Source organism: Octopus bimaculoides, chromosome 19 (genome assembly GCF_046866305.1).
Source record: "Octopus bimaculoides isolate indiv1 chromosome 19, ASM4686630v1, whole genome shotgun sequence".
In the NCBI taxonomy this organism is placed as follows: domain Eukaryota; kingdom Metazoa; phylum Mollusca; class Cephalopoda; order Octopoda; family Octopodidae; genus Octopus; species Octopus bimaculoides.
The window spans coordinates 24,397,575-24,469,663 of NC_142946.1; the positions used below are offsets into that span (position 1 = coordinate 24,397,575).

Sequence of the window (72,089 nt, forward strand, 5' to 3'; positions counted from 1 at the left end):
CCCAAATCATCTCTTGTTCTACATTCTGTCTGAAAAATGGTAGATAACATGATCTTCTCAGTTTCAGTTAGTTGAGAGCAATTGACACTTTTCAAATCACAATGTTTTTATATTTTGGCAGGAAAGAAAATGAAAAAAGGGCAAAAACACTGTTTATTAGTATATATTGTTTCTTAGTCTTATTCTTTTGTATCTATAATTACTTAGAGTTTAACATTCAATAAAATGATTACAATATAATTAATTGTTTTATTATGATTTAAGTTATATAAAGTTTAATTTTTCATTCATAATAAAATTTCCATTCATGTTTTTATATCTCTTGATTCTATCCTTTTTCTTTACGCAATATCTTCATGGAACTTCTTTCTAATAAACGTTAGGATAAGTATTACTTCTATCTTTATTAATTTAACCTAAAACTTCGTTTAAATTGTATTTAAACGAAAGATTCGTTAAGATTAGTTTTGCATATAATATTTCTGTTAGGTTATATCATAAAAAACATAAAATTAATTAAGGCATGTTTATAATTTTTGATATTTTTAATAATATTTTTCTATCTTAATATAATAAGTATTTTTATATACATTCATTTTTTATTTATTGTTGGTTGATATATATACATTTGTTTATTATCATTATTGTTGTATTTTGACCTGAAGATTAGCTATATTTTTGGATAGAACTGATTTTCAATAGTTTTAATTGATTTGAATACTTTTCATTTTCTATTTGAAAATTTGGTTATGAAACACGTGTAGTCGTTTTATTATCATTATCTTATGAAATTTACTTTGTATTATATTATACTTATTTATTGTGCATTTACTTATTAATTTTTCTATATGTGTACCCAATGACTGGTGTAGCAGCACCATAGTAAACTGCTACAAAGGTAAAGGTGACGCTTTAGACACTAATAATTACAGAGGCACCAAGCTGTTAGATCAGGTTATGAAAGTTACAGAGAGGGTCATAGCCCAACTAATTAGGGAGCAAATCAATTTAGATGAGATGCAGTTTGGGTTTGTGCCAGGTAAAAGCACCACTGATGCCATATTTCTAGTGAGACAGCTGCAGGAGAAATATCTAACCAAGGATAAACCTCTGTACCTGGCCTTCGTTGACATGGAGAAAGCCTTTGACAGGGTCCCCCGATCCCTTATCTGGTGGTCAATGAGGAAACTTGGGATAGAAGAATGGTTAGTGAGAGTTGTGCGAGCCATGTACAGAGATGCTGTCAGTAAGGTGAAGGTTGGAAATGAGTACAGTAATGAATTCCGGGTAGAGGTAGGGGTCCACCAAGGTTCCGTCCTCAGCCCCCTCCTATTTATCATAGTCCTCCAGGCGATCAGAGAGGAATTCAAGACAGGTTGCCCCTGGGAGCTCCTCTATGCTGATGACCTTGCACTAATTGCGGAGTCACTATCAGAACTAGAGGAGAAGTTTCAGGTGTGGAAGCAAGGACTAGAATCGAAGGGCCTTAGAGTCAACCTAGCAAAAACCAAAATCCTAATAAGTAGGAAGGTAGATAAAACACAAACCCCTTCAGGTAGATGGCCCTGCTCAGTATGCAGTAAAGGAGTAGGTAGTAACTCTATAAGATGTACCCGGTGCAAGCTATGGACACATAAGAGGTGCAGCAATATCAAAGGCAGATTAACTACAAAGTTAGTCTTTGTATGTGGCAGATGTTCAGGTGCAATAAACACTGTAAACAAACAGGAAACAACTTCTATCTCATTCCAGGGAGAAAAACTAGAGGTAGTTGATAGCTTCCGCTATCTGGGTGACCAAGTTAGTAGTGGGGGTGGGTGCGCTGAAAGTGTAACTGCTAGAATAAGAATAGCCTGGGCCAAGTTTAGAGAGCTCTTACCTCTGCTGGCGACAAAGGGACTTTCACTCAGGGTAAAAGGCAGACTGTATGACGCATGTGTACGAACAGCCATGCTACATGGCAGTGAAACATGGGCTGTGACTGCTGAGGACATGCGTAAGCTCACAAGGAATGAAGCCAGTATGCTCCGCTGGATGTGTAATGTAAATGTGCATACCCGTCAGAGTGTAAGTATCTTGAGAGAAAAGCTGAACATAAGAAGCGTCAGTAGTGGTGTGCAAGAGAGACGATTGCGCTGGTTTGGACATGTGGTGAGAATGAATGAGGATAGCTGCGTGAAAAAGTGCCACTCTCTAACAGTTGAGGGAACCCGTGGAAGAGGTAGGCCCAGGAAGACCTGGGCTGAGGTGGTGAGGCAAGACCTTCGAACATTGGGCCTCACCGAGGCGATGACTACTGACCGAGACCTTTGGAAACGTGCTGTGCGTGAGAAGACCCGGCAAACCAAGTGAGATCGTTGCCAGTGCCCCTGGACTGGCTCTTGTGCGGGTGGAACATAAGATGTACCATCCTGAGTGTGACCGTTGCCAGTACCGCCTGACTGGCCTTGTAGGGTTTTCGAGCGAGATCGTTGCCAGTGCCCCTGGACTGGCTCTTGTGCGGGTGGCACATAAAAGACACCATTTCGAGCGTGGCCGTTTTCATGCGGGTGACACGTAAAAGCACCCACTACACTCTCTGAGTGGTTGGCGTTAGGAAGGGCATCCAGCTGTAGAAACTCTGCCAAATTAGATTGGAGCCTAGTGTAGCCATCCGGTTGCACCAGTCCTCAGTCAAATCGTCCAACCCATGCTAGCATGGAAAGCGGACGTTAAACGATGATGATGATGATGATGATGTGACTGTGGATTTTTATTGATGAGTTCATGAACTTTGGTTCTTATATACTGTGAAACTTAATTTATTTAAATTTTTAATAAATTGAATTTAATTGAGTTTTTACCTGTAAATTTGGATTTTTATCCCTATTATTATTATTATTATTATATATATATATATATATATATATATACACATAGGAGAAAAGGAGTAGGTAGTAACTCTATAAGATGTACCCGGTGCAAGCTATGGACACATAAGAGGTGCAGCAACATCAAAGGCAGGTTAACTAGCAAGTTAGTTTTTGTTTGTGGCAGATGTTCAGGTGCAATAAAGACTGCAAACAAACAGGAAACAACTTCTATCTCATTCCAGGGTGAAAAACTAGAGGTAGTCGATAGCTTCCGCTATCTGGGCGACCAAGTTAGTAGTGGGGGTGGGTGCGCTGAAAGTGTAGCTGCTAGAATAAGAATAGCCTGGGCAAAGTTTAGAGAGCTCTTACCCCTGCTGGCGACAAAGGGACTCTCACTCAGAGTAAAAGGCAGACTGTATGACGCATGCGTACGAACAACCATGCTACATGGCAGTGAAACATGGGCTGTAACTGCTGAGGACATACGTAAGCTCGCAAGGAATGAAGCCAGTATGCTCCGTTGGATGTGTAATGTCAATGTGAATACCCGTCAGAGTGTAAGTATCTTGAGAGAAAAGCTGAACATTAGAAGCATCAGTTGTGGCGTGCAAGAGAGACGATTGCGCTGGTATGGACATGTGGTGAGAATGGAGGAGGATAGCTGCGTGAAAAAGTGCCACACCCTAACAGTTGAGGGAACCCGTGGAAGAGGTAGGCCCAGGAAGACCTGGGCTGAGGTGGTGAGGCAAGACCTTCGTACATTGGGCCTCACCGAGGCGATGACTACGGACCGAGACCTTTGGAAATGGGCTGTGCGTGAGAAGACCCGGCAAGCCAAGTAAGATCGTTGCCAGTGCCCCTGGACTGGTTCTTGTGCGGGTGGCACATGAGATGCACCATTTTGAGCGTGGCCGTTGCCAGTACCGCCTGACTGGCTCCTGTAGGATTTTCGAGCGAGATCGTTGCCAGTGCCCCTGGACTGGCTTGTGCGGGTGGCACATAAAAGACACCATTTCGAGCGTGGCCGTTTTCGTGCGGGTGACACGTAAAAGCACCCACTACACTCTCTGAGTGGTTGGCGTTAGGAAGGGCATCCAGCTGTAGAAACTCTGCCAAATCAGACTGGAGCCTGGTGTTGCCATCCGGTTTCACCAGTCCTCAGTCAAATCGTCCAACCCATGCTAGCATGGAAAGCGGACGTTAAACGATGATGATGATACACATATATATATCTGATCATTTATAGAGATGCGTATCATGTTATTAACATTGGAGCCACATTCAGAAACAACAGTAGTATAAATGTTTTCTCTTCATCCATCATCATTACTATTAAAAAAAAAAGATAATAATAAAAATGTAGTTCCTCTGCTTCTCTTTCAAACATTTAATTTCGGAGATAATTTTTTGATGAAGTGTAGCGCCATTACTTTTCAGAATTTTGGGTCATCTTTTGAACACTTGTAAAAGACAATGATTTTGAACTTTCCTTCATCACATATTTCTAGATGTTTGCTCAGTAGAATCTTGTGCAATTCCTCTTGTCAGATATGTTGTCTGTGGATTCTTGCACATTGGCAGAAGGAATTATTTGTTTCGCCAATGCAGTTTTCCTTGCAGTTGGGGCAAGTAATGTAGTATATGAGATTCTGCATTTTGCAGTTCATATCTGCATTTACTTTGAACAAGAATTCACTCTTGAATTTTGTGGGAACCACTTTCTAAGCATTTAAAGTTGTTGTTGCATGTTCCACATCTGCTATCTCCACATTCTTTTATGGAGAATTCTGATTCATTCTCTGATGAGAATTTTGCTCTTGTAAGGTGTTTTTTGAGATTTTTTGGTTGGCATCTACTGTTTTGTAAGGGGTTTTTATCAATCAGATTTTTCATTTTGGGGTTTTGTAGAAGTATAAGAAGGTTTGATTTTATGGTGTGCAAGATGTTAGCTACTCCAGGATTGTGCATATTAATAAATGAAATTGAGGTGTTCATTAATTTTTCTCCTTTGGTGTCCTTAGTTGTGTGATGCTCAACTTCATCACCTTTTTAATTCTCTCATTTATTAATCCTAATTTCTGCTTTGTTAGAAAGTCTTTGAGCTCATTGAGTCAGAGTTAACATATTTTGGGGTCAATCACTATAGTACAGATATGTCTTATCATGCTGTATGGGATGTTCCTTTTGATGTGTGAGGGATGGCAAGAGTAGAAATTCAAATATTAGTGCATGTCCAACTGTGGAGTTGTGTATTTTTATGTGAATATCCAGGAATGGTAATTCATTGCAACTGGATTCTGTCAGAAATTTGATAGATGGGTGAAATATTTTCAGGTCCTCATTTGATCTGTCCCAAAAGATGAAGCAGTAACTGAGGAAGCGTTTCTACTTTTTAATGACATATTTCTTACGATCCTGATTAAAAACCCTCCCTACTTCCTCATAAAGCTTTTCTTCCAAGTATCCCATGACTAGGTTAGCATATGAGGGTGCAAAGTGCATCTCTGTAGCCATGCCCTTTAACTGTTGATATGTTTTATTATCGAATATAAAGGTGTTTTATTCTAGTACCAGAGATGTGGCCTTGGTGATGAAGTCAGTTTTGAAGCATTTATTTATCTGTCCTCTATGTTTCTCTACCCAGTGTTTGACTGCTTCCAAGCCCAAAGTGTGAGGTATATTGGTATAAAGATTAGTGACCATTAAAGCTTCTTGTAAGTATAGTACCTTCGGGGTCAGTGGGTGGAATGTGCTGGAGGAAATCTATGCCGTCCTGTATATAGCTGGGTATTAATAGGCGTAGAGGTTTTAGGAGTATGTCCAAAAAATGACTCAGTTGTCGTGTTGGTCCAGCAGCTATTGGTCTCAGTGTGAGCTCTTAGTATTTTTACGTATTGGTTCTTCTGCTTATTTATGGCATTTTGTATTTCGGAGCTTTTGTGGATTTTGGGTAATCCATAGAAATTGCTCTCTTTGATTGCAGAGTTGCATAAATAATCTTTCTCCTTCTCTGTGAGGGAATTTTGGTATTCATTAGTGTTTTGATTTTATCATTATTGCTTTTTCTGTGTGTCATGGTTTTTCCTTGTAATAGGTTTGGTCTGTTAGAATTTCAAATATTTTATCTTTATAGTAGTCTTTGTCCATGATTATTATTGCTCCTCTCTTATCAGCTTCTTTTAGGATGATTGAATTGTCATTCCTCAGTGTTAGTAAGGCTTCCTTTTCTTCTTCATAAAGGTTTTGTTTGCATTTATGGATACTTAAGGGAAATTTTGAAATTGTGCCTATATATGCATCTAAATGTTTGTCATTCACCTTGTAGGGGGTGAAGTGGGATTTATTTCTGACAAATGATTTGAGGGAATGAAAAAGTCGATGACGTTGACACCAGTGCTCAACTGGTATTTATTTCTTCAATCCTGAAAGGCAAAGTCAACCGTGACAGTATTTGATCTTAGAACATAAAGACAGACGAAATGCCACTAAGCATTTTGCCTGGCGTGTTAACGATTCTGCCAGTGCACTGCTTTAGTGATCACAAATATTGGGGACATGTTGTACACGAGAAACTCTGCTCTCAGGTTTTCTCCACTGCAGAGAGAATGCTCGCAAAAGAGAAGTGTTGATGGTTAGGATGCACTGGCCGCAATTAACTCTTCGGTTTAAATAAGAAAAGAATACATTAAATAATGTAATCTTAAAAACGACTGGAATTCCAATGATCATAGGTCTCCTGGATCGGGTTTGACCTGGTGTTAAACAACATAAAATATACTAAAAACGTTTGTGGCATTTAGAGACATAAAAATGTACATTTCCTGAGAAAACAAAACAACCACTGATCATAAAGAGGTGGAAAATTTGAGAAAACCAGTCACTATAGTAACTGTTGACACAAGTAATAGTGTCAAGAAGATAGCAAGTAGCATCATTTCAAGTTATATTTAAAGCAGCAGCAGGTGGAAATTGCAGCAGTAAAAACAATTTAATTTTTCTTTAAGTAGCAACTTTATATTTATAAAATAAATAAATATATATATATATTTATAAAATAAATAAATAAATAAATATATATATATATATATATATATATTATAATTATTGATCTTTTATTGAAATATATTATTAGTAATACTCCACACAGCCATAGTTTCGTATTACAAAAACCCGCGTGTTATAGTATTCTAATAACAAAACCCAACGTGAGTATTTTCCTTATCTGTTTATTGCTGCTAATTTAATTTCTCTGGTTATTTTACTGTTCTCTGTTATTTTCACCGATTAAAAAATTATCTTAGCATCTATTTCAAAATACTCCATAATTGAATAAAGCAAACTTATTCAGCAAAACATGAACAATCTTGTCCAAGTCGAGCGCAAACTGTTATATAACAACACTGGGAAAATCGTGTTATATAACATGTTTCGTTGTAAATCTTTGAGAAGTGCAACTTCGTTATGGCAGAAAATAACGAAAACACTAAGTGAAGAGATGGAGATACGCTGAAGCACGGCGTTTCCTTATATTTAGGTCTCTTAGAGGGGTGGTTTATAATGTTTGGTCCCACATTCCCAAACTCAACCTCTCGGTTACTCCTGATTCCTTCATCCTATTTCCATAACTTACTAAGTGTCAAGTAAACATTTTCTGTAAGTTTTGTGCCTTCCCTCGACTTTGTTTCCTCGTACCTATCTTTAGAATCGTTTATTTTTCACTTCAGTCATTGGACTGAGAACATGCTGGGGCACCTCCTTGAAGAATTTTGTACTACTTAGATACTGAGGTCCCGACGCATCTACGTAACCCTAACGCTAAAACTAATCCTAACGAGTGTACACTGTAAAAACATCGTTACGTAGATGCATCAAGACCTCTGTATATAAGTAGTGCGAAGAATTTTAGTCATGTCTCCGCTGAACCGTTAAGTTACGTGGACATACATAAACAAACCAACACCAGTTGTCAAGTGGTGGTTGCGCCGTGATAAACAGACACAAAGACACACGCATAGTATATACATACACGACGGGATTCCATACAATTTCCGTCTATCAAATTTATTCAGGATGCCCAGTGGGACTGAAAAAAAAAATCTTTTTCACAAACTTTATGAGGAAATAAAGTGGAAAATGGTGCATCAAATTGTAATTATGTACTGTAAGTACTTTTTGTACTGTACTTTATAAGATTTACAGATAAAACCTACATTTGTTAAAAATATAACATTAGAAATGGTAAAGGCAAGAATGATATGACATGTTGACGAGTGGAAAACTGGGAAAATGTGGTACATTTAATAAAAATACCTGTAATAAAAAAATAAAAAAAATAGAATAATAAATTAATTTAAAGGTTAAGAAATGGTATTTCTTGAAAATCAGGTAAAATACATGCTTCAGTTTTGTTTAAGATACTTGTTAATACTGAAATGTTATAGGTGATGGCCCCCAGATATCTCCTCACTCTACCTTTTAAGTGAATAAATCATGACTTTGAGTTAAGATGCTTGCTTCCCATCTCCATGGTTCTGGGTTCAGTCCCACTGCATGGCACGTTGGGCAAGTGTCTTGTACTATAGCCTCAGGTTGATCAAAGCATTGTGAATGGATTTGATGGATGGAAACTGAAAGAAGCCCATCGTATGTATGTATATATATATATATATAAAATATATGTAATTATATATATATAATGTGTGTCTGTGTATGTCTCCCACCACTGCTTGGCAACTGGTGTTGGTGTGTTTATGTCCCTGTAACCTAGCAGTTTGGCAAAAAGAGAATAATAGAATAAGTTCTAGGCTTTAAAAAAATATAAGTATTGGAGATTGATACATTCGACGAAAAACTCTTCAAGATGGCACCCCAGCATGGCTGCAGTCTAATGACTGAAACAAGTAAAAGATAAAGAAAAGCTAAAACAAATTTTGTCAAAACATTGAAAGTGGTAAGAAATAATATGAGAAAACCCATGATTAATTTCCAAAGCCATACGTATATATATATATATATATATATATATATATATATATATATATATATGGTACAAAAATAAATTTATTTCTGTATCTTACAATACATCTCAACGCTTCTAAAAAAACAAACTTTGTTTGTTTACTTACATCGTAAAAAGTTGAATATATATATATATATATATATATATATATATATCAGATTATTAGGGCACACAGAATAAGGTGGAGATGTGTAAAGAGAACAAACTGCTGCAAGGTAACCATGACTATAGTTCTTTATATGGAAAGCCTATGACATAGAGCAGATCACTGTCTTACTACTAGGGATGCTTTTGTCAATACTGCACATGAGAGTAAGATAACAACACATCAAAAGCCAGTTTATATGAGCCCCAGCAATATGGAAGGTGATTGCTGACTGCAACATCCATTTTATCTATCTTCCTCTTGACAATATACACAACTAGAATCTGCATGTACATGCATGATGCTTAGGAACTTTGTTATGTCTCCACTAGGCTTTCTCCAAATTATTGCAGATACCGGTGTCACGCAGATGGCACCTGTGCTGGTGGCACGTAAAAGCACACATTGCACTTAGAGTGGTAGGTATTAGGAAGGGCATCCAGGAGTCTGGCACAGCCTTCCAGCTTGCCAGTCCTGGTCAAACCATCCAACCCATGCCAGCATGGACAACAGACGTTAAATGATGGTGGTGATGATGATGTATATGCAGTTCTACAACACAACACATGAAATCTATGAAGAATTTCATGAAATGATAGTTGATTTTGAGAACTTAGTCATTCTTTGTTCTTATTTAAAACAGCATATGTGACTGATACACCAACACAAGGACACTTCTCTCACCTTGTGCAGTGTACATGGAGAAAAATGTAGAATTTGGGACTGAGCAACAAATACAAAGATGGCAGTAATTTTAGATGGTTTCATCAAAGAGTAAATGCACTCGTTTTCTTACCAATAAAGATATACCATTAGGAGTGCAGTATTTTTTAATAAACATGTTTAAAAGTTAAGTGTTTATTTGTTAGACTATTTTGATAGTAGATATGTCACTGGAGCTTTTATGAGTCAATGCAATACAAAATCAGGTGCTCTTTCTTGTCAGTATTCCACATTGATTCTCACCCAAGCTGTAGAATATTAATTTAGTGACACTAGGGACCCAGCATCCAATGTGAAGATTGGAATAAAAAGGAAAAGTTTTCCCATTGTGTTGGTTCCATTCACTCTCCCATTTGCAAAGGAAATTAGAGTACGAGGAAAGAAGAGGCTGTTAATGCAGTCATTGCTCAACGTGCAATTGTTTAGCCCTTGCCACCCACACAGACAGGAAGAAAATGGATGTACGTAGATTGTTTGAAGAATCTGTGATAAAAGGTTATGATGAAGGTTGTAAGAACAACCATAATTTAATACAAGGCATCTGGAACATTTGTCTGTAAATAAGTTTAATGTATTTTTACTCTTCTTTCCTCTAATTTTATAATCAGAAATAAACTAATTTGATTTGTTTTGAAATTTTGATTAAAATTTTGAATTGTGAGAATTATTGTAATTAAATGTGCTGTTTGTTCCCAGTTTTCCGTTTTTATCTGGGTTATTTTAATCTGTATCATTTTTACTTGTGCTATTATAACCTGTGCCACTTTTACTGTGTACCTTAAAATGTGATAGCTCATGGAATTTAGCAAATAACAGTTATAACAACTTTATTATTTCTCATTCATACTATCATAAAGTAAAGGGGAAACTTTTCCTCCTACTTGATGAACATTATTGGATTATTTGGATTCTAGAAATCTTTTTTTTTTTTTTTTCAGCATTTGTTCCTTTTTGTCGCTCAATTGCAAAACTTGGCAGACTCATTCCCGATTTCTCTTTAGTTGGAGATATTTAATAATCAATAGAAATATGGCAAAACGTACAGCAAATTCCAAAATTGAAGATGAACCAGCTGACTTTAAAAAATCAAAGAACGAAAGTCTGTCAGAGAAAATTCAAGAATCTCGCATAAAATGTGCAAAATCTGTTCAGGATTTTAAATTCAACAAAAAGCGAGTTCGTTTGTTGAATGAAGTGGAAGAATTCCTTGAAGGATCTCAGGGCGTTCTTTATTGGATGGTCCGTGACCAAAGGGTGCAAGGTATGGTGATGCTTTATTGTGACTTCTATTAAATGTAACAGCTGTATCATTTACTTTTGTAATTTCTTTGCAATATTAATATTCATTTTAGGGCAGTGAGCTGGCAGAATCGTTAGCACGTCAGGTAAAATGCTTAGCAGCATTTTGTCTGTCTTTATGTTCTAAGTTCAAATTCTGCTGAGGTCGACTTTGTCTTGCATCCTTTCAGGGTCAATAAAATAAGTACCAGTTGATTACTGGAGTCAATGTAATTAGCCCCTCCTCTGAAATAGCTAGCATTGTGCCAAAATTTAAAACAAATACTAATATTCATTTATGTTAGAAATTGATAAAAATGTTTAAAACAAAATTTGAAAAACAAGAGAAAAGTGCAGAAGTCTCTCTTCATGCAACAGGCTCTCCTAGATAGTGTCTGAGGTAGTTGTTACCTTTCCAATAAGCTAAGTGAAAGATTTATATTGGAGGGAAGCTCCCAGGAGCAGCCTCTCTCTATCTCTGTCATTATCATTTCATTACTTTTGGACTTTATCTTTATTTATAGGTAAATGACAAAAGGTCAATATAATTTCGTGTATAATCATTTTAGTTGGTATAGGGTATAATCCACTCCATCTTCAGAATTTGTAATTATTCTGGTGCAAATGGCCAATTAATACAGCAAGCAATACATAACCTTAGAAACAATAAGAAACGATTGTTTCAATAACAATAGAGAGGCTATTTCCATGGAGTTGGACCATGTCCCATTGTAAGTGAAATATTTTCTTAATTTATTTTAAAAGTTTGTTGGAAAAACAGCTGAATATCGAAAGTGTTGGCTAGTTTATGCTTGAGGCTAGTTGAATAAATGTTTTGAGTGGACATTATAAGAGTACTTGTGTTAAAAGTTGATCAATCTCAACTGGAAAGAAATGGTGTCACCTAGTCATCTACCGATCCGGCAGACACTCTAGCCAAATCGATTACATCCTCGCCAGAAATAGAGAAAGAGGGAGGCTCCTAAATGCCAAAACCCTCCTTGGCGAAGAATGTACACCCCAACACAGATTAGTAGTCAGCGACTTTGAGATCAAGGCAATATGGGTGCCCAGAAGTAGACCGGCTTGGAGGAGAAGGGTATGGAAGCTTAAAGACCCTGCAAATGGACAGAGACTTAGAGACAAGTTACTTGAAGCATTTGACGAAATAGAAGGGGATATAGCATCATACAACGGAGAAGACAATTGGAGATTTCTGCGGGACAACCTGTTGAGAGCCACCGACCAGATCTGTGGCTGGTGTAAAGTCCCCTCTCGACCCAGAGTAACGTGGTGGTGGAACAAGGAGGTAGACGGGGCTATTAGACAAAAGAAACAGGCTTGGAAGGACTGGAAGAACGGTGGTAGCAGGGAATTGTACCAATCTGCCAGAAGGGAAGCTAGGCTACAGGTTTATTTAGCCAGAGGGGAAGGAGATAAGAAAAGATTTGCCAATGTTCTGCGCCGTGAGGACCAAAGACTCGAGGTATTTTGTGTTGCAAGACAGCGTAGGAGAGAGAATAGTGATGTCGTAGGAGAGAAATGTGTTCGCATGGATGATGGTACGCTTGCACTAAATGAGGCTGCAAAGAAAGAGGTCTGGAGATGCCACTACGATAGATTGCTTAATAAAGAGAATGAATGGGAGAAAGAGAGTCTGCCGTATGTCGACCCAACAGAGGGACCAGCGATCCGAGTTGACAGTACCAGGGTAGATAAAGCAATTAAGAGTATGAAGACAGGGAAAGCCCCTGGCCCATCAGGAATCACTGCAGAGATGCTGAAAATATCTGGCAGTGTTGGCTACAGCCTAGTCACTCGTATTACGAACCAGGTGATACACGAAGGAGTCATACCCAATGACTGGTGTAGCAGCACCATAGTAAACTGCTACAAAGGTATAGGTGACGCTTTAGATACAAATAATTACAGAGGCATCAAGCTGTTAGATCAGGTTATGAAAGTTACGGAGAGGGTCATAGCCCAACTAATTAGGGAGCGAATCAATTTAGATGAGATACAGTTTGGGTTCGTGCCAGGTAAAAGCACCACTGATGCCATATTTCTAGTGAGACAGCTGCTGGAGAAATACCTAGCCAAGGATAAACCTCTGTACCTGGCCTTCGTTGACATGGAGAAAGCCTTTGACAGGGTCCCCCGATCCCTTATCTGGTGGTCAATGAGGAAACTTGGGATAGAAGAATGGTTAGTGAGAGCTGTGCGAGCCATGTACAGAGATGCTGCCAGTAAAGTGAGGGTTGGAAATGAGTACAGTAATGAATTCCGGGTAGAGGTAGGGGTCCACCAAGGTTCCGTCCTCAGCCCCCTCCTATTTATCATAGTCCTCCAGGCGATCACAGAGGAATTCAAGACAGGTTGCCCCTGGGAGCTCCTCTATGCTGATGACCTTGCACTAATTGCGGAGTCACTATCAGAACTAGAGGAGAAGTTTCAGGTGTGGAAGCAAGGACTAGAATCGAAGGGCCTTAGAGTCAACCTAGCAAAAACCAAAATCCTAATAAGTAGGAAGGTAGATAAGACACAAACCCCTTCAGGTAGATGGCCCTGCTCAGTATGCAGAAAAGGAGTAGGTAGTAACTCTATAAGATGTACCTGGTGCAAGCTATGGACACATAAGAGGTGCAGCAATATCAAAGGCAGATTAACTACGAAGTTAGTTTTTGTATGTGGCAAATGTTCAGGTGCAATAAACACTGTAAACAAACAGGAAACAACTTCTATCTCATTCCAGGGAGAAAAACTAGAGGTAGTCGATAGCTTCCGCTATCTGGGTGACCAAGTTAGTAGTGGGGGTGGGTGCGCTGAAAGTGTAGCTGCTAGAATAAGAATAGCCTGGGCAAAGTTTAGAGAGCTCTTACCTCTGCTGGCGACAAAGGGACTCTGACTCAGAGTAAAAGGCAGACTGTATGACGCATGTGTACGAACAGCCATGCTACATGGCAGTGAAACATGGGCTGTGACTGCTGAGGACATGCGTAAGCTCGCAAGGAATGAAGCCAGTATGCTCCGCTGGATGTGTAATGTCAATGTGCATACCCGTCAGAGTGTAAGTATCTTGAGAGAAAAGCTGAACATAAGAAGCATCAGTTGTGGTGTGCAAGAGAGACGATTGCGCTGGTTTGGACATGTGGTGAGAATGAATGAGGATAGCTGTGTGAAAAAGTGCCACACTCTAACAGTTGAGGGAACCCGTGGAAGAGGTAGGCCCAGGAAGACCTGGGCTGAGGTGGTGAGGCAAGATCTTCGAACATTGGGCCTCACCGAGGCTATGACTACCGACCGAGACCTTTGGAAATGTGCTGTGCGTGAGAAGACCCGGCAAGCCAAGTGAGATCGTTGCCAGTGCCCCTGGACTGGCTCTTGTGTGGGTGGCACATAAGATGTACCATCTTGAGCGTGACCGTTGCCAGTACCGCCTGACTGACCTTTGTAGGGTTTTCGAGCGAGATCGTTGCCAGTGCCCCTGGACTGGCTCTTGTGAGGGTTGCACGTAAAAGACACCATTTCGAACGTGGCCGTTTTCGTGCGGGTGACACGTAAAAGCACCCACTACACTCTCTGAGTGTTTTGTGTTAGGAAGGGCAACCAGCTGTAGAAACTCTGCCAAATTAGATTGGAGCCTGGTGTTGCCATCCGGTTTCACCAGTCCTCAGTCAAATCGTCCAACCCATGCTAGCATGGAAAGCGGACGTTAAACGATGATGATGATGATGAAATCAATGAATATTGGTCTTCTCAAATGAGATTGCACAGGATTGGAACAAATGGTGATTAACAGAAAACAAGACTTTGTCAACAGGTTTGCATGCAAATGCAATAGCATTGGTGAATCTCTTTGTTTTATGCTAGAAGCTGAAATTATTCTTATTTCATACCATTATCAAAGGTACTTAACTATTTTTTCATTGTAAACCTGACTGGAACCAAAAAATTCTTCAATTTCCTAGATAAATTGTTGGTAAGTAATTCAGCCATTCAGACAAAGGTCTAAATTTAACAGAGTTATCTCATCTGCATCAAAGAATGTTTATTATAAAACCTCTAAAAGATTCAAATTACTTTTCCCTTAAATGAAGACACAACACTATATGTGATAAAATTTAAGAAAAAGCAATAATTGGCTTTAAAATATAGTGTTATAAGGATGTATTTACACTTTGATAATTCTATTCATAATGGAATTGTTTTCGATTTTATAAGAATTGAGAGAAATGTTATAGTTGCCTCCCTTGTTGTAACTTTGCCGTTTTTTTTTCAGGTAAAATAAAATTGCTGGATTATTTCAGAACAAACTTATAAATATAAAATGTATATTTGATGGCAATTATATATATATGTATGTATATTCATGTAAGTATTTATATTATCTTAGTTGAAAAACTTCGATAAGGTAAATATGTTAATAGTTACCAGGGTAGCAAAATTCACAAAGAAACTGAGATATTATACCTGGTTAAGAGGTAGAAATTCCATGTTAAAATGACGTATTTTGAGTTGATATAATAAAGAATAAATGGAGCAAAACGCATATAATAAAAGAACTTATTTATTATATGCGTTTTGGTCTATTTATTCTTTATTATATACTCGCAGAAATGCCCGGGTTACATGCAATTGAAGAATGAGACTTTTCTGTTATATTTTTTGTAAGGAACTGGAATACATATGATTCGAATTTCATGAAAATTGCACATGAGGGTTCTTTCCCTCTTTACACACCCTAAAAAATTCTAATCATGAGACATGTATCCAATAGTATTGATCTTTATGAGCATATTCCAAAATTTCAGTCTTCTGGAACCTATAAAAAGGATTTTGCACCTGAAAAATGGAGCTCATGGAGCTCTGAAATTTGGGAATGAGGGCCCCTATTGGGGGTGGGTGTGTAAATGTCAACCAGAGAAGTTGAATTGTTGGGAATGTTTTTAACTTGGGTCTTATATTATGCCTGTATATATGTGAGGGTATAGTTTCACTTTAATAGTTTCAGTATGAAATTGAAAGTATTAAAGTGAAAGTATTTGAAATTACAGTAGCCACATGTTATTGTTTCACTTTTGACATGTAATACTGAAATAGTAGAATAGTTTCAGTGTTAAAGTGAAAGTATCTGACATTATAGTAGAGTGATGTCATTGTTACACTTTTGATACATAATACTTTGACTATTCCATAATAATGATTATGGAATGTTTAATATTTTGATATTTTGATATTTTTAATAATTTTTCTATATTTATGAAATAAGTATTTTATATAAATTCATTTGGTACTTATTGTTAGTTGATATATATATTTATTTATTATAATTATTGTTCTATTTACGACCTGAAGATTAGCTGTATTTTTGAATAGAATTTATTTTCGATAATTTTAATTGAGTTTAATCGATTTAAATTTCCTTTCTATTTGAAAATTAGTTATGAAACACGTGTAGTCATTTTACTATCTTTATCTTATGATATTTACTTTGTTTTGTATTATACTCATTTATTGTGCTTTTAATTATTAATTTTTCTATATGTGATAGTGGATTTTCATCGATGAGTTCTTGAAACTTGGTTCTTTTCCCTAAAACTATATATTTTTGTATATTATAATCTATAAAGGTCAATTAAATTTTATTTTTTTATAAATTGATTTTAATTGTGTTTTTACCTGTAATTTTGGATTTTGTCCCTAATATTATTATATATATGTATGTATTTATATATATATATGTATGTATATATATGTGTATTTATATATATGCATGTATATATATGTGTATATATATATATATATATGTATATATATAAATTTATATATATATATATGTATATGTATGTATATATGTGTATACATGTATATGTATGTATATATATGTATGTGTATATACATATATATATGTATGTGTATATATATGTGTGTATATGTATGTATATATTTATGTATTTATATATATATATATGTATATATACATGTATATATATGTATATATATATATATATATATATATATATATATATATATATGTATATATATGTATGTATATATATATATGTGTATATATATATATATATATGTATATATATATATATATATATATATATATATATATATATATATATATATATATATATATATATATATATATATATAATTATGTGTATTTCTTCTATCTTAATGAATAAAAATTCTTCTGATAGAATAAATGGGTTAATAGAAACCAATGTAGCAAAGAACACAAAATAACTGTGGTTTAGTTCCTGTTTTTAAGGCAGGAACTCCTTGAAATTTTGGGTTTTTGAGTATATTTAAGAATTTAAGGAATGGAGAAAACGCATGTTATAATTGTGTACTTTATTCCTACATATGTTTCAAAGGATTACAACCTGTGTGATCCATAGGGATCTTTGATATTAAAATTGTAACCTTCTCATCAGGGAAAGCATGGGAATCATCTTAAACGTAAGACATTATGACCGATTATGAAAACAATATTGTTTTCATAATCGGTCATAATGTCTTACGTTTAAGATGATTCCCATGCTTTCCCTGATGAGAAGGTTACAATTTTAATATCAAAGATCCCTATGGATCACACAGGTTGTAATCCTTTGAAACATATGTAGGAATAAAGTACACAATTATAACATGCGTTTTCTCCATTCCTTAAATTCTTAAATGTATATATATATGTGTGCATACATATGTGTGTGTATATATATATATATATATATATATATATATATATATATATATATATATATATATACATATATACTAGCAGCATAGCCTGGCTTTGCCTGGGATTAAGTTAGGATTATTAAGCTAATCAAGTTCTTTATTTCAAACCAAACTAAGTAACATCGATGTCAAATTTGAGCTAAATCCGTTGAAATTGGTAAACTTTTGGCTTAAAATGTGTTGCAGATAACTTGATTGGGAAATCCCATAAGGAATCAGTATATCGATTTTTTTTTTTTTTTTTTTTTTTTGAGTACTTGAAGTATTCAAAGATCCCATGAGTCCTAAGTAATGCTGGTATCAAGTTTGAAGAAAATACATCAAATTTGGTAATAGTTATGGTTGAAAATGGGGTGTAGCCAATTTTATTGGGAAATCCTATAAGGAATCTGTTTATAGATTTTTTTTATCCTGATTAAATGGAAAACCCCATGAGGAATCAGTTTATTCATTTTTCTCCCCAAATAGGACTTAACCGAACACAACATTGCTGATTCAAAAACATCTATATTTATACTTTAAAGTTGGTTTTCACATCCAACCCAGTTCTGCAGAATCAGTGTTGTGATGGGAGTGCATGAGTTGTGAGTTTGACCGGCAGAGATTATCAGGTTGCATATACCAGCCCTTTGAAAACACCCCCCCCCTTTGCCCATGGGTTGGGAACCCTTCCAGCAAGGAAAATAGAATGCCAAAAAGGGCTCCTGATCTTCTGTGTCAGAAGTGGTTACGTTCAGATCACAACTAAGTCTTACACACACACACACATGTATGTACACCTATTGCATACATATTTTTTTTACGCATACATGTTCGTGTAAGTATGTGTATTGCCCGTATATCGACAAAACACTTAACAAAAGTCTTAACAAAAACTTACTCGTTGCTAGAAGGGGACTTAACTCCTGTTGTAAACAATGGTGGATTTCTCCGACTTGAAAATTGTTAAATGTTTTCGTTGAAAATTTATTTTTACCGCTATTTGCTGGTGCCTCTGGGAAAAATAAGTTGACGAAAATGCAGCTAAGGTCATGACGAATGTCCTCCTAAAATTGGCGCAACATGCGTGCTAATTTGTGGACGTGCATAAATTACATTCATATACACACACACACACATCCTGCCTTTTATATATATATATATATATATATATATATATATATATATATATATACACATATACAAATATTCTATAATTATGCTTAATAAAGAGAATGAATGGGAGAAAGAGAGCCTGCCTTATGTCGACCCAATAGAGGGACCAGCTATCCGAGTTGATAGTACCAGGGTAGATAAAGCAATTAAGAGTATGAAGACTGGGAAAGCCCCCGGCCCATCAGGAATCACTGCAGAGATGCTCAAAATATCTGGCAGTGTTGGCTATAGCCTAGTCACCCGTATTACGAACCAGGTGATACACGAAGGAGTCATACCCTATGACTGGTGTAGCAGCATCATAGTCAACTGCTACAAAGGTAAAGGGGACGCTTTAGATACAAATAATTACAGAGGCATCAAGCTGTTAGATCAGGTTATGAAAGTTACAGAGAGGGTCATAGCCCAACTAATTAGGGAGCGAATCAATTTAGATGAGATGCAGTTTGGGTTCGTGCCAGGTAAAAGCACTACTGATGCCTTATTTCTAGTGAGACAGTTGCAAGAGAAATACCTAGCTAAGGATAAACCTCTGTACCTGGCTTTCGTTGACATGGAGAAAGCCTTTGACAGGGTCCCCCGATCCCTTATCTGGTGGTCAATGAGGAAACTTGGGATAGAAGAATGGTTAGTGAGAGCTGTGCGAGCCATGTACAGAGATGCTGCCAGTAAGGTGAGGGTTGGAAATGAGTACAGCAATGAATTCCGGGTAGAGGTAGGGGTCCACCAAGGTTCCGTCCTCAGCCCCCTCTTATTTACCATAGTCCTCCAGGCAATCACAGAGGAGTTCAAGACAGGTTGCCCCTGGGAGCTCCTCTATGCTGATGACCTTGCCCTAATTGCAGAGTCACTATCAGAACTAGAGGAGAAGTTTCAGGTGTGGAAGCAAGGTCTAGAATTGAAGGGCCTTAGAGTCAACCTAGCTAAAACCAAAATCCTAATAAGTAGGAAGGTAGATAAAACACAAACCCCTTCAGGTAGATGGCCCTGCTCAGTATGTAGAAAAGGAGTAGGTAGTAACTCTATAAGATGTACCCGGTGCGAGCTATGGACACATAAGAGGTGCAGCAACATCAAAGGCAGGTTAACTAGCAAGTTAGTTTTTGTTTGTGGCAGATGTTCAGGTGCAATAAAGACTGCAAACAAACAGGAAACAACTTCTATCTCATTCCAGGGTGAAAAACTAGAGGTAGTCGATAGCTTCCGCTATCTGGGCGACCAAGTTAGTAGTGGGGGTGGGTGCGCTGAAAGTGTAGCTGCTAGAATAAGAATAGCCTGGGCAAAGTTTAGAGAGCTCTTACCCCTGCTGGCGACAAAGGGACTCTCACTCAGAGTAAAAGGCAGACTGTATGACGCATGCGTACGAACAACCATGCTACATGGCAGTGAAACATGGGCTGTAACTGCTGAGGACATACGTAAGCTCGCAAAGAATGAAGCCAGTATGCTCCGTTGGATGTGTAATGTCAATGTGAATACCCGTCAGAGTGTAAGTATCTTGAGAGAAAAGCTGAACATTAGAAGCATCAGTTGTGGCGTGCAAGAGAGACGATTGCGCTGGTATGGACATGTGGTGAGAATGGAGGAGGATAGCTGCGTGAAAAAGTGCCACACCCTAACAGTTGAGGGAACCCGTGGAAGAGGTAGGCCCAGGAAGACCTGGGCTGAGGTGGTGAGGCAAGACCTTCGTACATTGGGCCTCACCGAGGCGATGACTACGGACCGAGACCTTTGGAAATGGGCTGTGCGTGAGAAGACCCGGCAAGCCAAGTAAGATCGTTGCCAGTGCCCCTGGACTGGTTCTTGTGCGGGTGGCACATGAGATGCACCATTTTGAGCGTGGCCGTTGCCAGTACCGCCTGACTGGCTCCTGTAGGATTTTCGAGCGAGATCGTTGCCAGTGCCCCTGGACTGACTTGTGCGGGTGGCACATAAAAGACACCATTTCGAGCGTGGCCGTTTTCGTGCGGGTGACACGTAAAAGCACCCACTACACTCTCTGAGTGGTTGGCGTTAGGAAGGGCATCCAGCTGTAGAAACTCTGCCAAATCAGACTGGAGCCTGGTGTTGCCATCCGGTTTCACCAGTCCTCAGTCAAATCGTCCAACCCATGCTAGCATGGAAAGCGGACGTTAAACGATGATGATGATGATGATGATGATAAGCATAATTTTAATTAGGGGTCAGTGCTAATTGCTTCACCACGTACCGAATTTAGGAATAGGAGTTAAAAATTCCTTTTCTACTACCGTAAGAATTTCCCAGACAGTAACACACTTTTTTACGTGAGCAAAGAGAAAAAATAATGAATCAACATGACTTCAATTAGCCACAGACGCGTTTCGAGATTAAAGTATTTAATTTACTTAACTTCCCGTCATCAGTGTAGCATTTCCATTATGTGTGTGTGTGTATATATATATATATATATATATATAATATATATATACTTGTGTATATAAAAGTGACCACTAACTGGTCTGTTAATATGCTAGAAAAAGATCACTTAAAAAATTCTCAAAGAAAGATTCAGCGGAGCAAAAACAGGCAGGCGAGACCAGTGAAAATTATAAATACCTCGGTTATCCGTAGACTATAGTTTCAAAATCAATACTTTGAAATTAAAGTATCTATTTATCATCAGTACAAATTGCTGATATTATTATAATCAAACAGAATCTCGTGCTAGTTGTCTCCAACCAGTGAAAACGTGCACGTGATTCTATCCATTATAAAGATTAAAATTCAAAAGTCTTAGTTTTGGCGTGCTGAATCCGGAAATATCTCTGCAGAAAATAATTTCTGCTTTGAATTTACCAACTTTGAGAAATGTGATTATGGTTAATTAACATAATAGGGTAAAAATTCGATATCAATCAATATCAATTTAATACCAGGAAACTAGCACATTAAAAAAATCAGAAGGTTCAGGAAAAGATTTTCGAGATCCTAAAAGGATTATAGTACTTGTGTATATAAAAGTGACCAGTAACTGGTCTGTTAATATGCTAGAAAAAGATCACTTAAAAAATTCTCATATATATGAGAAATTCTCATATATATATATATATATATATATATATATATATATATATATATATATATATATACACACACACACACACACACACACATGATGGGTTTCTTTCAGTTTCTGTCTACCAAATCCACTCACTAGGCTTTCGTTGGCCTGAGGCTATAGTGGAAAACACATGTCCAAGGTGCCATGCAGTGGGACTGGACCTGGAATCATGTTCTATTATAATAAAGTTTAACAAATTTAAACATTATCTAAGAACGATCTAGTTTGCTTCATTATAAACCAATCAATTAATATGAGACATGAACTGTTTTTGCAATATTTATTTATTTTAGATAACTGGGCTATGCTGTTTGCCCAAAGACTTGCTCTTAAAGAAAAGACATCCCTTCATGTATGCTTTTGTGTGGTGGTTCCATTTCTCGAGGCAACCAAACGACATTATGATTTTTTGTTGAATGGACTGAAGGAAGTTGAAAAGGTTTGTCTCAATTTTGACTTTTCTGAATTTTGTTTTCATTTAACTTAGAAGTTATTAGTATGAATTTCAATTTAAAACAAGTGTTCAATTAAATTGTTGCATTGGAAAGACAATATAGCAGTTAGATTCAACCCCATATTTGGTCACATGGAAGTCACAAGTTGATCATGTGCATAAACACAATTTCTCTCCAATCAACAACTTCTGTTCATATGATAGTCTGGCAGCATGACTAGGACTTTCTGTGAGCAAACCTTACAAATACAGTTCATTTTAGTGCAAAAAGGGCAGAGTGATTCAGTCTTTGGTGGAGTTTGCTCTTGATTCTAGCTGTTCTCACAGCTAGGCGTGATAGGTGAAGAAACACAGCAACATTTGCCTAAATGTTGAATTTCTGACAAAGATTTCCTGCACTTGTAATATACGTTGTTTCATATAAAATTTACTCTTATATTGCATGAATACTTTCTGTGTTAATGTAGAAATAAATAATGTTGAAAATTCCATATAGGCGCAGGAGTGGCTGTGTGGTAAGTAGCTTGCTTACCAACCACATGGTCCCGGGTTCATTCCCACTGCATGGCACCGTGGGCAAGTGTCTTCTACTATAGCCTCGGGCCAACCAAAGCCTTGTGAGTGGATTTGGTAGACGGAAACTGAAAGAAGCCCGTCGTATACATGTATATATATATATATATATATATATATATATGTTTGTGTGTCAGTGTTTGTCTCCTCCCAACATCGCTTGACAACTGATGGTGATGTGTTTATGCCCATGTAACTTAGCGGTTCGGCAAAATAGACTGATAGAATAAGTCCTGGGGTCGATTTGCTCGACTAAAGGCGGTGCTCCAGCATGGCCGCAGTCAAATGACTGAAACAAGTAAAAGAGTAAAGAGTAATTTCTGCATACATGCAAGAAGCCTTTCTTCATGCCCACACTACAGGAGATTATCCCACTATGAATTGAATTGTAAACTTAGACATGGTTTATGTTGGATTTTCAACTAAACTGATCAAAGTTTAATGTTTCACAAATAACGAACTATTGTAGTTCAAAAAATATTTTACTACTGAAGTGTTACTTGGAATAACAATAAGGAATTATGGAAATTTCGACTCAGATTCTGTATATTCTTTAATTATTTTATTTGTTTTATTCATTGAACTACAGTGTTGTTGGTGCACCATCTTGAAGGGTTTACTTGATCAAATTGATCCCAGTACTTATTTTCAAGTCTAATACTTATTCTATCAATTGCTTTTTGCTGAACTGTTAAGTTATGGGGATATGAACAAACCAACATACTTTGTTTATATCCCTATAAAGCAGTAAGAGGCAAACACAAAAGCTCATGCACACATGCCTGCATGCGTGCGCGCGCACACACACACACACACACACACACACACTCTCTCTCTCTCTCCCTCTCTCTCTTTCTCAAAGTGTAGGCATGATTGTACTGTTAAGAAGTTTGTTTTGCAACCATGTGATTTCAAATTCAGTTTTACTGCATGGCACCTTGGGCATGTGTCCTCTACTATAGTCCTGGGCCAACCAAAGCCTTGTGGATGAAGGATAGATGGTAACAGAAAAGTATATACATGGTGAAGGCACATTGCCTAATAGTTAGTGTTGAATTCATGATTGCAAGATCATGATTTTGATTCCCAGGTTGGTAGCACATTGTCTTCTTGAGCAAAACACTTCATTTCATTTTGCTCCAGTGACTTATGAATAGCTAACCCTGCAATAGACTACCATTTAGTTCAAGGGGTATATTAGCCTGCTCACATTTATGGTGCATTTTAGAAAAATAAGTAAAGAGCTGATATCCTCCACCATCATCACTACAAGAATTGGAGACTGTTTTAGCTGAAGAATGGACAAAAATTCCTTTGGAAACAATTCAAACTTTGTACAAGTCCATACCTTGTAGAATTCAAGCTGTAATTACATCAAAAGCAGTCCTACCCCATATTAAAATAAATTTGTTTGAAATTTTAAGGTGTTTCCATTATTTTGCCCAACCCCTGTAGATTACTTTACAAGATTGTGATAACACTCTATATATATCTCTTATTTTTCTCCTTTGACAGTTAATTAGTTTGATGGCTGTTAATAATTTTTGAAGTGTTGGCTCAGTATAAAATAAAATGTATGGTGTTTCTTTTTGTTCTTTCCTTAGGAATGCTGCAATTTGGATATTCAGTTCCATCTTTTGAAAGGAGACCCATCTTCTGAAGTATCCAGTTTGGTAAAAGAGTTGAATATCGGTGCTGTTGTCACAGATTTCAGCCCATTGAGACTTCCAAGAAAATGGTTGACTGATTTAACAGAGAATCTCCCTAAAAATGTTGGCTTGTGTCAGGTTAGACCTATTGTCCTCAAAATATTTGTAACAAATGCTTAATTAAATTAAAATAGAAATCATTTCTCTCATTACTGAACACTCATTTTATTATATTTCTTTTGTCTTTCAGGTGGACACACACAATATTGTACCATGTTGGATAACTTCTGAAAAGCAAGAATATGGTGCTAGAACTATTAGAAACAAAATCCACAGTCAAATGTGTAACTTTCTCACTGAATTCCCTCCTGTTATCAAGCATCCCCACAAAGCCAAAACTGAAGCCAAGGTAATCTTATATATCACTTTATTCTCTTTTCTATTACCTTTGCATAGTTTATTATTATATCAGGATTGTTTAAATTATACATTTACTCTAATAAAGAAGTTTCTAGTAAGAAGGTAGAAAAAAAAAATGAAAAATGGTATTTTGTGCTAATTTGTTCTTTATTTTCATGCAGAATCTAAAAATACACAAACTTTGGATATATTTTGGGAAAGTTAATGATGATTCTTGACATACACATTTGTATTGGAGTTCTTGATTAATTTAAATATGAAATTCTTACAGGAGCTGATTAGAGAAGAGTAGAGTGAATTGAAATAATTTTAGTAAACTATTAGAATTTATTTTATGTATACTCAATGCATAGAAGACAAACTTGGGTCATCACATTTTTAAAGATATCGTTATTAAGGTGTAATTTATTTTAAACCAAAATTATCATCATCATTTAATGTCCACTTTCATGATATCATGGGTTAGATGGAATTTGTTGAGGTAGGTTTTTCTATTGCCAGATGTCCTTCCTATCGCTAATCCTCACCTGTTTCTAAGCAAGGTGATATTTCCCATGGTCAGACATGTTTTCTACAGAAGACTGGAAGCAAATACCATCATTGTATGAGAGTGATGCTTGTTTACAATCATCATATGATGTCAAGACAAGAACATACGCACACAAACATATATATATATATATATATATATACATATATATATCATAAGGATGTGTTATAATACTATTCCACAGCCATACCAACAATCCAAGAATACTATTTCACATATACAAAAGCATCCATACCAACAATCCAACTTACCTCCATCGTCAGCTGCCCCACAGATATCATTATGGTTTCGACATATCTTAATAATACTAAAACTCAAGGGATGTTTGCATGTACCCGAAACATCTCAGAAATATTTGTTTTCATACTTATCAAGGCAGAGCAGTACAAATTTTTGTGACACCTAGACCTCTATTTATTAATGAAAATGATAAAAACACAATTTTTGTTTGTTATTTCTTGATGAAATAGAAAGCATGGCTTTCATGATGTCAACATACATACACGCTTACAGAACACACACACATATAATGAATGTCATGGCGTGTCAATCAACACAAACACACATCCGCTATCTGTGACTTATACACCTCATAGCCTTCGCGTTCTCTAATTAAAAAAAAAATGTTGACTTCTTGACGTACACAATATTGTAATCATTTTTAACTGAATATGATTTAAAAAATGTAATTAGTTTGTACAGTAAGTATTTATATTTTAGCTTTCTTTAAATAGACAATATTTTAATATTTTTAAAAATTATTTTCAAGTCGTTAATTTCTGTAAAAAAATTTTTATTTATTTACTTTGTTTTAAAGTGAAAGATGTATGTACATCTGTGTATATGAAATGGATGTGTGTGTGTGAAAGAGAGAGAGAAAGAGTGAATGAAGGGGTGTGTTGTCATGTATACGTACAATACATCAATACATATGCGTGCATCTTTTTTGTATGTATGTGTGTGTGTGTGTGTGAGAGAGAGAGAGTGAGTGAATGAGTGTGTTCTCATGTATGTGTAAGTGGTATTCTCTCTCTCTCTCTCTCACACACACACACACACATTTCCATTTCATATACCTGTTCATACATCTTTCACTTTTTCCTCTCTTTTACTTTAAAACAAAAGTAAATGAATAAAAAATTTTTATAGAAATTAACGAACAAAACCAGCTGATCTGGATGAGAGTTCTAAGAGTCAAAGTGACAGTTCTGAGAGTCAAAGTGACAGTTCTGAGAGTCAAAGTGAAAGATCGCCCCAAGGGAATACCATTACAAAAATTTTTTCGAGTGCATTCAATGTGACTCAGCTCCAAAGATTTGGCTGTTATTTCTTGCATGCCCTGCTACCACATAGTGGCTATTTGCAATAGAGGACCCCAAATACCTGTTACATGGTAGCAGGGCATGCAAGAAATAGCCACCAAATCTTTTCTTTTCTGGGGAAAGGAGCCATTTACGTGTGATTTCAATGTCACATTTGTTGAAAACGTGAAATAACCTGGAAAAGAAAAAAAAAATCCATGAAACAAAACTCCGTTGCTGGGAAATTCAGACTTTCCAGGTGACCCAACGGGTCACAGGCAGTCGAGTATATATATATATATATATATATATATATATATATATATATATATATATATATATATATATATATAATAAAAATATATATATATATGTATACAGTACAACAGTGTAGTTAAGTAAGTCAGTATGAGAAGTGTACATGTAAGCCTGTACTATCCAAATAAACAATATCACAAAAGCCTTAGAGTGCCTCACCAAGGGAAGAGGAAAAAAACCTAAATCAGCTTATGACAGGTATCTTTTAATTTCTGTCTATCAAATCCACTCACAAGGGTTTGGTGAGCTCAAGGTTATAATAGAAGACACTTGCCTATGATACCATGCAGTAGGACTGAACCTGAGACCTCTTGGTTGGGAAGCAAGCTTCTTAAACACACAGCCATGCCTGCACCTATAACCACATGGCTGCCTACAGCTGTTGTGTATATTTTACCTACAATGATTATTTATACATTATTAAAGTTTTTGGTTTCTAAATGGACTACTCAACCTATTTAAGGTTAGATTATCCACTAGTTGGTCACTCCTATCAATATTGATTTCAAATTTTGGCACACAAAGCCAGCAATGTTAGATAGTGGGTAAGTCAATTACATTAACCTCAGTGCTCATCTGGTACCTATTTTACCAACCCTGAAAGGATGAAAGGCAAAGTCTATCTCAGCAGAATTTAAATTCATGAAATGCTACTAAACATTTTGCCCACTGTGCTAACAATTCTGCCAGTTTGCTGCCTGTTTTTATTAAAGAAATGCTGTTAAGCATTTTGTCCTGCATGCTGATGGTTACCTTGGACCAGTCCTATCAATATTAGCATTATTGATGTTGACTTTATTGTTTTTACACCCATTTTTTTTTCCAAGCAAGCACAGGTTGTACAAAACTTATTGAGAGGCAGTATTCTAAAGTTGGGTTTGTAACCCTAACCAATAGTAAGATACATATTTTTATTTATTTCACTAGTTGGGTTTCACTGAACTGCAAAATACATTGTTTATAGGTAATGCAAACAATTATACTATTGCTCTAAGGGCATCAATGTGAAAACAAAGTAACATTCATTGTCTCTCTCTCTCTCTCTCTCTCTCTCATATACACATGTGCACCCCCCACCTTCTATATTTGTGTATATACAAGATGGTGCTTAAAAGTTCCTGGCTTTGAGTTAAAGAAAATATAAGAGAATCAATTATGATTTTATTCAGATTCACACACTTATTGCAGCGGTCCTTCAGTTTTTCTAAGCCCTGTAAAAAAGAACTTAGAAGGTTGGGTCACAAACCAGGCCATTTGTGACACCCTTAAAGCCAGGAACTTTTCAGCACCCCCTCATATATTTTCCATTTTTGTTTCAGAAGCCTACTACATCTCATTTCTCTCTAATTCAGAATTCTTACCACAATCACTTCATTTTGCAATCAGTATTGTCTGATGTAATTAGTTTTTCTGTACATTTAGAGCTGGAGCCAATATTACACATCATATTCAGTTTGTCTTCTTTATCTTAAACAAGCGAACTTGTTTTTTCAAACTGTCTCCTCTCTCTTTAGCCTACAAATTGGAATACAATTATTGGGAAGTCTGATATAGACGAGACTGTCAAACCAGTGGACTGGGCTAAACCAGGTACAGTTGCAGGTTATGCGACTCTGGAGAGTTTCTGCAATGAACGTCTAAAACATTTTGCCACAGAACGTAATGATCCTACCAAGAACAGTTTAAGTAATCTGTCTCCTTGGCTCCGATTTGGTAAGATTTATATTTAGTTATATTTGTAGAAATTTAACTGCAAATTTGTTTTTTCTTTTTTTGCTGTATCGTCATCATCACCATCACCACCATCCTCCTCCTCCAGGGTTGCAGTTGATCTGTCAATCAATGGAACAGCCATGCATGTGGCCGAGCACTCCACAGACACAAGTACTCTTAATGTAGTTTATTTGGGAGATTCAGTGACAAAGCTATCCCTTTGAAATACAGGTACTACTCGTTTTTGCCAAAGATACAATGTACTGCCAGGTATCGAACGCATGACCTTATGATCATAAGTTGAATACTCTAACTACTAAGCCACGCCTTCACACCAAGTATATATACGAACACAAACATTGACACATACACACACACACGCACACACAATATATATTACATATATATATTACACAATATATATTATAAAGTATAATTATTTAGCTTCATTCTAGTTGTTAGAAATTATTCTTCCATTGCCATCATAATCATTGGGTAGACCATTTTTTCATGATGACATGATGTTGATCTAAACCCTATAGAGCCTGTTTGTGAGATTAATATCAGCACTTCATCTATTCTTCCTATGTCTTCCTTGGTCTCCTCCTTTTTTCTACCACGTGTTCCGTTCACCATCAACTCACCACACCTTTTCACCCTCACCCAGCACATGGATCTGCTGTCAGTTTATGATAATAAGTATTCAGTTGTTTGAGTAACCAAATGACCTGATCCTTAAATTAATATGTGAAGTGGCTGAGTATTTCACAAAAGCATGTACTGTTCTTGTAATTTTCAAGGAGAGTCAATTAGTATGACACAGTATGTGATAAAAGTGGACTTGTGAATTACAGGTACAGTGGGCTTCTCCACAGTTTCTGTTTACCTATTTTTCACTCACGAGGCTTGGATTGAGTTTAAGCTGTGTTCAAAGACACTTGCCTAAGATGCCATGTGGTGAGATGGAACATGGGGCCTGGTGATCATGAAATGAATTTTTTAGCATTTGACCTTGTTGCATTCATTCTGCCATGCATAATGTAGATCAAATGTGTTCTGCTATAGCTCTGGGCCAACTAGAACCTTGTGAGAGAATTTGGTAGACTGAAACTGAAAGAAATTTATTGTACATATGTATTTGTGTACCCTTGTCTAGACATCACATGATGATTGTAAATGAGTTTGTATATGTGTATGTATATATATATATGTGTGTGTGTGTGTGTGTTCTTGTCTTGATATCATATGCAAGTTGTGAATAACAGTCACCAGTCCTTTCTGAAAGCATGTCCATTTCCAAAGGACAAAGGGAAATATTTCATTACTTAGAAACAGGGGAGGGCTGGTGAGATTTTCAGAGAAAATCTGTTTTAGTGAATTTCATCTGACCCATGTAAACATGAAAAAGTGGATGTTAAAATGATGATGGTGACGATAATGACTTGTTGTTGTGGCTGCTGCTGCTGTTGATGTTGTTTTTAAGGTGGTGAGCAAAATGCTTAGCAGCATTTCATCCGTCTTTATGTTCTGTGTTCAAATTAAACCGATGTCAATTATGCCTTTCATAATGCTTAGGGGTTGATAAAATAAGTACCAGTTGAGCTCCAGGGTTGATGTAATTGATTTATCCTTTCCTCTGAAATTGCTGGCTTTGTGCCAGAATTTGGAAACATTATTATTATTGTTATTTAGGTGGTGAGCTGCCAGAATTGTTAGCACGCCGGGTAAAATGCTTTGCAGCATTTTGTCCGTCCTTATGTTCTGAGTTCAAGTACATCTTTTTGGTGTTGATAAAATAAGTGCCAGTTGAGCACTGGGTCGACGTAATCGACTTATCCCTTCCCCCAATCTTGCTGGCCTTGTGCTAAACTTTGAAATCATTATTATTATTAGGTGGCAAGCTGACAGAATTGTTAGTACACTGGGCAAAATGCTTAGCGGGGTTTTGTCCATCTTCACATTCTGAGTTCAAATTCCACCGAGGTTGACTTTGCCTTTCATCCTTTTGGGCTCAAGTACCAGCTGGGTATTTGGTCAATGTAATTGACTATCCCCCTCTCCCAAATTTCATTTCTTGTGCCTATAGTAGAAAGGATTATTATTATTATTATTATTATTATTATTATTATTATTATTATTATTATTATTATTATTATTATTGTTATTGTTATTGTTATTGTTATTGTTATTGTTATTGTTGGTGTTGGTGTTGGTGTTGTTGTTGTTGTTGTTGTTGTTGTTGTTGTTGTTGTTGTTAGCTGACAGAATTGTTAGCATGCTGGATGAAATGCTTAGCGGAATTTTGTCCTTATGTTCTGAGCTTAAATTCCACTGAAGTTGACTTTGCCTTTCATCCTTTTCGGGTCGATGAAACAAGTACCAGTTGCACACTGGGGTTGATGTAATCAATTCCCTCCCCTCCACACTCAAATTTTCAGGCCTTGTGCCTACAGTAGAAGGGATTATTATTATTACTCTTGCTGCATATTGAACAAATTTATGCTTCCAGATGGTAGTGAGATGTTGTGCTCTTCCCTAACAGTATTTTTATATTTGCCATGTTTTGTTTTATCTTAGCTGTAGTGTTATATCAGACATTGTTATTTGACTGTATTGCTACTTAACATGACTTATTTATTGCTAGTAAGTTTGAGAAAAGCTATGTTGAAGTGCTTAAGCCTTTTCTCCACTAGCATCTGCACTACTTGAGAAAACTGAAGAATTTCTTGTCAATGAGAGTCAATCCAATCTGGAAAAGTGTATTTTAACATTAGAAGGAGTTTGATAGTTGCTCAAAAATAATTCTGAATCAAATTCAGACTGACTGCTTGTTAAAAACCTGTTGATTTCTCAATTCCAAGTCCAAACATGGCCATAGAATTCATTTTGTAACTTCATGGTATCAGATTTGCTTCTTTTGCACAGCACCTTGGGCAAGTGTCTTCTACCTACCCTTGCTTTGACCATAGCCTTGTAAATGAAGTTTGGTCATAAGAAACGAGATGGAAACTTGTTAGGCACAGGCGTTGCTGTGTGTTAAGAAGCTTGCTTTCCGACCACATGGTTTCAGGTTCAGTCCCACTGTGTGGCACCTTGGGCAAGTGTCTAAGCCTTATGATTGGATTTGGTAGATGAAAACTGAAAGAAGTCCATCGTAATATATATATATATATATATATATATATATATATATATATAGTATTTCAGGGGAATGAATTTCCTTAAAATAATAGGTATATATGTATGATGAAACCATCCCTTCTAATTAAATTTATATATACATATATATACATACATATATATTTGTGTTTGTGTGTGTGTCTTTGTGTCTGTGTTTGACAACCAGTGTTGGCATGTTTACATCCCTGTGACTTAGTGATTCGGCAAAGGGACCGATAGAATAAGTACTAGGCTTAAACAAAAATAAATAAGTGTTGGTGTCGATTTGTTCAACTAAATCCTTCAAGGCAGTACCCCAGCATGGCCACAGTCAAATGACTGAAACAATAAGTGTATAAATTAGTGTGTTGACCTAAAGTACTTTATTGAGTAGCGTCCCTTTATTTTAAATTCAGTTGGAGCCATTCAGTAAAGAGAAATTGATAAAATATATATCTGGCATAAGTACAGGTATTTGGTGATCAAAATAATCAATAAAAACACCTAAAAGTGTGCTCCAGCATGACCACATTCCAAAAAGTGGAACCAGTTAAAGAATATAGAAATTCTGTCCAAATATCAATGAAATATATTCCAATTACCTTTATCCATCATTCTGTGAACACGTTTCATACCTCCCCTTTATTGTTTGTCTCCCTTAAATGTTTTTCTTGTTTCTTTATGTAATAGGTCATATATCTCCACAAAGATGTATACTGGTTGTTAAGAAATTTCAGAAATCTTACAAAAATAGTGTTGATGCATTTGTTGAAGAGGCTGTTATACGCAGTGAGCTGGCCGATAATTACTGCTATTACCAGAAGGACTACGACAATATAAATGGTAGGATTTGGTTTTTTTTTTTTTATCATTGATTCTGATGGAGTTCGCATAATGATCTTTAATCTATAAAACCTATCTCTTTGTTTGTATCTCAGGAGCTTATGAATGGGCTCGGAATAGCTTGAAGCAGCATGCTAAGGACAAACGAGAATACGTTTACTCAAGGAAAGTGTTTGAAGAAGGCAAGACTCATGATCAACTCTGGAATGCTGCCCAAGTAAGAATATGTTTATGTTTAATATTTTTTAGTAAAATATTAGGCTGCGAGCTGGCAGAATTGTCAGTATGCTGGGCAAAATGCTCAGCAGCATTTTGTCCGTTTCTACATTCTGAGCTCAAATGTTATTGGGGTCGACTTTGCCTTTCATGTTTTTGAAGCCAATAGAATAAGTATCAGTTGAGCATCATGGTCAATTTAATTGACCTAACCAAACCCTGAAATTGCTGGCCTTGTGCCAAAATTTTAAGACAATATTTTTTAGTAAATCTCCTTTTCTAAAGTAGATCATTTCATGTTTCTTTCCTTTTTTAATATTATGTGGATTTGTCTTTATGTTCTGAGTTGAAATTCCATCCTTTTGGGGTCGATAAATTAAGTACCATTTGCATACTGGAGTCGATCTGATTGACTGGCCCCCCCCCCTCCCCCAAAATGTTGGGCCTTGTGCCTAGAGTAGAATTGGTCGTGCATATAATATTGGTTCCAGGTCAGAGGTGCTATTTTGCAAATTGTTTTGAGAAGCTAATCTGTGAATGTTTTATGTTATTTAAAACTATTTCTTTATTTCCAGATACAACTTGTCAAAGAAGGTAAAATGCATGGCTTTCTAAGGATGTATTGGGCGAAAAAAATTCTAGAATGGTCAACTACTCCTTCTGAAGCACTGGAAATTGCCATATACTTAAATGACCGATATTCTTTAGATGGAATTGATTCCAATGGATATGTTGGTATGTATTTATCTTTTAAAATATCTTCAGCTTTACAAAGGAGAAAAATGGTGAAATGTAATACACCTGTCATATCAGGAATACAGGAATTTCCTACTGATAATATGTTCGGAACTTAAACACATATTGAGCTTGAATACTGAAAACCTATTTTTTGTATCAGTTTTTATTGGCTGGTTTATGACATAAGGTGGCAATATATTAAAAGCACAAAATAGAGGAAGTAGTCAAAATAGCTCATTTATTAAGGCAGTGTGTTGACAAAATTGTTAGACTGCCAGATAAAATGCCTTATGGCATTTGTTCTGGCTCTTTGTATTCTGGGTTCAAATACCACCCCTTCTGGGACTCATAAAATAAAGTAACAATCAAGTATTTTAGTTGATTTTAATCAACTGTTGATTTCTACCATTGTGCAATAGTCTAGCACTGCACAATACATTGCTGTTGCTGTTGCTACTTCTTCCTCTTTCTCCTATCGTTCACTATTCCATGCATGCATGGTCTGACATAATTTGTTGGGGGTGATTTTGTACAACCAGAAGCCCTTCCTGTTGCATTCCCATGGCCAGACATATTTTATATGGAAGACTAGAAACAAGCGACATGCTTATTTACAACCATCATGATGTCAAAAGATGGGTACGTATGCACACACAGACACACATATACATGTGATAAGCTTCTTCCAGTTTTCAACTATCAAATTCACACAAAGCTTTGATCAGCCCATTTCTGTAGTAGAAGACACTTGCTCAAGGTGCTGTATAGTGGATCACCACATGGTGAGGAAGCAAGCTTCTTAACTGCATAGTCCCACCTGCACTTCCCACGCTGTAGGACCAAAATCCCTACACAACCATAGGGTCCCCAGGACAGTTGAAGTGTCACACTGGTTGATGTTATCTTATTGTAACATTCCCATATTACTGGAACTGTAACACACACAGTCACACAATAGACACACCCACATGCTGATACATTCAGATCAGATCAAAAGGTTTTTACTGTTGATAATAATGGTTTCCAAATTTTGGCACAAGACCAGCAATTTTAGGGAGAGTGGGTAAGTTGATAACATTAACCCCAGTGTTCAACTGGTACTTATTTTATCGGTCCCAAAAGGATGAAAGGCAAAGTCGACCTCAGTAGAATTTGAACTCAGAATGTAAAGATAGACAAAATGCTGCTAAGCTTTTTGCCCGGCATGCTAACGACTCTACCAGCTAAACTTGTATTGTTTCATAATGACTGCATCAGAAACTGCAACTCTCGGGTCTGACTCTGGTTACAGGACAAACAAATGCAATACTTATCTACAAGGGTAGATAAACTCAACAAAGAGTCAACAGCAAGCTATCAAACCAGGGGCCCCATTTAGGGCTTTTGAGTCTAGTGTTACTGACTCTTGGGACACACTGGTGTGAGAAGTCCCTTGATAAGTGTGAGGGCTATCCATGGTAGCTTGAATCAGTTGTGGGTTTTCCTTTTTCGTTTTATGGCATTGTTGAAAACAACAAATACATGAAATTCCTAATTAAATACTTGATTGTTTTTTAGACTCATTATTCACAATTGCTGTCTCTTTGTAGGCTGTATGTGGTCTGTTTGTGCTATTCATGATCGGGCCTGGGGGGAAAGAAAAATCATTGGCAAAATTCGGATCATGACATATGAAGGCTGCAAGCGGAAGTTCGATGTCGATGCCTACATTACCAAATATTGTTCCAAGAATTCTAAAAAAATATAAAGCCCAGCTCCCTTTCACTTCCAGTTTTGTTCAGAATGTTTTTCAGGAATAAATTTTTCTTAGTTGCTGCTTTTTTGGTTTTATGTTTGTCAGTCAGCTTTTATAAGAGTCCTTTTGAAATACATAATTGGCTAGTCCTGTATATTCATTTGAAGTTGATTGTTATTAAAACTACTTTTCGTGCATGATAAATAACATCCTTTCTTTTGGTCTTTGTTTTTTTCTGTAATATTCTATTACAATGGCTTAAAGCTGTAAATAATTGTAGTATTATGTATGAAGAAAAGTGTTTTACATGTTCAGGAAAACCAAGAAAACTGAGATTTTAAGCTGAGTGAGATTGGAAGTTGTGAGGTTTTTTTTAAGTTCCCTAAGTAATTGCCAATAAGTTAAGTGAAATAACTTTAATAATCCTCCTCCTCTTCTTCCATCCATCCATTTTCCATACTGGCATGGTTTGGACTGTTTAACAGGAGCTGGTAAGGCCAGGAGTTGCACCAGGCTCCATTGTCTGTTCTGGAATGATTTCTATGGCTGGATGCCCTTTCGAATGCCAACCACTTCACAGAGTGTACTGGATGCTTTTTATGTGGCACCAGCACCAAGACATAAATAATAAAAGAAAAAGAAATGGCAGTCTTATTTTTTTTCCTGATCTTTCTTGTGATAGCTGCTCTCAATACATGGATTTTTGAAGTTGTATGACTGCTGCCAGATCTTCAAACAGCTCTGTAATAATTTAAACTATATATGTATATAATGTCAGAGGAAAGAATTACAATACAGATTCTTCAAGCCAAGCCAAGTGGTAGGAGACCAGAGGGTAAACCAAGGACAAACAAGATAGTTAGATAATATCCATAGTCTGAGTTGGTCATGCTTGGGAATCCAGCCGGAAAGTCTAATAACAGTTGCTTCTGATAGGACCCTATGGAGGAGGTGTCTAAGGACTCTATCCCCACAATCATCTTGGGAGTAGTAGATGGAGAAGATGAATGGATGAATATGTGTGTGTGGATGTATAACTTGACAGATTTAGAATACAAGTTTGACTGTGGTTAAGAATTTCACTGTGCAGCTTCATGGTTCTAGATTTGTTTCTATTATTCTTTGAGCAAGTGTCTTCCAGTTTAACCTCTGAATGACCAATACTTTGGAAGTGAAATTTAGTAGATTTGGTAGTGGGGGGGGGGGGTAGTATAACTTGTCTTTTCCATATGTACATACTTACATAGACAGACAGGCAGGTTTAATAACATCATAATTAACTGCTCCAAGGGCAAAGGTGATGCACTAGAGAGAGAGGAAACAGCAGAGATATTAAACTATTGGTTTAGTTTATGAGAGTTTGTGAAAGAGTTATAGTGTAATGAACTGGGATGAGAATAACATAGTTACAATGCAGTTTGGTTTTGTTCCATGAAGATATATTGCTGATGAGATTTTCATTTTTGACAAGGCTGCCAGGTAAGTATCTAGCTAGGGGCAAGCATCTGTACTAGGTTTGTTGATCTAGAAAAGACTGTCAACAGGGTTCCATCCTCTGTGAAGAAGCTTGGGGTTAGTGTAATAGTTTATGAGAGCTATATAAGCCATATATGAAGGTACAGTCAGTAAGGTGAGAGTGAGTTATGGGTATAACAATGAATTCTGTGTAAAGTAGGGATACATGAAGGCTTAGTCTTCAGCCTGCTCCTGTTCATTATTATTCTTTTAGCTATAACAAAGGAGTTTAAGATTGACTGCCCATGGAAACTTCTTTGTGTAGACAACCTTTGTCTTATAGTCAGATCAGTTGTAGAATTAGAAAAGAAATTCCAGGTGTGGAAACAAAACCTTGGAGTGGAAGGCTTAACAAAAGCTAAATTATTAGTAACAAGGAGAGAAAATAGGACTCCAGTACCATCAGAGAAATGATCGTCTGTTGTATGCAGAAAAGGAATAGGTAAGAATTCCATAAGGTATACTCAGTGTGGATTATGGACACATGAGGTGTAGTGAGAATAATAAAAGCATGAAGACAGGGAAGGAAGACTTTATATGCACAGAAGCTATAAGTACTTAGGCACATGTGAAATAAACACTTTCCATTGACTCTGTCAAAGTATTGATAGTTTCTGTTATCTTGGGGACCTAATTAGCTGTTGGGGTGGGCTTTCAGAAAGCATGGTATCCAGAGTAAGAGCTGGTTGAAGATAGTTCTGAGAACTATTATCTCTGCTTGTAAGAAAGGATAAAGGGCAGATTGTATATGAAGTGCATTGCTGCATGGGCCCTGAATGAAAATTTGATAAGACTAGAAAGAGATGAAGTGAACATGGCCCATAAGATGTTTAACATTAGTGTACATTAATAATGGAGCACAAATAAGCTGATAGAATAACTGGACATGAGAGGAATCATGTAGCATACAAGAGAGAAGACTGGTTGGTTTGGGTGTGTGCTTTGTGTGGAGGAGGACAGCTCTATGAAGAAGTGCTGCATGTTCAAAGTATTTCATTTGAACATTCAAAGTATGCTGCAGAAGAAGAAGACTTGGCACAAATATGTATATCATACTGCTGTGAAATCAGTTGCATTGTTATCTAACAATTCATCAGAGATTGCCATACAGTAGGGACTCTCAAACTTAGGTCCATGTCCCCCTAAGGGTACAAACCTCACACACCCCTAAAATCACTGGAATTTTAAGTAATTACAACCAAGATGCAAACTGGTCAATAAAGGACCAGAAACAACATAATCAATTGTTTGCTCCTCCAAAATTTCTGGCTTTGTCCTAGTAAGAAATTAATTTCGTTTGATTTAATGATGCAGTTTCAAAGAGGCTGTAAACTCTCATCTGGATAGAAACAGCAAAAGGCTCTCCACACATTTTCTAGACACACAGTTTGTCATGGTGGAAAGCAACAGCTTCCAGTTAGATGGCTTTAATGCAGGAATCTCAAACATTTCCTGCTTATGTACCCCTTTGTCATGTCCAGTACAACTGGCAGACCCTGTATAAAGTATAAAGTATATAGGGAAAATGGTTGGATAACATACAACAGATAAGACAGGTATAATTTATTAATTTAATTTGAAAAGTTCAAATCCCACCAAATTCCACCATGCAACTGATTTCACAGCAGTAAGGTCCTCAAATTCATGTTTCACGATTGCATTCCTGCTTCAGTGGAACTGTTAGCAGACAGCCCAGTTTAGTATGTATGTACTTGCAACTATATTTAAGTACTTTTAGAAACTTAAAAATGAGCTTGGTACATAATCTGTCATGCTTTTAGAAGACTTCAGTATCCACTATGAGGACAAAACAACAGGCATTGCGTCCCTCACCCCTAAAATTAACCAATTGCTTTGAGTTACAGTAAAGCAATAAGAGGAGAATTTTCTTGATGTTATTCTGATCAATTTAGGGTTAGGGTTAGGGTAGCTGCTACAAGTCTTGAACACCTGGGTAGGACTGGTAAAACTGAATGTTCCAATGTACATATTTGGTGCTACAAAAGAGCAAAACACTCAGTTCGTGTAATTTAAACTCTATGCAAAGTAATCATTCGAAGCAAAGTCATCAATGCCAAAAGAAACAACCAATAAAACTTGATTTGGTGAAAGATTCAGCAGAGCTTCCAGAAAAGTGTCATTTCTTCTGTCAATTTAAGATGAGTAAGAATAATAGTGTAGAGAATTAATGAAAGGCACAGTTACTGATTTTAGAGGGGGATAAAAAGCACTGACATAGGTGTCAGTATGGTTGTGTGGTAAGAAGTTTGCTTCCCAACCTCATGGTTCTGGGTTCAACCCCACTATGTGGCACCTTGGGCAAGTGACTTTTATTATAACCCCAGGCTGACCAAAGCTTTGTGAGTGGATGTGGTAGATGGAAACTGAAAGAAGTCTGTCATTGTAAATATATATATGTGTGTGTCTTTCTGTATGTGTTTGTCCCCCCACCAGCACTTGACAACCAGTGTTGGGGTGTTTGGCCCTGTAATGTAGCAGTTAGGGAAAAAAGACTGATAGAATAAGTACCAGGTTTTACAAAAAACAATAAGTTCAACTAAAATTCTTCAAGGTGATGCCCCAGCATGGGTGTAGTCTAATGATTGAAACAAGATATTGAAGAAAGACCAAAACAATGTTGGACTATAATAAACTGTCACCTTCATATGGCTATTATCAAATGCAATGCATCTGCCTGCTCAACAACAGTAGAAGACAAAGTCAACATTTTCTACAAGAGTTTTGCTGTGAGCATTCTTAGCAAGGCAACAACAAGAGTTTTTAGCTAAAAGCCAACCCACTACATGTTTTATTTGTTGACTGGAGAAGACTTTTGACAGAAAACCCCTCTCTAGCTGGGTGGTCACTAAGAGAACTATGTGTAGATGGATAGCATGTGGGAGTCATGTACAGTGGGGCTCTCAGCAAAATGAAAATTAGCAATGTATTTGGTGATAAATTTTGCAGGTAGATATGTGTCCATAAGGGCTCTGTTCTCAGCCTCCTGTTGTGGCTCGGAAATGATAGCTGCCCAGGTGACTTTCATTTGTTGAGGGCACAAAACTTTCTCTTGTATTCTGTCCTACCAGCTTGTGTGTAGGTACTGAAACAGCAGAATTACTTGGACCCTTGCTTAAGGACTTTTAAAGCCCCTTGTTATTTCTTCCATGTCCTGGTGGGCCTATTAAACATTTTTTAAAAACTTTTTATTATTATTATTATTTTTTGTGATAGGAGGTGGAATTTGAACTCAAAACATACAGAACTGAAACTATTGCAAATTATTTCATCTAATGCTGTAACATAATATAAGCATTATCCAGTTGACTGATGCTTTATTTATCAGCTCTGAAAAGATGAAAAGCAAGGTTGATCTATGTGGGATTTGAATTCTGAGTGCAGAGGACCAGAACAAATAAATACTTCTAGCAATTCTATTCAATATGCTAATAAATTCCTTAATTTGTCATCACAAACACGTGCGTGTGTATGTATGTGTAACTTGTTAACTTCTGAAGTGAGCTCTTCATATCAAGTGTTTCGTTTTAGGGCAGTAATATACTGTATAGTTTACTTTTATTTGTCTTGCAGTTTTTCTTGTATTTTGTTGCATAACATTGGCTTTTGTAGGAACAGCTATATGAACTAATAGACACTTTATATACAGCTCTCAACTCAACCCTGAAGCAGGACCTTAACACTGTAACTTGTTGTCAGTTAGGTAAAGCAGTGCAAACAGAACTCATGATTGTGATCATCAGTTAATTTTCTTAGCCCTATGGATATTGCACCTTATTTGACAAATACCACTTGTGTGGGTTTCAGCATTCATCATCATCATCATCACCATCATCATCATCATTTAATGTCCGTTTTCCTTGTTGGCATGGGTTGGACGGTTCAACAGGAGCTGACAAACTGGAGAGCTACATCAGATTCCATTTGTCTGTTTTGACGTGGTTTCTGTGGCTGGATACCCTTCCTAATGCGAACCACTTCACAGAGTGTGCTGGGTGCCTTGCATGTGTTGCTGGCACAGGTGCTTTTTACCTGGCACCGGCATCAACATGATCACCAAGTAACATACAAGACAAAGCCCTCTTGGCTGAGAGATGGAATGGAACCGAAGGAAGTGGTTGTGTGCCAGTCGAGAGGTTAGAGTATGAAAGAGGGACAGGGATAGTTGTCCGACTGTAGAGGGAATACTTGACCACCCCAGTAGGACAAGGAAGGAGATGAAAATATTCTTTTCTGCTCTAGCCACAAGGCCCGAAATTTTTTGGGGAGGGGGCCCAGTTGATTAGATTGACCCCAGTATGCAACTGGTACTTAATTTATTGACCCCGGCTAACATTTCTGCCAGCTCACTGCCTTAGGAGATGGAAATATTGTAGCTCCATTTCTACTTTAACATTTACCATTACCTTCTTTTTTTTTTTTGATGAAATCTCTTTATCATAGTAATTTAGATATTGTTTACATTTAGTATTTGTTTACCAATAGGATGACAAGCTGGCAGAACCTATAGCACACCAGGCAAAATGCTTAATGGCATTTCATCCATCTCTACATTCTTAGTTCAAATTTCACCTGGGTCGACTTTGTCTTTCATTCTTTCGGGGTCAATAAAATAAGGACCAGTTGAGCACCTGGGATTGATCTAATTGACTTACCCACTCCCCTGGAATTGCTGGCCTTGTGCTAAAGTGTGAAACCAATATTTGTTTAGTAATAATAAAAGTTGCTAAAAAATTGACATGTTTGGTTTTGTTTGTTGTTCAACATTTTACATTTCAACACTGATCTTTACTTTGGCAACATCTTTTCTATATTTCTAGGTTGTATGTGGTCAGTTTGTGGAATCCATGACATGGGTTGGGCCGAACGACAGATTTTTGGCAAAATTCGTTACATGAACTTCAATGGATGTAAACGTAAATTTGATGTCAACAGATTTATAATGCGTTATAAGAGCAAGTAATGATCAAGTACTGACATAACTGTAATTTAGTGTCAGCTGACATCATTCATTTTAGACAGCCATATTCTTTCTTACTCTTTGAATCTCATGTTTGCTGTTTATTTCACATTTAAAATTATTTTTTGCATGTATTTTTTAAAATTTTCTTTTCTTTTTAACCCTTTTGCTACCAACCTACCTGAAACTACCCTTGGTTCTCTCACACAAACTGTCTCAAAGTAACTTAAATGCAAATCTTCCATCAAAATTTCATGTTAATTTGTTCCAAACATCATCGTAATAATGACAAAGTTATTTTACTACATTCTTCATTATTTTCAAAATTAATAGAAACAAGGAACTTTATTTCAGCAGAAATATGGTAATAAAAGAGTTAAGAACTCTCTTCATGCTCCACATTTTATTTGCTGTAAAACATTTAAAACAATGAACATTTCAAACTCAGGGATTTATCAAAATAACATGTGGATTACACTTTGTAAGAAAATTTGGATTTTTTTTTGTTCTTTGGTCAGTAAGTGTTATTTCCTATTTGCTTCTATCTAGAAATCAAAGGAAATGACTACTATTCCCTCCAAACATTGCTTTTGTGTCCTGGATATCAATGTTTTGAAACTGACCTATTTTCCATTACATTTCAGACAAATTCAGAGTTGGGTTGCTGAAGCAGAAATATCGTTATAGCAAATATTCTGCTCAATACAACAGATTTGCTTGTCAGTTGCTGGCTTGATCATAAACACTTGAACATGTCCCTTAGTGGCTGACAGTATGTGCATCTCTGATCATGAGCAGGAGTAGTGGGGGAGCATCATAACCATGTGTTGAGAGGGATTCTTTGGGATTTGAATAAATGTAACAAAAGCAAAGTTTGTAGGAAATATTAGTCATTTTTCATACTTTGTTGGGGTAAGCAAATAGGAAATAACAGTTGCTACCCAAGGACAAAAATCGTGTCACACATTGTTATCAGTGATACTTATGTAACTGGTCACTGGTGACTTAGCAGCTGAAACAACAGGTATTTATGTGTGAGAAGTTGACATGATGTTTATATTTTTCTACCTGGATTATTGAAACACCACATTTATAAGTTAATAATGACATGTAATCTTTTGAGTAGAAACCTCATTATATTTCATTTGTAACTACATGCTGGGGAGATGGAATTCATAGAATCACTGCTTGCCACGTTGTTTGTTTCTGATGTTACTGTTTTGCTTTTATTTTGATTCTACGGTCATTAATTATTTTTATTATCATATCATCACTTTTTAAAAACAATTAAAATTCTTTTGAGTGTAATTTATAATTACATGCTTGCTCAGGGAAACGGAACTCCGTATTAAACTTGACAACCACATCTGAAGGTGTCGGTTCCAGTTAGTGAGCAGTGTATTTTTATAACACAATAAAAGCTTGAAATAAACTTTTAAACTTCATATAAACTTTAGCTTGCTTTGTCTTTGCAAGGAAGTTTCCATCTGTTTTACCTTCTTATCTTTTATTTATTCCAGTCATTAGACCACGACCATGCTTGGGCACGTCCTTAAAGGATTTTTGGTCGAATGAATAGAGTTCATTACATTTTTTAAAGTACTTATTCTAACGGTTCTTTTGTTGAACAGCTAAATTACAGGGACGTAAACACACCAACACCAGTTGTCAAGCGGTGGTGAGGGACAAACAAAGACACACGTACACACACACACATACATATACGACGGACTTCTTTCAGTTTGCGTCAACCAAATCCACTCACAAGGTTATAGTAGAAGACACTTGCCCAAGGTGCTACGCAGTGGAACTGAACCCGGAACCATGTTGGGAAGTAAGCTTCTTACCACACTGCCACGCCTACGCCTATGTGTAAATATGAAGAATATTTTCACAGTTTGTTTATCCAAATCTCTATCCAATGAAAGCCGCTTTATAAAGTATAAGATAGTAAGTAGATAATGTAATTTTGTAGTTTATTGATCTTTAATATTTTTTCATGTAATTTGAAGGCAGCGAGCTGGCAGAATGGTTAGGACGCCGGGCAAAATGCATAGTAGCGTTTCGCCCGTCTTTACGTTGTGAGTTTAAATTCCGTCGAGGTCGATATTACCTTTCAACCTTTCGGAGTTGATAAAATAAGTACCAGTTGAGTATTGGGATCGATGTAATCGATTTACCCCCTCCCTCAAAGCTGGTGGCCTTATGCCAAAATTTGAAACCAATATTTTGATGTAATTTAGCTCATAAAGGTATATTGATTAGGAGTAATTAAGCAGCTAATGGCTTTCACTCATCAGTAAATTGAACAACTGTGGATATCTATATGATATATATATATATATAAATATATAAAGAGAGAGATGACTGATTGTTGTTAGGTTCCTTGGTTTGGAGATGAGTAAAATCTACAGTAAAAATTAGTAGATCATTTCTACTTGACTACAACAAAAATCTAAACACGGCACCCAGTACACTCGTAAAAGGCACGCAGCACACTCTGTAAAGTGGTTGGCTTTTGGAAGTTGCATCCAGCCGTAGAAACCAAGCCAAATCAGACTGGAATGTAGTGTAGCTCTCCTGCTTGCTAGCTCTTGTCAAACTTTGCAACCCATGCCAGCATGGGAAACAGACGTTAAATGATGATGATGAAGAAGAAGAAGAAAAGTATACAGTACTTGGATTACAAACGAAAACAATGAAGATGTCTTGTTCAATATAGTCAGTCATTGTTTAATTGTATTTTATTTCCGTAAACCAGAAGCAACGTACATTTATATAACTGTATCAAAGGTAGTCATTGGCGGCGAGAGACATAGTTGTCAGAGCAGAAACTGATACAAACCAGAGAATGACGAGGACAAAGCTGATGGGTGGGGTATTGATAGATCATTGTAACGCTGTGACGGAGTATTTAGTCACCTGCAACGGTAATTTTAAGTTTATGATTTAATTTGATGTTTGTGATTGATGTTGCTTAGCTGCAGGTCAGCTTTCATTGAGCAAACCTACGATCAAAGGCATTCCAAGCATAACCATCCTGCCTCCTTTATACTATCAAGAACTACAAGGTGTGATTTGAGGGGGATTTATCTCACTATTTCTTTCAGTTGAGCGACTTCGTAAGGGTTCCCTCGTCGTGCTTGTGTTAGCGTTAACATCGTTGGTTGTCGGTGTGGTGAAAATATAGGACAATGCTCTGCAACCGGTATGCCGCGGCACACTGGTGTGACACGAGACGATGCTAGGCGTGCCGCAATGTAACCTGAATATAATTTTTTCCCTTATACTTTTAGTTATGTTTTTAGTTCAGGTGTGCCGCCGAATTTTGAAAAGAATATAAGTGTACAACAAGTGAAAAAAGGTTACGGAGCATGATATAGGAGACTGTAACAGCGGCGATGTTACGAATGTGGATATTGGTGGTAAAGTGAGATATTGGTTTTAGTGAAATAGCAGTTAATTACATTCCCCTCAAAAATATCGTATGCCGTAATCTATTATACCTTTTTAATTATACTGCGAAGAGAATTTTGATTTTAAATTTCATAACGTCTAGCGTCTCTTCAGATTTGCCTGTCTTCTAAAATAGATTTGTGTGTGTGTGTGCGGATACATGCGCATACACATATACATATAAATGTATACACATATCAATTTAGTGCCCCTCCTCCCCACTTGTTTTATCAATAGAATCCTTATATGATTTCCTCCAAAATCGCGAACCCACATCTATATTTTATGGATAACCCCCGCCACCCTAATTTTAAGACTTTAAATAAAATAAATGAGCGTATAACATCTTGAAGTACTTTTATATGCCATGTTTTTATGAAGTAAATAATTAAATTTTATGTAATAAAAAAAAAACCCTTTATCTTACGGAATTTTTTCACAGAACCCTGGGTTTCCTCGGAACCTACATTGGGAAACAATGCCTTATGGTATACATCCTCTATATTCGGGTTAGTTGGTCATTTGTTTGTGGGTGTCTTGCATATAATGGATTTAACATGGAATTGGCCGTTACACACAAGACATCAGACCCTAATTAAAATCAGAGTCAATATTCCAACAGCAAGGCTAATGTACGGTTGGAAGAATGTGGCCAGATATTGTTTTCGAAATTGGCCCTTCACCAGACTCGTAAGAGGAGTGATGTTTGTTTGTATGTATGTATGTATGTATGCATGTTTATGTTCTTTTCTGTTTTTAATTATTTAAATTATTTCTCTAAAGAGGGAGCTGGTTTCTAACAAAGATACAAAGCTCCATCATTGGAATGTAGATAACAAAAACAATGTCACATTTTAAACCTGAGAAAAGTCTCGCATAGTTTTACTGTCCCACTTACAGATTGTATTTATATTGTGCAAATCAGTTGGTTGAGTTCTTTTTCTGAAAATCCAAACTTAAACAGACTGACAGGCATTTACTTACAAAACCAAGTGCTCCGCTTATTGTTGGGACAAATGTGTGTGTGTGTCTTCAGTATTTAATCATTTAAATTCTTTCTCTAAAGAGGGAGCTGGTTTCTAACAAAGATACAAAGCTCCGTTGTTGGAATGTGGATAACGAAAACAATGTCACATTTTAAACCTGAGAAAAGTCTCGCATAGTTTTACTGTCCCACTTACAGATTGTATTTGTAATGTGCGAATCAATTGGTTGATTTTTTTTCTGAAAATCCAAGTTTATCCAGACTGACAGTTAGGCATTTACTTATAAAACCAGGGGTTCCAATTATTACTGATATAAATGTAAATTTGTAATCCGGATATAGAAACTGGAGGTTTTGAAGCAGTTGTCCATAATTATCTTCCTTCTCCTTGATTTTCAAAGAGATATTCACATCAGCAGGACAGCTGACCACCATGATAGTACATACTTTTTCTTGTCCCCAAACAACGATATTTGGCCTGTTATGCTTACACTTGACAGATGTTTTGATGGGAATGTTCCACCAGTATTCCTTGTGCTGGTATTTGTATGCATACTCAATAACTATTAGTTATACAGCTAACTATAACGTAACAGTTTATCAAATTTATCTTTTACTTGTTGAAGTCATTAGACTACGGCCATGCTGGGGCACCGCCTTGAAGAGTTTTTGGTCGAACGAATCCACTCCAGTACTTTTTTAAAGTCTGGCACTTATTCTATTGGTCTCTTTTAACGAACCGTTAAGCTACGGGGTTGTAAACAAACCAACACCAGTTGTCTAGCGCTAGTGGTGCGACAAACACAAGATTCACACACATAGATAAATAGATATATAGATATCTATATACGACGGGCTTCTTTCAGTTTCCGTCTAACAAATCCACTCACAACGCTTTGGTCGGCTCGAGGCTATAATAGAAGACACTTGCCCAAGATGTTACGCTGTGGGACTGAACCCAGAAACAAATAGGCGGGAAGCAATCTTCTTACCACACAGCCAAGCCTATGCCTACGTCATTATTTAATTACAACAATCATTGATTTTCTGTTCATTAACTTGGATTTTTTAATTAATTAAAAAATTAACATAATTGTAAGACAAATATATTTACATAGACATAGCAAAAGTGTTGTTTTTGGTGGTGGTGGTGGTGGGGATGGATTTATTTTATTATTAATAGTAATGCTTGATGTAGAGCCCCAAGTCGGCAGTATAAGTGTCGGCTTATGATCCAAGACATTACAACCATGACCATCCCATCTTATTTTCAGAAATTATAGATCGCAGACTAGATTATCCAATGCAGCTGTTATCGCTCAAGGGAGATTTGACTGTTATTTCTTCCAGGTCGAATGTTATGAAAATAGCATTCTCTCCACCTTTGGCCCATGATTGTGGAATGGCAGCGTTTAGAAAATTCATGATCGTGTGATATGATGGTGGTAGTAAAGATCGACACGATAATGCTGATGCTGATGATGGGGAAGAGGAGGAGGAGGAGGAGAACGAAATGGCTTATTGTTAAATCTGACGCAGCTCAACCGCGGTGATAGTCATGATATCGATCCCTGATAATATAATTATCATACAGCAATTACCATAATGACGATGATACATCATTGACATATAAAATGGTGATAACTGTCTGTAATACAGATACTGTTATTTTGATGGAGAGTTTTTTTTTTTTTAATGTTATCTCATGATAAAAGTCTACCAAGCACTATCGAATGTTTATTGTTAGGAGGGTTGGCTGTTGTAGACTGGTAAAACGTATTTTTGATGTTATAAAATAAATTAATTCCAATATATTGCCCACAAAAATGTATGTCTAAATAATTAGAGGGGTTTGTAAAGCGTTTTCATGTTTTCTCATTGAAACGAGTTTCTCTAACTTGTCTTACATTTAACACGTCACTACAGTACTGCAGTATTGAAATTGTCCTCCAAACGTTTAAGAGTTCCACATTTCTTTTTTTTTATCATTTACAGTTAAATTTCATATCGTTTTTTAGTTGGCGTCTAATATACTTGTCCAGATTTTCACAGACGATATATATTCTTTGATTTAAGACTAAATGATGTATCCAAATGCTAAAGCTGACCAGAATAGTTCTAAGCCAGAAGAGGGAAATCCAATGCTAACTTCAACATCAATCTACATCACAAGAAATCGTTTCTGAAAACTTTGATTTTTCGTCAATGCAAGAACTTTTTCTGTTAGTTAACAGAGGAATGGGATTATTTTCCGAGATGAAATCATTTTCCGGCGGCATTATGGTTGTATCAAGGAGTTTAGTATAGTTATCTGTATCACAATTAGTCGTAGTGCAGTCTACATCACTATCGGAGGAATGAAATCCATTGTTAATATTAGTATTAGTAATTCTGCTGTGGGCAAGCAGGGGCACTGGTTCATTTATTTTCAGTCTATCATGAATTCGTTTATGTCTCTCTAGATTACTCTTGTGGCTAGTTGCATAATCACAATGTGGACAGTTATAGTCCTTTTGTCCATTATGGACAGACAGGTGACGTCTTAGCAAAGCTTTCCGACAGAATCGTCGCCCACAGAACGGACAGGAATAACCGTTGTGATGAAATATTGTGATGTGTTCCCTCAGAGACGCTTTTGTTGAGAAAGTGACACCACAGCATTCCAGGACTTTATCGCAGGCTTGATGCATTGTAGAAATATGTCTTTTTAGATTGTTGCGTCTGTCTGTGACATAACGACAGTGTGAGCAAGGAAATAACTTACCACGAAATGTGTTACACACGAGCATAGCAAGTTCTAAATAGTTTCTGTTCATTAAAGGGGCTTTGTATTTGAAATAAGATAAGTCAGTTGGCATACTGGCCTGCTTGAATTGTTGGTGATACTCTACTAGGCTAAGTGGCCGTGTATTGTTTGCAAGAGAAGTTGGTGGAGGATACAGTGAATATTGCAACCAAGCAGCAGGTAAACCCAGAGCAGTCGGCAAAGATGCTGCTGGAGATATTATTGGAATGCCGCTATGAAGGTAGTGACGGCTACTAGAACTACCAAATGGAGTAAAAGAACTGCTTGGGCTTTTCGTGTTCCCTTTTTCTGAGTTTGAGCTGGGAGATTGTAAATAGAATCGCTCTGTTCGATCTATCGATGCGGGTGAATGAAGAGAAAGGCGATCTGCTCGCTCCATTGAACCAGGAGAGTATAGAGACAGGCGTTCTTTTTGGTCTGTTGATCCAGGCGAGGAGTTACTTCTTTCTTGAGACAAACGAGGAAGAATATTTTCTGCCCGAGAAGAACCACTGCAAAAAGAAAGAACGAAAAGAAGATTAGATTACAAAAAATTAATAAGATTAAAAGATTAACACAAAGTATAATTTGGATGTTTCAGATATTTTATTTCAACAAGGATTATCCATTCTATCTAAAATAGAGATAAACTCTATTATTTCTTATTTGTATTATTAAGAGCATCACTCCTAAAAATTTTCTGTGCCTCCTCTAATCAATTCGATTCGATGCAAAGTAACTTGGTATGATCCACACCAACGAAGTCGAATACATATTCTGATGTCTGGTCAAGTCAGTGTTCACAAATGTTGTCCTATGTTTGATGATAGTGTTAGCAAAGAGAATAGATCAACTGACTAAAGATAATTACGAAGTCTTGTTTTATGTTAACATCTATATTCTAATTTACCTTGTATTTCTGGAGATATGGAAGAACAAACGTTAACAAATAGTGGTTTGATATATATTTTTTGTATTTCACAAATACACGGAAATTAAATGAATTTGTATTTAAAATAGCACAATGTGAACAGGATGATCAAAATCGGCAAGAAACAATGAGAATGAATGAGAATAAGTTGATAAAATTTACGATAAACATAAATCTAAGAAAATAGATTGAATTTTGACAAATTTGTCTAATTTTTAGATTAATATCTGTAATCGTGTCTGAAGAGAGCAATATATGTCTAATACAGAATCTTCAGTCGGTTTCTAACAAATGCTCCAAACTTTACAAACTGAGAAAATATTTGCGTGAAAATAAAATCTGCAAATCAATACGATTTAAATTTAGTAGCGGGTTATTTCCCTCGTTAGATGGTACTTAACAATCGAACGTTGGATAGGCATATTTTTTTAATTCGATAACAAAACGGAAACCTTTCACTGCCTGATACTTATCACCAAGTCTTCGCTGCGATATGATGATGTGAAACAATGGAAGAACGGCACATACAACCAGATGCCTAGTGAAGCTATTGCAAATAATGTTATATCAAGTGCTATCACTGTAATTGGAAGTGAAAGGAACAGATTACATACAACCACAATTAAGTTAATTCTAAATATGGACGAGTCTCCGTCAATGCCATAAAATGGTTCTGGAGCCAGCTGAGGACGCTATCTAAAACGAATAATAAAATCAGTCGCGACATCAAATGTATTTAATTATATTCTTTAAAAAAAAAAATTAAGAAAGGAGAAATAATTCGATAAACGTTTCCCGTCATATTTTCCATTATTTACGTGACTTTAGATATATTTTGGAAACCACATTGATATCAGAGACAACTTAATAGTAGACTGTAAAAATCTTATGATAAATGAAAGACATCATCATCATAAATAAAATATGTGTGAGTAGAAATATATATATATGTGTGTGTGTGTGTGTGTGTGTGTGTGTATCAGGTCATCCCATAAGTTCTGTCCGATTTAAACTTTTTAAAAATCGAATGAAATTTAATAGTATTTTAGAACGTCTAATGGAATTAAAAATTATTTTTATGCATTTGTGTACATTTAAACTAATTAAATATTATTTTACAGAATAATAGAATTAAAATTTCTTTGATGAAAAACCCTTTCTAAGATGGAAGTATCCAAAGAGCATTTGAGGCACAAAATGCTTTAGAGTACAAAAAAGGAAACTCTGCAGTCGAAGCGACTCGAAACATACACTCAATTTATGGGAAAGAATGCTTGAATGAAAGAACTTGCAGAAGATGGTTTGCAAAATTCGGAAGTGGAGATTTCAGCCTTGAAGATAAAGATTGAACAGGACGTTCAGTTGAGTTTGATGATAAGCTCCTTGAGGCATTACTTGAAGAAAATCCTGCATTATCAGTTGAAGAATTGGCAATAAAGCTTAGTTCAAACCATACAACTGTTCATCGTCATCTTCAACAACTTGGAAAGGTTCCTAAACTTGAAAAATAGGTGCCTCATGAATTGTCCGAAAGCAACCGCAAATCCCGAGTTGACATCTGCTCTTCTCTCTATTCTCGCGAACTCATTTCACCCTTTTTGGATAGACTTGTGACTGGTGACGAAAAAGGATCTTCTATTGAAATGTTAAACGTCGTAAACAGTGGTTTGGTAAAAGAGAAAAAAGCTCAACCACAACCGAGAAGGGAACTTCATGGGAAAAACGTTCTTCTCTCTATCTGGTGGGATTGAAAAAGAGTAAGTCACTTTGAATTGTTACCACCTAATGCAACAATTAATGCTCAAGTCTACTGTCAGCAATTAGAGCTTTTGAACCAAGCTTTGAATAAAAAAAGACCCGCTTTAGTGAATCGCAAAGGAGTGATGTTTCATCAGGACAATGCACGACCCCATACTGCAAAGATCACATCACATAAGATCGAAGAGCTTGGTTGGGAAAAAATTCCTATCCACCTTATTTTCCCGATCTTGCTCCTTCAGACTACCATTAGTTTACAGAATCATTTGGAGAACATAACTTTCGCAAGCGAGGAGGAGGTCGAAACTGACATTTCAGAGTTCTTCGCTTTAAAACCAAAAGAGTTTTGCATTGATGGGATTAAAAAGCTTGTAAATTGATGGAAGAAAGTCAGATAATCATGGATAATTAAATTTCAATTAAATATAACATTTGATCACTTGTTTTCTTTATTCAAAATTCAGACAGAACATATCGGATGACCTGATATATATATATATATATATATATTATATATATATATATATATATATATATATATATATATATATATATATATATATATATATATATATATATATATATATATATATATTTATATAGATATACTCTTTTACTCTTTACTCATTTACTTGTTTCAGTCATTTGACTGCGGTCATGCTGGAGCACCGCATTTAGTCGAGCTAATCGACCCCAGGACTTATTCTTTGGATGTCTAGTACTTATTCTATCGGTCCCTTTGCCGAACCGCTAAGTTACGGGGACGTAAACACACCACTATCGGTTGTCAAGCGATGTTGGGGAGACAAACACAGACACGCAAACATATCCACACACACACACACATATATATATGTATGTATATATATATATATATGTATGTGTATATATATATATATATATATATATATATATATATATATATATATATATATATATATACGACGGGCTTCTTTCAGCTTCCGTCTACCAAATCCACTCACAAAGCCCGAGGCTATAGTAGAAGACACTTGCCCAAGGTGCCAAGCTGTGAGAATGAACCCGGAACCATGTGGTTCGTAAGCAAGCTACTTACCACACAGTCACACACACACATATATATATATCTCGTGAAGTATATTTGCCACCTAAATGTGACTGACCCATATGGGACGATGCAACTGTTGTTTATAGCCCCAGGAAGACATCTCCGGCTAACGACATCTCAAGTAATCAACCAATAAAAAAAATTTTAAAAAACGTTGAACCAACATCTTGTTTCAGTCATTAGACTGCGGCCATGCTGGAGCACCACCTTGAAGAATTTTAGTGGAATGAATCGACCACAGTACTTATTTTGTTGTTTTTTAGGCCTGTTACCTGTTCTGTCGGTATCTTTTGCCGAACCGCCAGATTACGAGGACATAAATACACCAATACATAAAACATACATTAATACGTACATACATACATACGTACGTTCGTACATACATACATACATACATACATACGTACGTACGTACATACATACATACATACATATATACATACATACGTACATGCTTATTATGTTTGTACTTATTAGTATTTATTGGTACTTGTTCTATAAGTATCTTTTGCCGAACCGTCAAGTTACGGGGACAAACATACCAAGACCACACACACACACACACATACACACACACACACACACGCACGCACGCACACGCGCGCGAGTAATCGACGGGCCTCTTTCAGTTTCCATCCACTACTAAATCCACTCACAAGGCTTTAGTCAGGCCGAGGTTATAGTAGAAGGAAACTTCTTATCGCACAGCCACGTCAGCGCTCTATAAAACATTAACCTCAGTTCAAACCTTTTCTTTGACGATGGTCCTTGGCAGCACCAGAAAAAGACTTCTCAATCTAACAACTTAATCTAGTTTCCATATTCTTGTTTCGACAAGGAATTTGTTTGTAGTATCGATGCCAACGGCAAACTGAGAAAAACAATTCGAGATTTCAGATCCATTTGATGGAGTGAAACACTTCAAATGTTGAGGAATGCGTGTATGTACGAATCTGTTAAAAACACGTTTTATATTTTCCAATAGATTTATCTTTTGGTGGCAACATCATGGTGTTTCTAGGCGATTTTTGACCTTTCATCTTACAGAAAGCCGGCAGAGCTGTTATCATCAACATAGGACATAATCTTTCATTCTGGAACCGAGTGACAAAAAACTTATCATAAATATGCGACTGCAGAATCGAAGGGTATTTTTATGCTGGAGTATTTTTATGCTTCATGTTAGTGAAGGAAAGAAACATCTGGGTCCTCATGGCAAGTCTGAAGCCCTAAATGGTGCTGAGGTTGTATCAAATAAACGAGAAACGCTAAATAACCTTTTATCTTTTATCTTTTACTTGTTTCAGTCTTTGACAGCGACCATGCTGGGGTCATGCTGAATTTTTAGTCGAATGAATCGACCCCAATACTTATTTTTATTTTTAAAGCCTGGTACTTATTCTACCAGTCTCTTTTCCTGAACTGCTAAGCTACGGGGACGGAAGCACACCAACACGGTTGTCAAGCGGTGGTGGTGACACAAACACACACACACACACACACACACACACACACACACGACGGGCTTCTTTCAGTTTCCGTCCACTAAATCCACTCACAAGGCTTTGATCACCCTGAGGCTATAGTAGAAGACATTTGCCCAAGATTCCACGCGGTGGGACTGAACCCAGAACCATGTAGTTGGGAAGCAAGCTTCTTACCCCACAGCCACTTTTTGACTATGTATTGGGCCCTCAGAAATTCACCGGGTAATCATTACTATTTCTTACTAATTCTGTTGTTGATTCTATAAATTCGGTCATGCGTGGCTATAATCTCAGAAGGTTTCAAAGTGATAACAACGCTGACAGCCAGAGCAGTCTATCCTGGATTAACCACCAGGATAGTAGCTCCCATTTTGAGGGATATACTTTGGCAATATAAGGGCAGGAAATACTCCCGAAACACTGGATGCACAAAACAGATAAACTGCTTAGGCGCGACAACCGATGTTGGTGTGCTTACTTCCCCGTAACTTATTGATTCGGCAAAAGAGACCGATAGAATAAGTACTAGGCTTACAAAGAATAGGTCCTGGGGTCGATTCGTTCGACTAAAAGCGGTGTTCCAGCATGGCCACAGTCAAATGACTGAAACAGGTAAAAGAATAAAAAAAGAATATATATATATATATTCCTTTTTTTTTATTCTTTTAGTATATAATTAGTGGAGGCGCAATGGCCCAATGGTTAAGGCAGCGGACTCGCGGTCGTGGGATCGCGGTTTCGATTCCCAGACCGGGCGCTGTGAGTGTTTATTGAGCGAAAACACGTAAAGCTCCACGAAGCCCCAGCAGGGGGTGGTGGCGAACCCTGCTGTACTCTTTCACCACAACTTACACTCTTTCTTCCTGTTTCTGTTGTACCTGTATTTCAAAGGGGCCAGCCTTGTCACACTCTGTTAAATGTACACGGGTCTGAGGAGTGCTCAGCCACTTACACGTTAATTTCACGAGCAGGCTGTTCCGTTGATCGTATCAGCTGGGAACCTCGTCGTCGTAACCGACGGAGAGCCACGATATATATATATATATACACACACAAACACATACACATATATATATCGGAAGACATGATTACCTTTTATCACAGGTGTCTATCTATCTATCTATCTATCTATCTATCTATCTATACATTTGTCTGTCTGTCTATCCATCCATCCATCCATCCATTTTCTCCCCCCTCTCTCTCTATCTATCTATCAATCAACCTACCTACCTACCTACTTACCTACGTACCTACCTATCAACCAACCTACCTACCTACCAACCTACCTACCTACCTACCTACATACATACATACATACATACATACATACCCGTCCGTCCGTCTGTCTGTCTGTCTGTCTACCTCTCTAGTTAGATTGATAAGTAAACAAGAGACCATTTATGTTTCTATGTGCGTATATTTTATACAGGTATATGTGCATGCATATATTATCTTTTACACATACATGTGCATGTGTGCATGTCTGCTATTTGTGTATTTGTGTAAATAAGCGGCGATAGCACTAAGCAGACTCTCAGCGTCACAGTTGGAATGATTAAGAGGCTCAAATAGTCAAAATCTGATTCATTGGTTGCTATTCAATATTCGCTCCCTCCGCTTCTTCACCTTTCAACCAATCCTTTGCTCCATTGCAAGCTTAGGTTCCACCTTGATTATGCTAGCTCCGCCCAATTTTTCATTGCCTTATCTGAATGGTTAGTGACTGTAATAACTCCACCTACTTTTCATCAGTACAGCCTTTAATCCATGTCGACGTGCTAAACTTAGCATCCAAATGTTCCTTTTCCTACACACTATTGTCTTGAAAAACGTATAGAAGAGTTAAAAAAGGAAAGGGTGGTCATAATTGGGACGCTGTTAATCATATGATGCTCGGTCATGGTTAACCTGTGGTTAAATAACAACGATACAAACTTTCAAATACATTACAGTTTTCGCGATACCTTTTATCGTTTACTTGTTTCGTTCATTAATTACGGTCATGCTGGGGCTCTGTTTGGACAGGTTTAGCCGAACGAATGGGCCCCAGAACCTTTTTTTTTTTAATATCGTGTAATTTATTTTATTGTCCTCTTTTGCTAAAACCGTTAAGTCATGGGAGCGTAAACAAAACAGCACCGGTTGTCAAGTAGTGTGTGACATAAGCAAAGGCACACACACATGTATGTCTGTATGTATGTAAATATACATACATACGTATATCATATATATTATCACGGTATCACGATATCGACCAGACTACCGGATGTTATACATCGCTAGTCACAATGTACTTGGCATCGTTTTAGCTTTCGAACAATTCTGCCTCACTGGCTAGGCGAGTAGGCCAACGTCCTCTCATATCGGAAGGATATTCCGTCGTATGGTTACCCATTTACAATTACACATATATAATATGATATAATATAATATAATATAATATAATATAATCATTCAACTACCGTAGTAGTTGAATAGCATTCTTAAGGCCGCAATTTACTCACACGCAGCATCTTTCAGAGCTTGTTGCTAACTCAGTTCTTAACCAAATTGAAAACTGTTAACATTTTTGAAGATGTCTGCTCCTTAGCTACATTTTGGCATAAAAAAAAATTGAGATTTGATTCAGTAGAAAAAAGTTTACATCAAAATTTGTAGCAACATCATAGGAGAGTAAGTAACGCTACCAAACAAGTTTAACTCTAAATAGCTTTTTTTTTAATTTTAAAAGTAAAATATATTTACCTTAACTTTGTGAGGTAAAATATCATGAAAAAAATATATAAGTAAGGCAAAAAAATTGGATTTAAGAATAATTAACGTTTATTTTAAATAAGATTAAATGATAGAGCTCAATTCGAGAAATTTCATGGTATCAATCTCATGAAATGAAGTTTTAAAAGAAAAAAGTTATGAGTGTTTGTTTCTCAAATTTAAGGGCGATAATATAGTTCTATACTTTTTTTATGAATATAGTTCTATAAGGGGACTTGTCCTATAATTTTCCAGGTTTATAATCTTAAGAATATCATTTCTCTTGCTCGCATTTGCATTTAGACATGTAGTATTATATTATATTATATTATATTATATACATGTGTGTGTGTGTGTGTGTGTGTGTGTGTGTGTGTGTGTGTGTGTGTGTATGTATGTATGTATGAATGCATGTGCGTATATTTTGTGTGTGTGTGTATACACATGCATATATACATACATACACACATACATGAGGTATTCCTTTCTTGTTCTCTCTTTAAGATGAGTCCATCATATCTGACATTTTCGTCTTGTCCAACATACCTATAATTCTCATCTGAATGTAGGTGTTGTATTGTCAAACTGTTCATTTTTAGAGGAGGGCACAATCTTTCCATGTATGTATGTATGTATATATGTATTTATGTATGTGTATATGTATGTATGTATGTATGTATGTATGTATGTATGTATGTATGTATGTATGTATAATTTCTTTGAATTTAAGTTCTTCTTGAGCGGATTCAAGTCGGTTGCTAACAAGGCAACAAGAACTTTTGGGTTTCTAACCTAGATCCACGTCTCCTTCATTGGAATTTCGACATCAACAGACCATTTTTGCATGTATGTACAGAATGGTAAGTTTTGTTTTATGTATGTATTCTTATGCGTATAATTGCATGTCTAGACATGTGAATATATACATAAATGATAAACTTCTGGAAAGTTTTATGCATTTTTTTACAGTTCCAGTGATAGCTTGTATCTTGTAGTCTTCGAATCAACTTTTACCATTCTGATTTTGAGAAACCTAATTTCTCAAGATTGGAATTTAGGCAGTGTGTTACATATCCCAGTGTTCCAATAATTACAGATATATACCTAAACCTGTAATCTGGTAGAATGACTGTAGATTTATCAATAGTTCAGCGTAGATATTTTCTTTCGTTGATCTTTAGCTCTATGTAACATCCTGTCTGTATTTGGCATACTAGATGAAATATGTTGTGATATATGTTGGCGGTCAATTTGATATTAAGTCTTAAAATACCAGGCGTCCCCGAATATTCCACCTCATCTTTATTTTAAATCAGTGATCGTTGATAAAATCCTTTATGCCTTTCTAATCATCTTAGATCTATAGGAACAATAAAGATTTTGTTTCGCTGATAAGGTCTAATAAGACTAGAGTTATCAACGTACTACAAAACATCAATCACAATACACACATATATATATATATATATATATATATATATATATATATATATATGTATGTGAGTGTGTGTGCGCGCACGTATACATACATTCATTGATAGGTACCCACAAATACACGCACATTAAAAATATATGCTTAAGATTAAGTACATTTATAAACACAACAAAAAATAGAAAAAAACCCCACAAATCATCTCTGGGAATTGAACAATATATCAGCCAAATAACGTTCGATTGCAATAGCTATTGCACCACAGCGACCCAGCGCTCTCTGTTGCTGAATTGAGCCAAAGGAGTGGCTACCATTGTTTACCTCCGTCTGTATCACACAAATGTCGTAGGAATTTATGATAGCCTTTTAACCACCAGCAGAGAGGCTGTTCTCGCGGTGTCAACATGGGCTAGTCACACAGCGGGGACTACCATACTGACTGAAATGATCCCAGGTTATAAATGCGTAATATAATATTAATGTTTAAGATTTAAGTGCATTCACAAGGACAGCATAAACTGTTAAAAAGTGGACAAGATCGCTTATCCATGAGCACTACACACACACACGCACACACACATACACACATATAGGAGACAGGGATGCGGGTAGTGATCATAGATTGAAAAGTCAAAAATAAGTCAGCACTCATAAATACTAAATACAGAAATAAATTATCATAAATTTAAAATAGTACCCTGGGCATAACGAATGCTGCCAATTTGAAAAACAGTGGACTGCCTGTGTATAAGCTAATATGCACAAGTCAGGCACTGGGACCCCCTACCCTAATATTTTTGATGGATATGCTTTTAAATCTTTCTTGATTTAGTGACAATTTATCCATCTACATCTGTTGTTATAGCACACATTTTTATCAGAAAAATACTGAGGAAATATATTTTGTCAAATGAAGTATTACACTTAATGTAAATGGTATTAGAAAGTGTAAGAACCGTTAGGAGACAGGAAAAGAGCAACAGTTCCCCGGACATGATCCGAACCCCGTAATGCCTGCTTAGTGCTGCCACCTCACGTCATTTACTGAAGTTCATTTTTTTTCAACTTTTTAATATTTCTTTTTGAAATTTCAACTACATTACTTTTATTTCTCCAAATAACAGTACTATATCAGGATAGGTTAAATTACATCCCACATCATGCATTAATGTCTAATATAGCAAGGTAACACACATTGACTCAAATATATGTTAGTGACAGAGACAGTATTCATACTGAGAGGTAATATTCATCCCCACTTAAGTGTGGACGTTCTATTAGAACAAACTGTACTGCAGTAGATACCATGAGAGAATCTCTCATAATGGCTTTTGGTGCAAAATGCATTCTTATTTATATCGCTAGCAGGGAGATAAATCCTCACTAACTCCAGTACCTGCTAGCGATATAAACAAGCGTGCATTTTGCACCAGAAGCCGATATGAGAGATTCTCTCATGGTATCTATCGCAGTATAGTTTGTGCTAACTGAACATCCACGTTTAAGTGGGAATAAATATTGATTCAAATTTTTACAACGAGAAGATAACCCAGTAAAGCAAATTATGAATAAACTAACTCTTAGGCGCAGGAGTGGCTGTGTGGTAAGTAGCTTGCTTACCAGCCATATGGCTCCGGGTTCAGTCCCACTGCGTGGCACCTTGGGCAAGTGTCTTCTACTATAGCCTCGGGCCAGCCAAAGCCTTGTCAGTGGATTTGGTAGACGAAAATTGAAAGACGCCCGTCGTGTATATGTATATATGTATATATATATATATATATGTGTGTGTGTGTGTGTGTGTGTGTGTGTGTGTGTGTGTGTGTGTGTTTGTGTTTGTGTGTTTGTCCCCCCACCATCGCTTGACAACCGATGCTGGTGTGTTTACGTCCCTGTAACGTAGCGGTTCGGCAAAAGAGACCGATAGAATAAGTACTAGGCTTACAAAAAAGAAGTCCTGGGGTCGATTTGCTCGACTAAAGGCGGTGCTCCAGCATGGCCACAGTCAAATGACTGAAACAAGTAAAAGAGTCTTACGATTTCCCCTCCATAAACTGGGATCTTTGTGGTTTTCGTCACCGTTTACAATTATCTTTAAAAAGTTTCCTAATGTATCATATAGATGTAATTGTTGACGCTGAATCCGAATTTGTTATTCATTTATTCCAGAAAAATATTGCAAAAATGTTACAGGTATTCAAAATTTGATAATTTTCAGAATTTTCAACCAATTAGAAAACAGCGCGTTCGCTGCCTCTTCCATCATCGGGAGGGGGAGCATCTCAAAACATTGCTAAAAATATACACGAATGAAGTTAACATTAAAACATTCACGAGCAAATTAAATATTTAAAAGCTACCAACAAACAAACCAACAGGAAAAATAGCAGTCAAAACATTGTTTAAAACAGACATTTATTAGTTTAAAAAGTTCAAGAACGAAAGTTTGCATTACACTCTAGGATTTTATAAAATAAACTAGCTGACCCCGTGCCGTCAAAAATGACGGCTAATTGTAGTATTTTATATATAAATACGGATGGTAAATCAAATTAACACACTTGTCAATGTTCACATACGTGCACATACTTCCCTTGTACACGCACACACATACACACATATACTCACACAGAGTTGAAACGCTGTTTGATTTTTTTTCTTTTCAGCGTTGAATATTCACCATCCTACCAGTTTGCCATTATCCCTTCCTTCCTTATTCACCTATCACCACTTCCTTCCTCATTCATATGTTGTGACGGAGAAAAACAAAAGAGCAGAAGATTATCTTGCTCGTATCTCCTTCTCTTCCTTGTGCGATTGCGCAGCATCTTTGGTTACTATGGAAACAGAGTTTTTTTTGCCACGGTGATGTGTAAAATACTCGCTTCTGATTGGCTAAAATACCCAAATTTTGAAAATTTTAAAGGCTAATAACTTTTTAATTATGGATTTATAGGAAAAATGAATTTCATTTTCATAGTATACAAAACTTAACCCATATACCAAATTTGAAAACAATTGGAAAAAAATTGTAAACAGTGACTTAAACCACAAAGATTCATAAATTGCTGTCAGACATGACAAACAACAATTCTAAATGAGAAACGAAAACAAAAAATTACTTATTTCTTTATATAACATCGTCCATTCTCATCTCTTTACTGTCTCAAATTGATTATTACAGCAATCCCTCGCCATATCATGGTTCACCCATCACGGTTTATTATTTAAGCTTGCGTCGATTCCTCCGCAGTTTTGTTTTGTATTTATAATAAAATAAATATATACAAATTATAAAAATTAAAAAATAACATACAGTAGAGTACTGTTTCTACTTCGCGGATTTTCACCTATCGCGGGGTTTTTGGAACATAACGCCCGCGATAGTCGAGGGATTACTATATATGTATAATATATATTTAGTCCTGTTCTAAAACAATTTTGAAGTGAACTCACAAGAAAGAACACATGAGTCCGATAACTAAAATTTCGGTTTCACATAGCGTCAAGAATCCTGGTAAAACATGTACAATCTCTCTGTCAACCAACAAATAGCATTCCTTTTCTTAGCACAATACTAAACATTTTTTACACCGTATTTGCATGGTATGAGGTAAGAAGCTTGCTTCCTCACCATATGGTTCCCGCTTTAGTCCCACCGTGTGACACCTTGGGCTAGTGTCTTCTGCTATAGCTTTAGGCCGACCAAAGCCATATGAGTGGATTTGGTAGACGGAAACACACACACACACACACACACACACACACACACACACACACACACAGAGTAATGTTTGATACCACTTTTACATGGCCGTTCTATGCAGTAAGAGTAAGTGGCATCAAACATTACTATTTAGTAGTTATTATGTGAATCTCAGAGATTTTAAAATCAGCTACTTTAGCTTTATATATACACATGTATGTGTGTGTTTGTGTGTGTGTATGTGTGTTTGTGTGTGTGTATGTGTGTGTGCGTGAGTGTGTATATATAGTATATATATATAAATGGAGTTAAACACAGGTGTTATTCAAATTCTTTTACTTCCAACACATGTTTCGAAGATATCACTGGTATTATTACAAAGGAATAAAATGGTGTAAATCAATGTGATCTTCTCTTCAGAGAAATGAAGAAATTAAACTCATCAATAAGACATTTTAACAGAAAATGATGGATATGTATAGTGATTAACTGAACGCTATTAAGTCTGTTTCAAAAAAACGTTAGAGGATATAACGTCAACGGTAGCCTATAGAAAGAGGAGGGGTAAAGGAAAGAAAAAACCAAATAAATGAGAAGTATATAACTATATGTATATTAAATAAAATCCTAAAGTCTTGGAAAAAGATATATCTAGTAAATGTGAAATGTAAGAAGAAAATTAATGTTTAAATTATATATAATGGTATATATCACTTATATGAACTAAAGGTGTGTTTCTGCCAATGTTTACATCGGTATGCACGCTCTATAACCGTGTTTACAAGGGGATTTTTAGAAAAAAGAATAAAAAATAGTTCAGAATTACAGAGAAGACAGAATTCCTTGCCTTTATCATAAGGTATCGAAATTGAGAGAATCAACCAATCTAAATTAAATTGCTTATTGTGGTCTTTTAGATACCAAATTAATTTACTAAGTCTTGTACTGTTACGTTTATTCTTATCCCTAAATGTAGAGTAATGATTAGAAATTATTTTAGATAACTAAGATGAGCTGCCTATATAAAAAAAATACTTCATTAGCAGAAGTAATTTTACACTGGTATACTCTTTTACTCTTTTACTTGTTTCAGTCATTTGACTGTGGCCATGCTGGAGCACCGCCTTTAGTCGAGCAAATCGACCCCAGGACTTATTCTTTGGATGCCTAGTACTTATTCTATCGGTCTCTTTTGCCGAACCGCTAAGTTACGGGGACGTAAACACACCAGCATCGGTTGTCAAGCGATGTTGGGGGGACAAACACAGATACACAAACATATACACACACATACACAAACATATACACACACATACACACACACACACACACACATACATATATATATATATATATATATATATATATTTGGTAGACGGAAAATGAAAGAAGCCTGTCGTATATATACATATATATATATTGTCGCATGGCCAAAAATTACCGTGAATTTTTTTAGAAACACTTTCAAATTTATCAGAATATTTGGACTGAACATTGGAATAGAGAAATTTTGTTTCGCTTAACCATGAAACGATTCGTATCCAATTAACTAAAGACTTGTTTAGTTTATGCTTTTCCCTCCGGTTTTTTGTTCTATGTGTGCCATAAATATCGCCATCCGTTTAGAGAAAAATTTGTAGTTTAGAATCAGTAGTTCTTTGACTGCTATTTCTAAATTTTCAGTATGTTGGAGAAGCATCTCAATGCTAATCCCTGTATATTTATGATGATAAATGGTTTTACCGATAAAGGTTTTTTCATACTGAACTACTTGGCAAAATTGTTAATTATTAATTCTATTATTAATTGACGATTCCCTGCCCTTATTCTTGTATATTTTATATTTGATATCTCTAAGTTAGATGGTTAAACCGTAATCCCTTCCACACGGGACTTTTTTCATACGGGACTATTTGTGACGCACATGGAATAGATTTCTTTGAGGTGAGATGCCGAAACTCACTGGCCGATGAATTCGTAAGTGCCTTTCTTATCGTTGATTTTTGGTGTCGCATGGCCAAAAATTACCGTGAATTTTTTTAGAGACACTTTCAAATTTATCAGAATATTTGGACTGAAGATTGGAATAGAGAAATTTTCTTTCGCTTAACCATGAAACGATTCGTATCCAATTAACTAAAGACTTGTTTTGTTTATGCTTTTCCCTCCGGTTTTTTGTTCTATGTGTGCCATAAATATCGCCATCCGTTTAGAGAAAAATTTGTAGTTTAGAATCAGTAGTTCTTTGACTGCTATTTCTAAATTTTCAGTATGTTGGAGAAGCATCTCAATGCTAATCCCTGTATATTTATGATGATAAATGGTTTTACCGATAAAGGTTTTTTCATACTGAACTACTTGGCAAAATTGTTAATTATTAATTCTATTATTAATTGACGATTCCCTGCCCTTATTCTTGTATATATATATGTATATATACGACAGGCTTCTTTCAGTTTCCGTCTACCAAATCCACTCACAAGGCTTTGGTCGGCCCGAGGCTATAGTAGAAGACACTAGCCCAAGGTGCCACGCAGTGGGACTGAACCCAGAACCATGTGGTTGGTAAGCAAGCTACTTACCACACAGCCACTCCTACGCCTATGAATTTTATATAGAATTTTTAATTTTAGAGTTACTTGACATAAACTTGATTCTGTTGTAATTGACTTCAGATACAATAACCGGAGTTTCTACATTTAAAGACAAGGAATTGCAACCTTTTTACTTGTGTGATTTTTTGCTACCCTGGTAACTATTTATTTATTTTTTTTTTCCGTGTTAATTGTTAACAAAGGAAAAATACACACATCTCTCTCTCTCTCTCTCTCTCTCTCTCTCTCTCTCTCTCTCTATATATATATATATATATATATATATATATATATATATATGAGTGTTTTTCTCTTGTCTGTGTTTGTCTCTCACTACCGCTTGACAACCGGCGGTGGTGTGTTTACGTCCCTGTAACTTAGCGGTTCGGCAAAAGAGACCGATAGAATAAGTACTAGGCTTTAAAAAAATAAGCCCTAGAGTCGATTTGTTCGACTAAAACCGTTGAAGGCTGTGTTCCAGCATGGCCGCAGTCAAACAACTGAAACAAGTAAAAGATAAAAGATATAAAAAACGCACGGGTACATTAGACGCACCCCCAATTTCAGCAACTCATATTCAGTATAAATGTTTTAGTGCATTAAAGCTGATGCAAGGCCCAAATTCGCATGTTTTCTTTTTCTCTGAGACATTTTCTTATATGCCATCGAGTACGGTATATCGATATATTGACATGATCTCAGAAACGCGATAAATCTGAACTAAATTATTTTACACCCGAATGCAGGTGATTTAATTTCTTTGGGTTGTGTCAGAAAATAATAATTGTAATCTACAAGATGCCTAATTATAAGTACTTATTTTGAAATCGAAGATCTTGTTAAATTTCTTCCAACCACTTGAAGAATTTTAGTTTTCTCTGGTTGCTTTCAAATTTTCAAATTTTCTACTTTTGCATGCTGGTAACAAGAAATTAATAAAAAATAAGTTACAAACATTTAAAGTTAGGTAAATATAGCCATTCGAACAACTCCATTGACCATAGAGAGGAAGTCGAAACTATTTGTTGTCATAGCAACTACAGTATATCGCTTTTTACTGCGTGTCGATGGTCATGTGTAGACGATAAGGGGATGAAAACACTACGGAAGCTTGAGTATTTTGTAAAAAGAATAAAAAAAAAATTAATGAGACAAAACAATTAATGAAAACGTATTTTTTCATGCTTTTTGAAAATGGAAGAAAACGATTCTTTACTCAAATAAAAAGAATTTAAAGATATCGTGCTTATACATTACAAAAGTTTTTCGAATAGATCATATTTTTCGTACCTGCGGCGCCACATAAACTCGCAGAGATACGAATCCACTGTAGAACAATGAGTGTCAAAACACCGTTTATTCCATCGCCCCAAGGATTTGCTGTGTTGGTCCCGACTTGCGGGTTGACAAAATTTAACGTTGTGGTTCACTGTTTTACACCGATGGTACACAAATTTCCATGACAACAAATAATTTTAACTTTTGCTGTGTTAGCAATCAAGTCATTTGATTGACTGAAATTACATAATTTTAAATGTTTGTAACATCTTTATTATTAATTTATAATTTGGATTTTTTCTGTCTATCTCTTGGCTGCGGCCATGCTGGGGTACCGCCTTGAAGAACTTTTAGTCGAATGAATCGTCCCCAGTATTTATTTTTTAAAGCCTGATACTTATTCTGTCGAACCTCTTTTTGCCGAACTGCTAAGTTACAGGGACGTAAACACACTAACACCGGTTATAAAGCGGTGACGGGGGACAAACACAGACAGAAAGATATATATATATATATATATATATATATATATATATATATATATATACACATACATACATACACATATATATGTATATATATATATATATTAATATATACATACATAAACACACATAGATATATAGATAGCTACGACGGGCTTCTTTCAGTTTCCGTCTGCCAAATCCACTCACAAAGCTTTGATTGGCCTGAGGCTATAGTAAAAGACACTTGCCCAAGGTGCCACGCAGTGGGACTGAACTCAGAACCATGTGGTTGGTTTCTCAGAAAAAAAAAAGGAGAAAAATGAACACGATTTTTGTCATCAAAAAGTAAATCTACATCAAAAGTACATCTTTTCCTAACATTTAGGTGAAAATTTGAGAAAATTTTAGTGGTTGTAAGAATTTTAACATGATCCAAAATCTGTATAAAGAAATGGTCTTCGAAAATACGAGACAAGAAACTTATCTTGTATTTTCAATGAGTTCACGTGGTGCAATGTGTTATTCTTTAGAAGAGTCGAGTAAATTCTCGATTGAGCTATTTATACTTCACATATTCCCCATACCTGCAACTTTCAACTAAATCAATTAATATTCTTTGATGATGACTTAACATTATATTTAAGTGTAGCTGGACATTTGTAGGTCATGGTACTTTCAGTTTCCTTACTAGAAATTATTTATATGAAAGTTGGTGAACATCGGGAAAAGTTTTCTATGTAAATATTCTAGAGTGAGAGGAAGTATGTCGATTCTACTCCCGATTGTGAAAGGAAGTAAAAAAAAATAAAAAAATAAAAAAAGAGCAACAATGAATGAATAGATGGAATTGTTGATAGTTCAAACTTTAGTACTCGAAATGGTAGGATCAGTTCAACTTTTGACCTTAGTAAATTGCATACATAAACACATCTAAACATATTCAGGTCTTCTGCCCTACCAGTGTTTACAACAGCTCTCAGTTAACCTGCTCATACCGACCCCTCTCAGCTGCTTCTAAACTCGAGCAAATCAGACGTTGATCAATGTTTGTTTCTGGTAGCTAGCACTCTTTATCACTTGTCTACTTTAGTAAATGGCAAATCAAAACAAAAAGAGAAAGAACTGAGGAATGAAGAAAAGAAGGAAGGAAAATTATCAACAAAGGCAAATGAATTTCTTTCTTTAACTTGTTGCACTCTTTTTTTCTGTCGTCTTCACATTTAAGAGCTGATAACTGTCAAGTGCAGAATGGTGAGTGATTACCTCAACAAACAGAAAACATTGGCCAATCAACATGACACCTTGCCAAGGAAACTAACACGAAACGAAGACGTCAGTCTCGGTAGAGCTACAGGCTAGAAGCTATTATGGTGTTGTCAACATGGTTCTAAAGATATGCAAAGCAAGTGTGACAACCATCGACACACATCTAAACGTAAAACGTCTGTGATGGACGTTCAGCCATTTTACCTTCTCTGAACATTAACAATGAAACGTTCACCCCTCTGACTCTAGATCTGCGCTTTCCTACCACTTGAGTTTGTTTAAATTTAGGTTGTTTGTACATGTTGTAGTTAGGTGGGGTGTAACTACGTGTGTGAGGGCCGAGTAGAAAGGTATGTAATAGTATCATAGCAAGCATTTTGTTAAGTATAGGCTACCATACTTGAGGTGATGAGCCGAAAATAATTCTTTAATTAATCGAAACTGTAACTCTAATAAGGTAAAAAGTTATTAGGGTTAATGAAAATTTGTTCTCGGACGGAGTTAGATGGAGAATTCCCGAAATTCAATCAGCTAAAAATTAATTTTAATGGAAATATGCAGAGAGGTAAGGGAAAGAGAGAGAGAGAGAGAGAGAGAGAGAGAGAGAGAGAGAGAGGGAGAGAGAGAGAGAGAGAGAGAGAGAGAGAGAAACTTGTGACACACGCGCGCGTACGTGTGTGTAGGGTGGGTGTTTGACCCCCACCACTGCTTGACAACCGGTTTTTGTGCTTTTACATCCTCGTCAGTTTGCGGTTCAGCAAAATAGACCGATAAAATAAGTACCCGGCTTAAAAAGAAAATAGGTGCTGGGGTCGATTAGTTCGACTAGAATTCCTTAAGGTGGTGCCGAAGCATGGCCGCAATCTAATGACTGAAACAAGTAAAAGAATAAAAGAAAGAAGTTAAATTTTTGTCAAGCCGCCAAATTCCCGAAGAGTGAACAACTGATTGTGGAAGGTGTAAGTTCATTTAAGGGAAGAGTATATTGTGAGAAACTTTGATGCTTTTGTAACTTGTCACCGATATTATATCTAGTTTCTAAGGTGAGCCACTGCAACTCTCTTGACTGATTATGGTCGTAGTTTATTAGAAGGCTCCCCCATTTTCATATACGCCAACTTCCTAAAATGGCTCATAAATCTACTCTAGGCCATTGTTTAACTGTTCAATCCTTGACTATCGTATTACAAAGATAAGAAAACAATTTACGTTTGCACATTAAACATGATACAGAAAACTTTATCCGTTCAGAGTGTCATGTACGTATATGATCATTGAGCTGACCTGCTGAGCGAATGACTCAACTACAAATAGCTGAGAAGAAAGAACAAGTTTCCAAAATATATGCAGTTATCTATCAGTAATTGAGATTGTTTTCTTCTGTGCGAGTAACCGACTATACAAAACACTGCATATCTAAATAATACTAAAATTGAAATTTTTGTTTGCTTGCATGTTTGTTCCTTGATGTTAGACTATAATACGCATTATGGTGATAAAATGTTTCAACTCATAGACATAAAATCATGTACCAGAAAAAACTGAAGAGAATTTGACTCTTAGAAGCCTAAAATTAAAAGAATTTTGTTTATTATCATGGCAACATTCAGCAAAAGATTGTCGCCATCTCTGACAACAAAGAAAACTAAAAGAACGCGCAGAATCTCACAGATACAAACACATGCAACTTGTAGACAAAGAGACAAAGTATTCATAATACGTATTCATGGACACACACACACACACACGCAACTCTTAAATACAATGATAAAGCATTCATAATATAAGCATATGAACATATACAAATGAAAAGAACACGTATATAGGTGGGAAAAGATGCATACAAACGCGCGCGAACACACACGCACACATACGCTCACGCACTCATACACACAAAGGCATAGCCGTGCATACATATAAGATTCACACAGAAGGATGACTTTCAAAAAGATCAACATACATGCACATAAACACATGCACACACGCACACATACACACAAATGCACGGGCACTTACATACGCACACACGTGCATGGGCACATACAAACACTCCGGTCTGTAAAAAAGCAGACATCGGTTCTCATTCTGTCTTGAAACTCTGTTTGCCTGTCTGTCTGTGTGTCTGTCTGTCTGTCTGTCTGTCCCCCTCTCTCTCTCTCTCTCTCTCTCTCTCTCTCTCTCTCTCTTGACGCTTCTTTCAGAACTCATCACCGTCTTTATTTCTCTACTTCTCGCTCTTGATTTCTTTTTCCCATCTCATTCTCTCTCTTACGGAGAGATAAAAAGATATAAAAATTATATATATATACATATATATATAATAGAAATAGGTTTCAAAGAGAAAAGAGACTACACGTGGTATAAATAAGTGAAAAGTAAAAAGAAAAAAGAGAAAATGCACATTGGATATAAAAAATAAAGGCTTTTGCATGAAAAGTAACGATAAATAAATGATAATTCGATGAACGGAGGTAGAATTAAGAAGTATAGAAGTCATTATTTTGAATTGTTAAAGAGATTCAAAGTCATACCGGTATCGTCAAAAGCTATTCACTTGCTTTGAATGAGCACCGATTTCCAAACGGTGTCGGGTATACTAGTCCCTGAGTGAAAAGATTGTATGCAAGAGAGGTAAGCAGCTCTGGAAGTGGTGCAATTAGGGTAGATATAATACTGTAATTTGAATGGTGTATGGGATGTATGGAAATTAGTGGTATTATTGGTAAAGTTAGTAGTGTCCTGTATAATGTTTTATGTTCATGTTGAGTTGTGGATTATATTTATTAATAAAAGTTGCCTCTTTATTCATTCTTTGCTATACTGAGGTGTTCTGTGAATATTGATAGAAAGGGAAAATTAGGAAGTTCGGTTTAAGGTTCCTAGCACATCTTTCTATGTGTTTACTGACCCGTATCTGTCTGTATTGTGCGTAGCGGATTTGTTCTTTGTGAAGAGTTGTTCTTCGTTGGAGTGACATTCCTGTTTGGCCAATATAGTGATTAACGCACCCTAAGCAGGCTTTCGAGGCACAGGTGAAATTTGATTTTATCTTAAATATTTCACCTTATTTAAAATGGAGCTCTGTACTCTCCAAAAAGTGGGGGCATGTGCCACAGTTAGGCTACCCGCATTTTTTCAAGCCAGTGAACAGCTTTTGACAATGCCGGTATGATTTTGAATCTCTTTAACAATTCAAATTAATGACTTTTATACCTCTTAATTCTACCTCAGTTCATCTAATTGTATATATTTATCGTTACTTTTCATAAAAAAGCCATTATTTTTTATATCCAATGTGCATTTTCTCTTTTTCTTTTTACTTTTCACCTATATATATATATATATATATATATATATATATAGATATATATATATGTGTGTGTGTGTGTGTGTGTGTGTGTGTGTGTGTGTGTGTGTGTGTGTGTGTGTGTATACACACACACACACACACATACACAAAGGGCGATGGGTAAATTGTCGTCTAAATTATGCAAAAATGAAAATAACACTGATATCGCATTTTAACAGATATATTTACCAAAATTATATTAAAATATCTTGAGATACTAAAGAGTAAATTTATTCAATAAAATCGCCATTGGCTTCAACCACGGCCTCCAGACGACTTTGGAATCTCCTGCAACTCTTCTGGTTTAAGTTGGTGAATGCTGCTATAATCATTGCCTTCAATTCATCTTTGGTGTTACAAGGAGTTTTGTTGGTCCCTCGCTCAATTGCACCCCACACATAATATTCAAGGGGGTTGCAGTCTGGAGAGTTAGGTGGCCAGATGTTAGGGGTAATGTGGTCGCAGAAATTGTCTGACAGCCATTCCTGGGTTCTCTTGTTTGTGTGGCATGGCGCAGAGTCCTGTTGCCAGACATAGGGTCTTCTAGTAGCCACTCTCTTCATCCAGGGCAGCACTACCTCCAGGCACTTG

General features: G+C 36.4%; 2 protein-coding genes across 4 annotated transcripts; one reads left to right on the forward strand and one right to left on the reverse strand.

Annotated features, from left to right (window-relative positions):
- Positions 1-7,024: 7,024 nt before the first annotated feature.
- Positions 7,025-43,611, forward strand: LOC106876432 (deoxyribodipyrimidine photo-lyase). 3 transcript variants are annotated; one of them, XM_052974691.2, is made up of 10 exons: positions 7,025-7,057; positions 10,678-11,000; positions 22,298-22,443; positions 24,636-24,818; positions 24,931-25,089; positions 28,784-28,982; positions 32,832-32,984; positions 33,080-33,201; positions 33,776-33,935; positions 42,027-43,611. In XM_052974691.2, the coding sequence occupies exons 2-10, from the start codon at positions 10,769-10,771 to the stop codon at positions 42,167-42,169; spliced, it is 1,497 nt and encodes a 498-aa protein (XP_052830651.2). In that variant the 5' UTR covers positions 7,025-7,057; positions 10,678-10,768; the 3' UTR covers positions 42,170-43,611. The 3 variants fall into 3 exon arrangements, with proteins under 3 accessions (XP_052830651.2, XP_052830650.2, XP_089222753.1); XM_052974690.2 differs by lacking the exon at positions 42,027-43,611 and adding an exon at positions 35,528-35,882; XM_089366627.1 differs by lacking the exons at positions 7,025-7,057; positions 42,027-43,611 and adding exons at positions 7,180-7,505; positions 35,528-35,882.
- Positions 43,612-44,875: 1,264 nt separating this feature from the next.
- Positions 44,876-49,855, reverse strand: LOC106876429 (uncharacterized). Its single transcript, XM_014924973.3, has one exon. It carries the CDS (start codon positions 49,790-49,792, stop codon positions 48,764-48,766), a length of 1,029 nt encoding a protein of 342 aa, XP_014780459.1. The 5' UTR covers positions 49,793-49,855; the 3' UTR covers positions 44,876-48,763.
- Between the last annotated feature and the right edge of the window lie 22,234 nt (positions 49,856-72,089).

What these genes read in the sequence shown, in the direction of transcription:
- LOC106876432 (XM_052974690.2), top strand. Translation starts at nt 10,769, where the DNA reads ATGGCAAAACGTACAGCAAATTCCAAAATTGAAGATGAACCAGCTGAC. An exon ending in CCGTGACCAAAGGGTGCAAG is followed by an intron (nt 11,001 to 22,297) that starts GTATGGTGATGC and finishes TATTTATTTTAG; the next exon opens with ATAACTGGGCTATGCTGTTT. An exon ending in TGATTCCAATGGATATGTTG is followed by an intron (nt 33,936 to 35,527) that starts GTATGTATTTAT and finishes GTCTCTTTGTAG; the next exon opens with GCTGTATGTGGTCTGTTTGT.
- LOC106876429 (XM_014924973.3), bottom strand. Translation starts at nt 49,792, where the DNA reads ATGGAGCGAGCAGATCGCCTTTCTCTTCATTCACCCGCATCGATAGAT.